The following is a 71305-nucleotide window of genomic DNA, read 5'->3' as shown; positions in this document are numbered from 1 at the left end:
TTTTGATTCTGACGAAGAAGTGTTCCATGTTGATCCAGTTGCTAATAATCTTCTTAAAGAATGTCATAAGAAACTCTCGGAAGCTAAAAGCACCATTTTCAGTGAGAAAGTTAAATATGACAGACTTCGTAGTCGGAATAAAGAATTGCAAGACCAACTTGATTCTATTGGTGCAAGAGATTATCTCAACGAAATACGAAATCTTAAAGAAGAAATTGCCGAAAGTCGATATCGAGAAATTACTCTTTAAGCAAAGCTAGATAACTTGGAGAACATTGAGATGAACTTGTTATTTGATTCGGAACGAGAAGATCTCAAAGTTCAATGTGAATCATCCAAGAATGATCTAGTTATTTCACTTGAAAAGGTCAAAAGGTTGGAAGAAGAAACCTCGAGCTTAAAAGAGAGTTTGTCTAGAAATAACAGCTCAGATAAATTAACCTCAATATTGGGAGCATGTAGAATTCATCAAGATATACGAGGATTCGGATTTGAAGGAATAGACGCTCCTGGTACTTGCAAAGAGTTAAAATTTGTCAGAGCTAAAGATTCTTCTCAACCAAAACTTTTCACGGTCGACAAAAGTGAAGTATCTCTACCAACTGTCAATGACGAAAATAGGGAATTATGTCGAGCTCCAAAGAAAGCACATACACATTCAGGTAACACTAAACATAACTTTTTCCATTTTACTAAACATTGCTTTTATTGTGGAAATCCAGGTCACTTGCAAAGGAATTGCAGATTTCATAAAAGAGATAAAACCAGATCTGATTCTGTTAAAAAGACAAGATCTGATGTTCCAAACTGGAGAAAAACTGAGTCTCATAATATCAGTTCTTCCAGTATTCCCCCCAAGAAGTTTCATAATTATATTGGGGGAGAAAAAGAAATACGTTGCTCCAAAAGCTGCTTAGAAATGGGTACCAAAGAAGATCAATAAAGCAACAAGTGCTATTAAGAAGAATCTCCTAGACAAGAGTTCGACAAGGGATAACATCTTAAAAAGGTATGGAACAATTATTGAAAGTTTCAAGGAAGTTGTTAAATTCCTAGAGTCCATAAATGATTTTGTTTCAAATACCTGTAGTGAGCAAGATTTTGTTCACCTCAACACAACCTGATTGTGTTGGAAGTGCATCCTCACCAAGAAGCCCTAGTAAATGCGATGAGGATTGCAAAAGAATTGGGGCGCGCATATTGTGTTGGGTAATTTTTGAATATGTGGAACAATTTATTGTTTCGAGCTGAGTCTAACTCGCTTACATATTTCTCGAAATATGTGTTGGTAAGCTTTCGCTTTGGCCAAGTTCATTTTTACAATTGACGAAAGTCATGTTGATTATTTCAATATATTGAAAATCGCTTTGATGAAAAATAGTGTGTGAATAACCTCTATTTAACAAACTCTAAGAATGTTTTAATGATTGAACTAAAGAGTTTAGAACATGTAACCATCTTTGGATATAAGCATATAATGTGTTCGCACATTAGTGTATAAGTCCAAAACCGGGAACCAAATGTATGTGAAAAAAGTGGGGGTCTAACAACCACCCCCAATATTTCGATTATCAATATGTATGGACTAAATCCAGTATACTTTTAAGAGAATCAACTAGACAGTCAGACTCAATCTTAATAAAAGTATATCAAAGAGTCATGTCTCTCTTTCTCGATTTAATACTTACTCAAGCAAATAGAAATCTGCGAGTCTAATTGAATACAAGAGAAATCACTTGAACGGTACCAAAGACCAATTTTCAAGGATCAATCAACAACCAAAGTTTGGATTTCCTAATTGATCGATTCAATGCACAACCTGTGATATTTCAATTATATAACAAAATATAATGCGGAAAAGAAATAACACAGACACAAGAAGTTTTGTTAACGGCGAAACCGCAAATGCAGAAGAACCCCGGGACCTAGTCCATATTGAACACACACTGTATTAAGCCGATACAGACACTAGCCGATACAGACTCTAGCAATTGGGATTAGGTTTCCCAGTTGCTAGAGTTCTCCTTTATATAACCTTTCAAATCAGGGTTTGCAATCAATGTTAGCTTAGTAACAAAGCATTCAATATTCACCGTTAGATGAAAACCTGATTAGATTCAAGCTAATATCTTTCAACCGTTAGATCGAAACTTATCTTGTTACACATAAATGAAATGCACGTTCATCTAGGTTCGTGAAACCGTACCCGATCATGTACATCTAGTTGGTTCAACAGTAGTTAACCAAATGGTTACATATGAGCACTTTCATATCAACCATATTCTTCTTTACCATAACTAGTTCAAATGACTCAAATGAACTAGTTAGAGAGTTGTTCAATTTCTTATATCTTTATAATAGGCACAATTGAAACAAAAACGATTTGATCAATTCATGAACTTTATAGCCACGGTTTGCAAACTTGCATTCCTTAGTTTATATAAGTTTAAGTTCACGAATAATAGTTTTTAGAAAATAACCAACTTAAGTACGAGGACTTGGTACGCGGACTTAAGTACCCGGAATAAGTTTTTTTTCAATTTACAAACTCCATCAGAATTTCTCCGGATGAGAACCTCCGACAGTACGCAAACTGGGTTCGCGGACTCTAGTTCTGGTTTTCCTGATCAACAAAGTACGGATACTTTGGTTCAAGGAATAAGGACTTATACATGTATGAGTTACCTCACAATGTTTATATCCAACCATGGTTATATAACCTAAACTCTCATTTCAATCATTGAAACATTCTTAGAGGACGTTATATGATTGTTATTCACAAATAATTTTTCGTCAAAGCCATTTTCAAGTAATTGAAACATAACATGACTTTCGTCACTAGTAAAGATGAACTTAGCCAAAGCGAAAGCTTACCAACACAAATTTCGAGAAATAGATAAGTGAGATAAACTCGGCTCGAAATAGCAAATGTTTATAATCATAGTCTATATAGAAAAATGACTTTTGTCTCAAGATAGGAGATAGAGTAGATAGACTTTTGAGTGATAGATAAGTTCAAGTCTTCACATACCTTTTAGTCGATGAAGTTCCACCAGTTCCTTGAGTAGTTCTTCGTCTTGTATGATGATCGCCATGGAGTTCTTGAGCTCAACTACACTTTCTATCCTAGTCCGAGACTTAGCTATAAGTATACTAGAAATCAAGACTCATAGTTTTGATCACTAACATTGACAAACATGCTTGAGATATCCATGCATGCGAGTTCGGCCAAGCAGTGCTCTAACAATCTCCCCCTTTGTCAATTTTAGTGACAAAACTATCAATACATATGGAATACAAAATAAATAAATAAACTTTGTATCTTCTCTTCCACATGCCTGATCTTCTTGGTTCTTCAACACTACTCGAAATCTTCGTTACTTCCAAGTACTCTAATGATTCCAAAGGTTGTAAGTTTAGTATCATTTTTTTTTTGAAGAAAAGAATAATTGTATTGATAAAGCATTAGTTCACTACATGAATATTGTCTTCAGACAGTTGAGCCCTTATTTCCACAGGCGAAAATTTAGACCAAGCAACTGAAAGAGCTTTCTCTCTATCTAGTCTAGAGAGTATATCTGCAACTTTATTGCCTTCCTTTGGAATGTAAGAACATTTCCAAGAACGAAAAATACTAAAAAAAGACTGAATATCTTTAATAAAATTGAGTAATTGCCAATATATAGGAGCGTTGTTATTAACCGCTTCCACTACTGTTTTAGCGTCAAGTTCAAAGTGTACGTTCTCCAGCTTTAGCCTCTGCGCAACATTCCTTATCTCCTCTAGGTAGATGCATTCAGCTGCCTGCTGCTCACCTGCAAAGTTACGAACTATTAGTCCAATTCCGCCAGTGTTGTTAGAGTATGAATAAGAACCATCAATATTAATGGTAATGACATCCACAGATGGAGGCAACCAGTGAGTATTTCTACGACAGATTCTATTAGCAATGAAAGGATGCATGCTTTTTTGAGCCACATGATCACTGATGAAGCTACGCGCTTTTAGAATTGTTTTATCTGGATTAGGGTTGATGTTTTGAAAAGTCTTCTCACAACGATCATACCATAAACACAAGCTACAATAGCTCTTTCGCAGATTTCATTAACTGTAATTCTCTTGGCGTGAAAGTCATCAAACCATATTTGTATCCATTCTGAGAAGGATATAGAAACATATGCATACCAACCAGTGATAGAAAACCATACTGCTCTGGACAGATTACATTCCATTAAGACATGTGATTGGGTTTCATCCACTTGTTCACAAAAGGGGCAAAGAGAGGTAACTCCAGGAACTTTTGTGCTTAGAATGTCCCTTGTAGGAAGAAGAGAAGATACGTATTTCCACAAGAACTGCCTTATTCTGGGAAGTAAAGGCAGTTTCCACAGGGATTTATAGATCTTGAGCATTCTCGGACCTACTGACTCAGAGTTGTCTTCTTCTTCGTACAACTTCCTGTAAGCTGATTTTACAGAGAAATTGCCATTCCTTTCCAACATCCAAACTAACTATCTTCACAGTTTTGGTGAATCGTAAACCCCTAATGATATTGACTATATTAGGTTCAAACAGTTCTTGCAGAGTCTGTATATCCCATGAACTGGTGTTCTGACAAAACAGTTCATGCACATACTTATATCGCTGATGAGATGTGCAGCCTGGTTTTGGAACTGGAGGATTCGAAAGAGCTTGAATCCATCTGTGCTTCCATATTAGTATTTTCCTACCATTCCCTAAACACCAAAAAGAGTTTGATTGCACAAACCCTAGATCAGAACTCAAACTTCTCCAACTCCAAGTTGTATTAGGCTTCTTCTTAAGGATGAAAATATCTTCATCTTGAAAGTATTTAGCCTGAAGTGATTTTGCCATCATAGAGTCCGTGTCAGAACAAATTTTCCATGCAGATTTCGCAAGTAGGGCCCTGTAGAATATTTGCATATCACGGAAGCCCAACCCTCATTCTTCTTTAGGTTTTTGCGTTCTTTTCCAAGTAATGATATGATTCCCTCCACATGATTTCTTATTCCTCGAGAATTATTGTTGTTTTGAGCTCATCTGTTTAATAGTGACGTCTGGTAATCTGAAACTTGTCATATGATGAATCGGTACTGCATTGGAGATATTCTTGATCACTGATGTTGCTGCCTCAGACATATTTCCACCATTCCACTTTGAAAATCTGTTATCCATTTTGTCACAGAGTATGGAGAAAGGAATTCGCTTCTTCCTGCCTACAAAAAAAGGAAGACCAAGATACTTTTCATCTGAGATGTTCAAGTATCTAACTTGTAAAGCTCCACTAATAGTCTAACAATCTTCAGGTGAGAGGTTAGAACTGAAATACACTGCTGATTTACTAAAGTTTATCAGATGTCCTGAGCACGAAGAGAACTTCTGGATCACATTTAACAATTTCTGAACCTGAATTTCCGTAGCTTTACAGAATAGGAGACAATCATCTGCAAAAAGCAGATGATTGATCTTTGGAGCTGAACGTGAGATTTTCATACCTATTATTTGCCCCGTTGCTTCACAGTATGCTAAGAACCTTGAGAAAGACTCCATTGCTAGGATAAATAGATAGGGTGATAAAGGGTCACCCTGTCTAATACCACGAGTTGGTTTAAATGCAGGAGTGGGAAAACCACTTAACATGACTTCTCTCTATGTTGTAGAGATACACTGAGAGATAAGTTGCCGAAATTTATCTGAAAAACCAAATTGCTTGAGAATGTCTAGAAGGAAGCTCCATTCGAGTCTATCAAACGCCTTGGACATGTCCATCTTAAGCGCAATATGACCACTTAAACCTTCTTTTTTCTTCATAGCTTGCACAATTTCCTGCACTAAGCAAATATTTTCCGATATTAGTCTGCCTGGAACATAAGCCGACTGCATTGGCGAGATGATTTTTGCAATGTGTTTCTTCAACCTCAAGGCAATTATCTTTGAGATAATCTTGTATACTGTATTGCACAAAGCAATGGGACGAAAATCCTCCGGTTTGTTGACTACCTGCACTTTGGGAATCAATGATACTCTCGTGTTATTAAGTTGCTGAAGAAGAAAACCCGAGTGGAAGAATGATTGAATTGTCTTGCAGACATCTTCTTTCACCACTAGACATTGAGTCTGGTAGAAACCAGGCGCCCATCTGGACCAGGAGAAGTCCAAGGTTCCATCATCATAAGTGCTTGATATATCTCTTGTTCTGACGGAATGGCTTCTAGTTCTTCATTGTCCTCCATAGAAATGCATTGCGATATATGCTTGAGAAAATTCTGGTTGTTTGAAGGATTTGAGGTAGACGTTATTTTCTGGAAATGCTACTGGAGAAGGTGGGAAATTGAGTCTCTGTCGTTACACCATGTTCCATCTGAAGCCAAGAGAGAATCAATTGTATTTCGACATTTTCTTCGATTCATTCTGATGTGAAAGTACCTTGAGTTCATATCCATATCATTGTAAAAATGGTCACGAGACTTTTTCCTATTTGAACTCGCTTCAATTTCATTGAGCTGTCTGATCTCACTTTCCAGTTTGATGACTTCTTCCGTGTTAGAACCATTAACATCAGCAGATTGAAGTGAACTTAAATCTGACTGTAGATCAGTAATACGTTTGTTGAAATCTCCAAATGTGATTTTAATCCAGAGTGAAAACACATGTCTAGTATTTGATAGCTTGTTTGTAAGGACAAAAGAGAACCAGAAAAATTAGTAGACCAAGCAGCTTTAATTTTATCAGAAAACGTTTCATGTTTGAGCCAATGTTCAAAAAAATTCCAGTTTCTACCTACTACCCTATTTTTATTAGAGAGTTCCAACAAAATGGGGGTGTGGTCAGAACCATAGTGGTGAAGATGCTTAAGAACAGAATCAGGATAAACAAGGAACCATTCACTATTTCCTAAGGCTCTATCTAATCTGGACTTAAACCGGCATGTGCCATGTTTGTTGCTAGGCCAGGTATAGGGTTTACCACAGAAACCTAAGTCAGTGAGATCAGAATCTTTAATAATATCTACGAAATCATTAGAAGTGATATTATTACAGTCTGTATTTCTGTCGCTGGGTGTAAAAGTGATGTTTAAATCACCAATGACAACCCAAGGCTTATTAATAGACCTACCAAGATTCTGGATAAGAGACCATTGAGCTTCTTTTTCGTGATTATAGGGAGTTCCATAAACACAAGTTAAGCACCATTCTCCTCTGTTGGGGTTATTAATGATTCGAGTATGGAAAATCTTATCATCTTGATGAACTATGCTAAAAGAAAAGCCATCTTTCCATAACAAGAGTAAACCCCCTGCACGACCAACAGAAGGAACAAAAGACTTGTTGGGCATACCTAGAATATTACATAACTTTATTATCATATTATCATTTATTTTTGTTTGACAGATGAAGATAATATCAGGGTGATGAAGATTAGTAAGATAAAGGAGATGGTCTCTAGTATCTATGCTTAACAACCCTTGATAGTTCCAACTAAGAATTTTCATACTGAAAAATTATTAGATTCTAAGAATGATATGAAAGTAAAAGTAATAAGTGTCCGTAAGGGAAACTTGTTGAAAAAGAAAGCAGCGAGAAGAAGAAAATACCAAATCTGTTAGAGCAGCAGCAGCCTCATCCATCACATGGGGGTACTCCTTAGTGTTATTCTCTCCCTCCTCTATTAAATCATGCTCCATTCCATCAAACTCAATAGAAGAAGGATTTTTCGCAGTGTTTTGCACATTTAGATTAGAAAGATCATTGTTCTCCACTTCCTCAGTCAAGTCATTCTCAACATCTTCATTGCTTCTTGATCTTTTAAGCCTTCTAGATTCCTCATAGTCATCACTTTGTTCTGCTAATTGATTCTTGCTAGCCTCACATATTCTTTGGACTAAGATGTCTAGGTCCTCACATATTTCAACTCCATATGCTTCAGCCAAATCATGAATATATTTGACATATTCCTCATTTGTGTATCTTCGAATCTTCAAGTCATGTGTTATATTGACACATTCCTCCTTGTTGTGATCTATAGTCCAGCAAAGCGTACAGAGATTATGGGGTTGACACTCCCAATGGTATCTTACCTAAGTAACTCCTCCCGCTCTTGTGTTCCACCAACCACCTCTAAAAAGAGGCTTGCATAAATCTACTGTTATTCTGGCAGATATCATGATTCCATAAGAAGGCCTACAATTTGGTGGATCTGTCGAAATATTTGGACCAAGTTCGATCAGAGCTTCATCAATTACTTGAACAGAGTGGTGTTCAAGTAATAAGTTTTTAAACTGGACTGTCCACTCACTGTGTGTGAATTTCCAATCTTGTAAAGGAACAACATCATCATAAGGGAGGAGATTTAGATGAGACTTACAAACATTCCAGGGATTTTTCTTAAGCAGCGCCTCCATCTTTTCCTTTGTTTGAAACTTGAAAAGAAAAATGTTCCTGTCAAGATCACGCATTTCTCTGAACTTGTAGGGCTTCCAGAGTGTCTTAAGTTCCTTCCTTACTGTATCTGTTTCTAAAGAATCTTCATTGTAAATCTTCCCTATCAAAGTATGACCACGTTCTTCTTGTGCTGCCGAGAGAGCCCTCACTGAACCAACTGATTGCCTTAGTCTTGCAGCGGAGATGTTTCTGATGTTTGCATTCTGAAGTTGATTGGTGATAGAAGTTACAGGGTTCTTTGAAGTTGAAGACATTCTTTTTCCTTGAAGATGAAACAAGGTGTTTGATGATAGAGTAAGATAAGAATGGGCCCTCTTTCTTGGGTTATAAAGAGTGAAAGTAGCAACAGATTTACCAAATTTTTCATTGGGAAGATAAGGAAGATCTTTGAACCTCATAAAGTCTATAACAGCAAAGATCATTGACGAATACTCAACATTAAAAGAGTACAAGATTGGCTTAATTAGCGAGAGAAACTCTTTGACAGCTAGATGATGACTAATATAAGCATTGAATGAGATTGAAATATTCTTCGAAATGACCGTACAACAGTTATAATGCCGCCAATCAAGGGTTTTCAAAATTTGAAATTTTTCTGGCTCCAAAAGTTTGTGAGAGTTGACTCTGTACTGAGAATATAAGTTTGCATCATGAGAACAAACATCGGTTGAGATATTGAAATCATAAACATGATTTGAAGCAAAATACTGGGACATACTGTTAAAATCCATCATGAGTTTGATGGTTTGCAAAACTGCCAAAGGAGATGAAGCGCATACTGCTGTTGAATGGGACAATAGAGCTTGAACAAGGAAGAGAATAAGACAGGTCCAATAATGGAGGCCCCCCATGGTATAACGTGGATGAGGCTCTGCAAAGAAATCAAGGAAACATTAGATAATGTATAGCAATATCAAACAAATATAGACTAGAAAACATGGTTCCTAAAAAGGAAAAGAGGAGGAAAGGAGCAGACTAAAACTTTGTTAGACAATCTCCGGAAAACTAAAATAAGATGGAATGAAGAAAAGAAAACTGAAAGAAAATACACAATCTACCCATGTAAATCAGTATAAAATCAACAAAAACTTCATTACGATTAAACTAGCATATCAAAGATCAAAAGAGAACAATCAAAATTTTCAAAAAACTCTGTATTTTCCGGTGCTTCTCTCTCTAATGGTTGTTGATACAGATCTTCTAAAATTGATTTTCGGATCTTTATTCGTAAGTTTAGTATCATCGTTGTTGAAAATCCGTAGCTATAACAATGAGAAAACAAGAATTCTCGATCATTGTTACCAGTGTCATAGTATTATTACACAGCATCAAAGTTCAATCGTATCACAACTTCGACAACAATACTATGGTGATATGTATCACTCCCCCTTAATCAATACTCCATCTCACATGGAAACCACTCCCCCTTACATAATGATCCGTAAACCATATGTATTTGTAGTGTGAACTACACATTAATTCTCCCCCCCTTTTTTCAATAAAATTGGCAAAGGTACGAAAACTAGTGGGATCTTAATGAAATTTCCATAGAGACATTCCATGATATAAAGAAAGCACATATAAACTTTTTAGATGTAATCATATAGCCGAAGCTAAATGCTTTCATCAAGGAGTTTATAAAGATACAAGATAACTCCTATAATATTCCACATCCGCACTCCCCACAAAGATTTGGCAATTAAGCACAAGTTCAATTAAGAACTCTCCCCCATAAAATGTCATTCCCGAAAGAACAACAAGAGAGATCTTACTTTCATAAGAAAATAAGCATTTGTTTGGACATAACAAATCATATACGAATATGAATTTGAATCCAAAAATACTCAATTAAATTAACCACAAGGAAACCCATGATTAATTTAATCCGAAATGCTCAACATAAGAGAACTTACGGAGCCGCACAGTATATTCATAAGAATATGGATCAGGGAAGATCAATATTGCGGAGTAGACAAGGATTCATTCTAGTTTCCATCACTATTTGCACAATGACATACAATAGACATAATCCTCGTAAACAAAAGTTCATCCTATCTTCCCTCAATACTTGCATAATGACATAATAGGCTTAACACTTTTGTCAAGGTATGGGACAATCATAGTACACGGACGCAAACACACATATCCTATAACATATTGCAATATGTAGAACCATAAAGATTAATACTGCAAAAATAATCATCTTCCAAACAACTTTTTAGAATTTCATCAAATAAACCTAAAAAATAAAGATGAAAACATTGGACCTAGCTATATGTAATCACAATAATGGCTATTCCAAAAACTAGTTATTCTTCCTAAAACACAAGAAATAACATTCTTATAAGAAGATTTACTAGAAAAAATCAAAAACAACTCTTATGAAACATTTCACTTACTTTGAATACTCTCTCATATTCCCTATATTCATCAAGCTCATCTTCGATCAGATCAATCCTAGGTTCGAGATTATCCATCTTTTCTTCAAGTCTCTTGGAAGAAGCTTCGAGATCACTTTTTAAGGCACGTACTTATTCCAAGACAAGATTCATGGTCAAAGAGAGCTTGTCAAAATTATAGGAAGAGGAGTTCCCTTCTGGAAAGGAATCCCGTTTGTCAGAGCACATCTTATTATCGGAAGATTCAAAACGAATCTTCTTAGAGGGAAAAAGAACAATCCAAACATGACTTCCTGTGCTTGAAAGACTTGAGGAGTACATGATAGAAGAGATAAATTAAATATTCATACCGAGGAGAAATCTTCATCTTTAAAAGGAGTGAAGACAGGGAATAAATTTCACAAAAGAACCCTTGACCAAAACCCTAACAGAAATTGGTTATCCCCAGAAGAAGTCTTATAGAAGGGAGCCGTTATTGAGCAAAAACAGTTTTAGGTTAAAACAAACTGAAGCGAAACAACCCTAGATTCAAATTTTTCATCATAACCCTCTTGAAAAATGTGATTCTTGTCTTAAGAGAGATAGACAAGAATCATCATAAAAAAATTACAGAATGTAATTGTTTCAATCCATTGCAGGACTGGGAGGTTTCTCATGAGGGGATGAAGTATTGGTTATTCCATGCTTCTGTGTTGTCTTTAGGAAAGAATAGTTATTATGCACATCATTTTTTCTCCTTTTTAGCACAGTTTTGAATACCTTGATTATTGATCTTTGCCAACTATGCAGTGCTTTGGAAATATCTTTTGGAAAAAATGAGGGTTTCATAAGAGAATTCTTTTTCCTCTTCTGCAAACATCGTTTAGCAGAGGAGAACTACTTTCGATCTTTTGTGCTAATATCTTTAAGATGATCCTGATCATTACACACGGCGACCAACATACTTGGTAAGTTCTTGTGTTATTCCATAACATCCTTTTCGTCAGGGTAACTTGAGAATGATATAGAGTCAGGAGAACCTTGCTGATAATAAGAATCACAATTGCGATTGACAGCCTCCAGTCTCAAGTTAATCAGTTGACATTCCGGATCTTCAATCCTTTTAATCAAGGTTTCTTTTTCCAGTTGAAACACTTCTGGAGAAATAATATCGTTCATCACGGAATAATCAGGACTATTAGGAGGGCAAGTATGATTGTCAGCAAGGAGGTTAAGAGAACATTCATAGATTTCATCTTCTGGACAATAGTGAAGAGTAGCCATCCATGCTTTGGTTAACTCATCAATCTCCGTATCAGGGTCTTTAGTAGTATCATGGACACTTCTATAACACTTGAAACTAGTTTTTCTAACATAGTTTTTTGAACTTTCTTATCCTCTTTATTGATTGGTTGAGCTCTCTTTTGAGACTTTCTTTTACTTTGTCTAAGAGCTTTATTGAGCTGTTGTATAAACAGTGATAAAGTAGAATTAAAGAAATTATCATCCCTTTCATCAATCAATTTAGGACGTCGAGACCTTCTATCATATGTAGCAACATGGTTGCTAAAAAAGTGACGTTTATCTCTTTGTTTAAGTTCGTGATCGAAAATTTTAAGCTTTTCAACAAGAGTATTTCTGGAAAGTGTATCAAGGTTATTTCCCTCAACGATGGCATGCTTCTTAGAATCGTATCTAGATGGCAACGATCTGAGTATTTTCATCACAATGTCCTTTTCAGGAATAGTCTTACCCAATGCAAAAGATGCATTAACAATTTCAGACACTTTGTGATTAAACTCATCAAATGAATCTTCATCTGCCATACGAAGGTTTTCCCAATGGGAATTTAGGTTTTGAAGCCTGGCTTCCTTTTCACAGGTATTCCCTTCAAATACGGTTTCTAAGATATCCCAAGCATCTTTAGACCGAGTGCAATTAGACACATGGTGCTGAAGATTAGGGGTAATGGCATGTATGATGGTATTCAAACCGTCGGAGTTTTGCTTGGCAGCAAGTATCTCAGCAGCATCGTATTCGCTAATATTCTTTGGAACAGTAGCGTTACCTATTGCCACAATGGGAGCATCATAGACATTACTACATATACCCATGATTGAAAATCACGCGATTGAAGAAAAGCTCACATAGAAATTTTACACCAAAAGTAGTTTGAGCCTTCGAAGACTGGTGGTACGTTAATTGAGATAGAACCTCTGTCCATAAAGTCAGATCGCTACAAAGACAGACTTTTGAGGTCTTGAACGTGTTTTCCTGTTCTGATACCAATTGAAAAATTGGGGGTCTAACAACCATATCCAATATTACGATTAGCAATCTGTATGGACTAACTCCAATATACTTTTGAGAGAATCAACCAGACAGTCATACTCAATCTTAATAAAAGTATATCAAAGAGTCATATCTCTCTTTCTCGATTCAATACTTACTCAAGCAAATAGAAATCTGCGAATCTAATTAAATACAAGAGAAAACACTTGAACGGTACCAAAAACCAATGTTCAAGGATCATCAATTTCAATCAACAACCAAAGGTTGGATTTCCTAATTGATCGATTCAACGCACAACCTGTGATATTTCAATTATATAACAAAATATAATGCGGAAAAGAAATAACACAGACACCAGAATTTTTATTAACGAGGAAACCGCAAATGCAAAAAAACCCCGGGACCTAGTGAAGGTTGAACACACACTGTATTAAGCCGCTACAGACACTAGCCTACTACAAACTAACTTCGGTCTGGACTGTAGTTGAACCCCAATCAATCTCACACTGATCCAAGGTACAATTGCGCTCCTTACATCTCTGATCCCAGAAGGATACTACGCACTTGATTCCCTTAGCTGATCTCACCCACAAATAAGAGTTGCTACGTCCCAAAGTCGAAGACTTTAATAAACAAATCTGTATCACACGAAAAAGTCTAGGTAATAGATAAATCTGTCTCCCACAGAAATACCTACGAGTTTTTGTTCCGTCTTTTGATAAATCAAGGTGAACATGAACCAATTGATAATCCGGACTTATATTCCCGAAGAACAACCTAGTATTATCAATCACCTCACAATAAACTTAATCAACTAGCGAAACAAGTTATTGTAGAATCACAAACGATGAGAGGAAGATGTTTGTGATTACTTTTATATCTTGCCTATCGGAGAAATCAATCTCAAGCCAATCTTACGATTATAATTAGTACGATAGAAACAACAAGATCAGATCACACAACTACAAGAAAAGTAGTATTGGTCTGGCTTCACAATCCCAATGAAGTCTTCAAGTCATTAACCTACAGGGTCTTGGTAGAAACCTAAGGTTAAAGGAGAATCGACTCTAGCTAATACAACTAGTATCACACAGGAGGTATGGGGATTAGGTTTCCCAGTTGCTAGAGTTCTCCCTTATATATTCTTCAAATCAGGATTTGCAATCAATGTTAGCTTAGTAACAAAGCATTCAATATTCACCGTTAGATGAAAACCTGATTAGATTCAAGCTAATATCTTTCAACTGTTAGATCGAAACTTGGCTTGTTACACACAAATGAAATGCACATTCATCTAGGTTCGTGTAACCGTACCCGAACATGTACATCTAGTTGGTTCAACAATAGTTAACCAAATGGTTAGCCATATGAGCACTTTCATATCAACCATATTCCTCTTTACCGTAACTAGTTCAAATGACTCAAATGAACTAGTTAGAGAGTTGTTCAATTTCTTAGATCTTTATAATAGGCACAATTGAAACAAAAACGATTTGATCAATTCATGAACTTTATAGCCACGGTTTGCAAACTTGCATTCCTTAGTTTATATAAGTTTAAGTTCACAAATAACCGTTTTTAGAAAATAACCAACTTAAGTACGAGGACTTGGTACGCGGACTTAAGTACCCGGAATAAGTTTGTTTTCAATTTACAAACTCCATCAGAATTTCTCCGGATGAGAACCTCCGACAGTACGCAAACTGGGTTCACGGACTCTAGTTCTGGTTTTCCTGATCAACAAAGTATGCATACTTTGGTTCAAGGAATCAGGACTTATACATGTATGAGTTACCTCACAATGTTTATATCCAACCATGGTTATATAATCTAAACTCTCATTTCAATCATTGAAACATTCTTAGAGGACGTTATATGATTGTTATTCATAAACCATTTTTTGTCAAAGCCATTTTCAAGTAATTGAAACATAACATGACTTTCGCCACTAGTAAAGATGAACTTGGCCAAAGCGAAAGCATAACAACACATATTTCGAGAAATAGATAAGCGAGATAAACTCGGCTCGAAATAGCAAATATGTATAATCATAGTGAAAAAGCAGGGGTCTAACAACACCACCCAATATTTCGATTAGCAATCTGTATGGACTAACTCCGAAACACTTTGCTAGAGAATCAACCAGACAATCAGACTCAATCTAGATAGAAAGTATCTCAAGGACTTATTATCTCAATCTCTCGATTTGATCTTTACTCAAGCAAATAGAAATCTGCGAGTCTTTATCAAAGAGAGATAACTTGGACGGTACCAAAGACCAATGTCCAAGGATCAATCAACTACAATCAACAACCAAAGGTTGGATTAGAGAAGTTGATGATCACGAACACACAACCTGTATTATTTCAATTATATAAAATATAATGCGGAAAAGAAATAACACAGACACCAGAAATTTTGTTAACGAGGAAACCGCAAATGCAGAAAAACCCCGGGACCTAGTCCAGATTGAATACACACTGTATTAAGCCGCTACAGACACTAGCCTACTGCAAGCTAACTTCGGAATGGACTATAGTTGAACCCCAATCAGTCTCCCACCGATCCAAGGTACAGTTGTACTCCTACACCTCTGATCCCAACAGGATACTGCGCACTTGATTCCCTTAGCTGATCTCACCCACAACCAAGAGTTGATGTAACCCAAAATCACATACATGATAATAGACAGATATGTCTCACACAGAAAAGTCTATAAAAGGATAAAGTTGTCTCCCACAGATAAACCCTAGGTTTTGTTACGTCTTTAGATATAAAATCAAGGTAACACGAACCAATTGATAATCCGGTCTTATATTCCCGAAGTACAGCCTAGATTAATCAATCACCTCTCTACAATCCTTCCTGACTACACAAGAGGATTGTCGAGGAATCACAAACAGTGAGACGAATATGTTTGTGACTTCTTTATCTTGATTATCGGAGAACCCTCACGATCTCAAGCCAATCAATCGATTGTACTCGTACGATAGAAGATGCAAGATCAGATCACACAACCACGATAAAGTAGTATCGGTCTGGCTTCACAATCCCAATGAAGTCTTTAAGTCGTTAACCTGATTTTAGAGAAGAAAATCAAAAGTTAATGGAGATCGACTCTAGCGGGCGCACTAGTAGCACACTGACGTGTGGGGATTAGTTTTGCACAATGCTAGATGTCTCCTTTATATAGCCTTTAAATCAGGGTTTTGCCTTAGTTACAAAGCAATCCATATTCACCGTTAGATGAAAACCTGATTTAGATTCAAGCTAATATTTCTCAACTGTTAGATCAAAAACTTAGCTTGTCACACACACTTGGGTAAACGTTTACTGGGTTTGTGAAAACCATGCCCAAACGTGTACGTGTATGTTGGTTCAACATAGTAACCCAAAAGGTTAACCATATGAGCATTTCATATTTACCTTGTTCTTCTTCACCATAACTAGTTCAATTGACTCAAATGAACTAGTTACAGAGTTGTTCAATTGCTACGAGATCTTATGTAACTACACAAGACACAATTGAAACAAAGATGATTCGATTCGATTGAATCGGGTCATGAACATTATAGCCACGGTTTGCATAAAGCATTCCTTAGTAATTTAATGTTTCATGTTCAGAGCACATCTTTAGATCATAACCTCTTAAGTTCACAAACAAGTTCGCGGACTTAAGTTAATCGGTTGAGTTTTTCAAACTCAGCAGAAATTCTCGGAAAGAGAACTTTCGTCAGTTCGCGGACTGAGTTCGCGGACTTAGCACACAAACGAGTTTTGGAAAATCCCAGCAGAAATTCTCGGTCGAGAAGTTCCGACAGTTCGCGGACTTGGCAAACCAATTCCACAATCCTCCCGATTTCTCTTGATCAACAAAGTTCGAAAACTTCGGTTCATGGAATACATGGTTATGTAATGTAAACTCTCATTTCATTCATTGATACATTCTCAGAGGATGTTATGTAGCCGTTATTCACAGACCGATTCACGTCAGAGCAATTCTCAAAGTGATTGAAACTTTTCATGACTTTCATCACTAGGTGAAGATAAACTCGATCAAAGCGAAACGCTTTACCAACACACGATTTCGAGATAAAAGATAAGCAATGAATGCTCATCTCGAAATGTCAAATGTGTATGATCTAGTCTATATAGCATACGACTTTTGTCTCATAAGAAGTAGGAGATAGAAGAGACAGAATTTTGAGTGATAGATAAGTTCAAGTCTCCACATACCTTTTTGTTGATGAAGTTCCACGGTTCCTTTTATAGATCTTCGTCGTTGTATAATGAATCGCCATGAAGTCCTTGAGCTCAACTACACTTTTCTATCCTAGTCCGAGACTTAGCAATGTAGGCTAGAAATCAAGACTTATAGTTTTGATCACTAACATTTACAAACATGCTTGAGATAGCAACGCATGCGAGGTTGACCGAGCTATGCTCTAAAAATCTCCCCCTTTGTCAATTTTAGTGACAAAACTATTAATATATATGAAATACAAAAAAGATAAACTTTAGTGGCTCCTATTCCATAGTCTAATATTCAACGTTCCTTGAAATCTTCGTCCTTCCAAGTACTCCAATAATCCCAAAGGTTGTAAGTTTAGCACCATCGTTGTTGAAGATACGTAGCTATAAAAAATGAGAGAAATCGAGATTCTCGATCATTATTATACAGTGTCATAGTATTATATAACATCAAAGTCCAATTGTATCAAGAAATTAACAATAATACTACGGTGATATATATCAACCCCCCTTAGTCAATACTCCATCTCGATCATGGAAACCACTCCCCCTTACACAATGATCCGAAAACCATATGTATTTGTAGTGTGAACTACAATATTTCTCCCCCTTTTTGTCAATAAAATTGGCAAAGGTACAAAAATGGGATCATAATGAAATTTCCACAAGAGACATTTCATGACCAAAAGAAAAATACATACCAACTTAATTTAAATGCAATCTAATATCCGAAGCTAACAACATTCATCAAGGAGTTTTAAGATACAAGATAACCCCTATAAAATTCCACAGCCGCACTCCCCGCAAGATATTACCATTAAGCACAAGTTCAAAAGAACTCTCCCCCATTTGATGTCATTCCCGAGAGAACAACAAGAGCGACCTTAATTTTGAAAGAAAAGAAGGATTTTTTTTTATTGGACACCAAAAACCATAGGAATGATTTTCTATATCCAAAGCTCAACCAAATTAATCACAAGTAAACCCATGATTAATTCAATTGTAATACGCAACTAAACCAAACCACAAAAGTGATCAATTTAATTGAAAGTGCTCAACATAAGTAAACTCACGGAGCTACAACTAATTCAATCACACGGAGATGACTAACTTAACCGTTCAAATACTCAACATAAGGAAAACCTTACGGAATATATGACTACATTAACCAAAGAACATGATAGTGTAGCCTTTCATATACTCAACACAAGAATTTGTGGAATATATGAAAACTCAACTAGATTAATTACAAGAGAACCTATAATTAATATAATTGGAATACAAATAACCAAACTAATCACCGAAGTAATCAATTTAATTATTTTGGGCTCAACATAAGAGAACTTATGGAGCCCCGACTAAGTTCATCATAGAATATGACAACTTTAACCGTACATGTACTCAACATAAGAAAGAAAACTTATGGAGTACTAATTAAAATGCTCGACATATAGCATCTTATGGAACAACCAACAAAGCCAAGGTAAATTGACTTAGTTGTAAGGTGCTCAATATAAGACACACAATGGAGCCTTCACGGTAAAACATAATAAAATGGATCAATGAAGATCAGTATCGTGGATAACATACAAGGATCTATTCTATTTTCCATCATAATGACATAATAGACTTTGTCCTTGTTGAACAAAAGATTTTATCCTATTTTCCATCAAATACATGATTGCATAGACATAACTTTTGTATATGTCAAAAGTCCATTCGTCCTTTCATCCATACGAATACCGATTCATGAACGACTTTACTTTTGAAAAAATATGGGACCTTCAAGTTCACGGTCGTAAACAATACATATCCCATAAAAATATTGCAATATCACAAACAATTAAAATACTGCAATAAACATCATCCTCCAAAAATTTTCAGAATTTAATAACCAATAAACCTAAAAAAATAATATAAGAAGATGAAAACAAAAATAGCTATGTGTAGTCACAATCATCGCTATTCAAAACACTAGTTATTCTTCCAACTAATCCAAAAAGAAGACATACTAGGCATATAAACTCAACAAAAACAGATGACAAGCTTAAAGGGAAATGGATTTGGTGGATCCTCAACAGCGAACATGGACACATGAGGTACATAATCCATATGAGACATGAAGTCTATGAGCTTGTGATCGACAACCTTCTCAGCATCAATGGAGAGATGATTCTCTTTTCGAAGATCCTTGATTTGAGATTTTATGAGACCAAGGTCAGAACCTTTTCCAACTCAGTTTTTACCATATCAAGACCTTTAAGAGTATCAACAAGCTGTTGTTTTGCTTCCCCAAAGTACTTAAGAAAGTCATGAACAACTTCAACAGAGATCATATCATCCTTTTCAGCATCTTCATGAGTATAACCAAAGAAGCATGAGGCATTGGGATGATCTTCATCTACAAGTGTTCTCTTCCTCTTAGATTCAACCTCAACACCTTTGTCAAGAAATCCTTTTGCAAAACCACCATAACAAGAAGAGGAGGAAGACATTCTTGAAAATCCAAAAACCACCAGGAGTACACGTACGTGACTTGTAACCCTAAGAGGTTGGATATTTTATCCTTGGAGACAACAATTTGGGGTTAAAAAAAAACTGTTGACTCGGGCCAGAACGAAATCCGTTCGAGTACAACAAATACCCAAGAAATAAAGTCCTTTAAACATTTTGAAAACATGAACAAAATTTAAGACAGTATGCAACAACTTCTTTTGACTTAACCAATACTTGATCTTAGCGGATCTGCCAACACAAGTTTAGCTATGAACGATAAGAAAATAACTTAACTTAACAGATGCAAGCAACAAGTATACCTGTTTTTAACATAACTTACTCAACATGATTTTATATGAGTAAGTTCTCGAACCTTGTGATTAATTAGCACAAGTACGAGCCCCAGGATCATTACGAGGTTTATGTCTTTGGTTAAGTTTGTATTTCCTCTTAGTCTTAGGGAGGGATCCTGTTTGACATGAGAAATTATCATAAAATTTACTGTCATCAAAATAAGAGACATAGTTAGAGTTCTTACCAGAAGTGTCTTGACATGAGGAAGAGGATAATCTTTCGACAAGATCTTTATATCTTCCAACTATCTTTTTAATATCTTTTCTCATCTCATTGATTTTCCTTTCTTCTGGGATGACTCTCTCAACAGGATCAACGTTGCTTTCAGAAGCACAACAGTTAACTTCCTTAGGATGATGTTTATCAAGACGTCTATTCTGCCTTTGAACATTGGAGGAACTCACTGTACTGACATTCCTGGTAGTATTCACAGGATAGGTACGAAAATCAATTGGCTCAATCATACGTATGTCAGTCACACCTTTGAGAATCAAATCTAGGGTGTGTTGAAGTTGAACTAAGGAGTCTGTATTCAACTTAGGGTTTCTCTTATGTCTAACAAAACTCTTGGTCTCACAGACGAGACATACCTTTTGATCATAAGAATGATTGGAGGAAGTCGTCTTAATATCATCATCAGAAGATTTGTGATTTTTACAGAATGTCCTAAGTTTGGTGGAAATATTAGGAACACCTGTTTTTACTTCTGAATGTAAAGCATCAGAAGTTCTTGGTATATTAGATTGCTTTGAAAAACCTTGAACGAAGAGTTTATTCAAACATCGTTCAATATCCAAGGCATCCTTTTCGAGGCTGGCCTCAAGAGTTAAGCACGAAGAATGATCTTCAACATTTCCATGGACTTTGCAATCTCTTACAACACCAAGAAGAACATTGACATGGTGTTTTAGCTGATCCAATCTTACAGCTCGAATTCTAACAAGATTTAGAATCAAATTACTCTCTTCAGCTGTATCCCACTCATTAGAAGAGAAGGTCTCTTTCGAAGGGAGATCAACAACACACCTGCCATTGTTTGTCTGTCTCGTCGAACCACAACGTTTTTCTATATTTGAGATAGAATAGTTTTTCTATTTAATAGAGTTAGACGAGATAGAATCTTTATTACTGGTGACGCGTTTATCAGAGATAGTACTCTTTCCCATAGAGTCAGATCGCTACAAACACAGACTGATGAGGTCTTAAACGTGCTTGTCTACTCTGATACCAATTGAAAAAGCGGGGGTTTAACAACACCACCCAATATTTCGATTAGAAATCTGTATGGACTAACTCCGAAACACTTTGCTAGAGAATCAACTAGACAGTCAGACTCAATCTAGATAGAAAGTATCTCAAGAAGTTATTATCTCAATCTCTCGATTTGATCTTTACTCAAGAAAATAGAAATCTGCGAGTCTTTATCAAAGAGAGATAACTTGGACGGTACCAAAGACCAATGTACAAGGATCAATAAACTACAATCAACAACCAAAGGTTGGATTAGAGGAGTTGATGATCACGAACGCACAACCTGTATTATTTCAATTATATAAAATATAATGCGGAAAAAAAATAACACAGACACCAGAAATTTTGTTAACGAGGAAACCGCAAATGCAGAAAAACCCCGGGACCTAGTCCAGATTGAATACACACTGTATTAAGCCGCTACAGACACTAGCCTACTGCAAACTAACTTCGGACTGGACTATAGTTGAACCCCAATCAGTCTCCCACCGATCCAAGGTACAATTGTACTCCTACGCCTCTGATCCCAGCAGGATACTACGCACTTGATTCCCTTAGCTGATCTCACCCACAACCAAGAGTTGATGTAACCCAAAATCACACTTGGTAATAAACAGATAAGTCTCACACAGAAAAGTCTATAAAAGGATAAATCTGTCTCCCACAGATAAACCCTAGGTTTTGTTTCGTCTTTAGATATAAAATCAAGGTAACATGAACCAATTGATAATCCGGTCTTATATTCCCGAAGAACATCCTAGATTAATCAATCACCTCTCTACAATCCTTCCTGAATACACAAGCGGATTGTCGAGGAATCACAAACAATGAGATGAAGATGTTTGTGACTTCTTTATCTTGCCTATCGGAGAACTCTCACGATCTCAAGCCAATCAATCGATTGTACTCGTACGATAGAAGATACAAGATCAGATCACACAACTACGATAAAGTAGTATCGATCTGGATTCACAATCCCAATGAAGTCTTTAAGTCGTTAACCTGATTTTAGAGAAGAAAATCAAAGGCTAATGGATATCGACTCTAGCGGGCGCACTAGTAGCACACAGACGTGTGGGGATTAGTTTTGCACAATGCTAGATGTCTCCTTTATATAGCCTTCAAATCAGGGTTTTTCCTTAGTTACAAAGCAATCCATATTCACCGTTAGATGGAAACCTGATTTAGATTCAAGCTAATATTTCTCAACCGTTTGATCGAAAACTTAGCTTGTCACACACACGTGGGTAAACGTTTACTGGGTTTGTGAAAACCATTCCCAAACGTGTACGTGTATGTTGGTTCAACATAGTAACCCAAAAGGTTAACCATATGAGCATTTCATATTAACCTTGTTCTTCTTCACCATAACTAGTTCAATTGACTCAAATGAACTAGTTACAGAGTTGTTCAATTGCTATGAGATCTTATGTAACTACACAAGACACAATTGAAACAAAGATGATTCGATTCGATTGAATCGGCTCATGAACATTATAGCCACGGTTTGCATAAAGCATTCCTTAGTAATTTAATGTTTCATGTTCAGAGCACATCTTTAGATAATAACCTCTTAAGTTCACAAACAAGTTCGCGGACTTAAGTTAATCGGTTGAGTTTTACAAACTCAGCAGAAATTCTCGGAAAGAGAACTTCCGCCAGTTCGCGGAAACGAGTTTTGGAAAATCCCAGCAGAAATTAGCGGTCGAGAACTTCCGACAGTTCGCGGACTTGGCAAGCAAATTCCACAATCCTCCCGATTTCTCTTGATCAACTAAGTTCGAAAACTTCGGTTCAAGGAATACATGGTTATGTAATCTAAACTCTCATTTCAATCATTGAGACATTCTTAGAGGACGCTATGTAGCCGTTATTCACAAACCGATTCACGTCAGATCAATTCTCAAAGTGATTGAAACTTTTCATGACTTTCGTCACTAGGTGAAGATAAACTTGATCAAAGCGAAACGCTTTACCAACACACGATTTCGAGATAAAAGATAACCAATGAATGTTCAGCTCGAAATGTCAAATGTGTATGATCTAGTCTATATAGCATACGAATTTTGTCTCATAAGAAGTGGGAGATAGAAAAGATAGACTTTTGAGTGATAGATAAGTTCAAGTCTCCACATACCTTTTTGTTGATGAAGTTCCACGGTTCCTTTTATAGATCTTCGTCGTTGTATAATGAATCGCCATGAAGTCCTTGAGCTCAACTACACTTTTCTATCCTAGTCCGAGACTTAGCAATGTAGGCTAGAAATCAAGACTTATAGTTTTGATCACTAACATTTACAAACATGCTTGAGATAGCAACGCATGCGAGGTTGACCGAGCTATGCTCTAAAAGTCTCCCCCTTTGTCAATTTTAGTGACAAAACTATTAATATATATGGAATACAAAAAAGATAAACTTTAGTGGCTCCTATTCCATAGTCTAATATTCAACGTTCCTTGAAATCTTCGTCCTTCCAAGTACTCCAATAATCCCAAAGGTTGTAAGTTTAGCACCATCGTTGTTGAAGATACGTAGCTATAAAAATGAGAGAAATCGAGATTCTCGATCATTATTATACAGTGTCATAGTATTATATAACATCAAAGTCCAATTGTATCAAGAAATTAACAATAATACTACGGTGATATATATCACTCCCCCTTAGTCAATACTCCATCTCGATCATGGAAACCACTCCCCCTTACACAATGATCCGAAAACCATATGTATTTGTAGTGTGAACTACAATATTTCTCCCCCTTTTTGTCAATAAAATTGGCAAAGGTACAAAAATGGGATCATAATGAAATTTCCACAAGAGACATTTCATGACCAAAAGAAAAATACATACCAACTTAATTTAAATGCAATCTAATATCCGAAGCTAACAACATTCATCAAGGAGTTTTAAGATACAAGATAACCCCTATAAAATTCCACAGCCGCACTCCCCGCAAGATATTACCATTAAGCACAAGTTCAAAAGAACTCTCCCCCATTTGATGTCATTCCCGAGAGAACAACAAGAGCGACCTTAATTTTGAAAGAAAAGAAGGATTTTTTTTTATTGGACACCAAAAACCATAGGAATGATTTTCTATATCCAAAGCTCAACCAAATTAATCACAAGTAAACCCATGATTAATTCAATTGTAATACGCAACTAAACCAAACCACAAAAGTGATCAATTTAATTGAAAGTGCTCAACATAAGTAAACTCACGGAGCTACAACTAATTCAATCACACGGAGATGACTAACTTAACCGTTCAAATACTCAACATAAGGAAAACCTTACGGAATATATGACTACATTAACCAAAGAACATGATAGTGTAGCCTTTCATATACTCAACACAAGAATTTGTGGAATATATGAAAACTCAACTAGATTAATTACAAGAGAACCTATAATTAATATAATTGGAATACAAATAACCAAACTAATCACCGAAGTAATCAATTTAATTATTTTGGGCTCAACATAAGAGAACTTATGGAGCCCCGACTAAGTTCAAGGAATACATGGTTATGTAATCTAAACTCTCATTTCAATCATTGAGACATTCTTAGAGGACGCTATGTAGCCGTTATTCACAAACCGATTCACGTCAGATCAATTCTCAAAGTGATTGAAACTTTTCATGACTTTCGTCACTAGGTGAAGATAAACTTGATCAAAGCGAAACGCTTTACCAACACACGATTTCGAGATAAAAGATAACCAATGAATGTTCAGCTCGAAATGTCAAATGTGTATGATCTAGTCTATATAGCATACGAATTTTGTCTCATAAGAAGTGGGAGATAGAAAAGATAGACTTTTGAGTGATAGATAAGTTCAAGTCTCCACATACCTTTTTGTTGATGAAGTTCCACGGTTCCTTGTATATATCTTCGTCGTTGTATGATGAATCGCCATGAAGTCCTTGAGCTCAACTACACTTTTCTATCCTAGTCCGAGACTTATCTATGTAGGCTAGAAATCAAGACTTATAATTTTGATCACTAACATTGACAAACATGCTTGAGATAGCAACGCATGCGAGGTTGACCGAGCTATGCTCTAACACATAGTCTATATAGTAAAACGACTTTGTCTTAAGATAAGAGATAGTGTAGATAGACTTTTGAGTGATAGATAAGTTCAAGTCTCCACATACCTTTTAGTCGATGAATTTCCACCAGTTCCTTGACTAGTTTTTCGTCTTGTATGATGATCGCCATGGAGTTCTCGAGCTCAACTACACTTTCTATCCTAGTCCGAGACTTATCTATAAGTAGACTAGAAATCAATACTTATAGTTTTGATCACTAACATTGACAAACATGCTTGAGATAGCAACGCATGCGAGTTCGACCGAGCAGTGCTCTAACAGTATGCATACTTGTGTGTATACTAAATGGTTGATGGAGACTGGGAAAGTATGCGTACCCGTACGCATACTGGCGGAAGTTCACGACAGTGAAATTCTGCTGAGTTTGGAAATCAAAACCAACTCAATCCGGTTACCTAAGTATGCGTACCCGTACGCATACTGGCGGAAAGTTCACGTCCGTGAATTTCTGCTGAGTTTGGAAAACTCAAATCCGGTTACTTAACTACGCATACCTGTACACATACTTAAGTGTGTTCCTTATAAAATTGGTTTGTTCATGAACTTAAAACATTTATATAATAAGGAATGTAATTTGCAAACCGTGGCTATAATGTTCATGAATTGATTCGAGTGAATCAAACTGATTTTGCTTCGATTGTGTCTTGTATACTTCTATGAGATCTAGCTAAGCAATTGAACAATTCTCTAACTAGTTTCGTTTCTAGTTATGGTTAAGATGAATATGGATAAATACCACACGTATGATTCTTAATTACCTAAATTGATTTGTGATTAAAATTCTTAAGCATAACAGATTAGAAGCAATAATCAAAACCATTGGATGTTGGTTTTTACTGTCAAAGAAACTTTTTCATACACTTCTGGCAACCATCTTGGTGTAAATCCTTGTGGAAAAGGTTATTCTTCCTTCTAAGCATATCAATTCTTGTTTATACAAGTTTGTATCTTAGAAAAGATGATCACAATACTTGATCTTCATGATTACATATTGTGTATTGTTACCATGAGATAGTTCTATTTTTTTAGTAACACGATCTCATGAAAGACTTTCAATGATTGGTCCTTAGCTCGTATCTCCTTGTGGGATTTCGAAAATCCAATATATAAATCCTTCTTCCTGAAGAAAGGTCACTCTTGTTGTTCTTTCGGGAATGACATTTTATGGTGGAGAGTTCTTAATTGAACTTGTGCTTAATGGCCAAATCTTTGTGGGGAGTGCGGCTGTGGAACATGTAGGGGTTAACTTGTATCTTAATAAACTCCTTGATGAAGTCACTAAATTTCGACTCTGTGATATCATCTAAAGTAAATTTGATATGTTCTCTTTTGGTCATGAAGTACCTCCTTGAAAATTTCATGAGGATCCCACTAGTTTTCGTACCCTTGCCAATTTATATTGACAAAAAGGGGAGAATTAATGTGTAGTTAACACTACAAATACATATGGTTTACAGATCATTATGTAAGGGTGGGGGGTTTTCATTGTGAGATGAAGTATTGACTAAGGGGGGGTGATACATATCACCGTAGTATTATTGTCAAAGTTGTGATACAATTGAACTTTGATGATGTGTAATAATACTATGATGGATCTTCAACAAGTACATGATGAACACACACATAGTTGAAGAACCAAGGAAATCAAGAATGTCGGATTTTGGAGCTGTAATGCTTTTAACAAGTACAATCCATATGTAAAATGGTTTTGTCACTAAAATTGACAAAGGGGGAGATTGTTAGAGCATTGATCGGTTGAACCCACTAGCGTTGGTATGTCAAGTTAGTTTTCAATTTTAGTTTCCAAAATGCATTCTTGATTTAGTATACTAAAGTTAGTTTTGGACTAGATTAAGTCTAAGAAGTAGAATCGAAGCTATCCTTGATGGATGAAGTTTGAAGACTACAAGAAGACATCAACAAGGACTTCATCAATAAAGGTATGTGGTAATTGATTTCATTTGGATTCTTGTTCAATTCTACCTATCTAATCCATCGAAACAAATGCTCACTCTATGGAACAATTTCTATGACGGTAAATGTACATTTATGTATATATACTCGAGGTTATTTGAGCCACGACTTTTGTGACAATAACCTTTATCCCTGGAAATGTTCTCATGTTATAGTGAATGAGCTTACGAATTCAACGAGCCAAGAATCACTCAATTCCGAGTTATAACGATGAAGTTATGAGTGATTTATTAAAGTAACAGTTATAAGTGTTGATGTAACTGTTATAGTTCGTTAATAAGAAACAATCCATGGACTGCTTGTAACGGTTCATGGACTTGGGCCCAATTACGTGACTAGAAGTCTTTTTTAGTCAATTTGGTGATGTTTCCTTATCTATGCAAGATGACTATTAATCCAAACATATTTGATTACCATATTAAAGTTTTTGTGATAACTTTTAATTCGTGCCTAAGTTAAAATGTGATTTACTCACATAAATACAATATTTGCTAATTAATTATTTATTTAAATATTTTGGCAAGAGTGTTGTAACTTGGGAAAGACTCCCAAAATTAGGAGAGTCTTGAAAAAGGAAAATAGCTTTGCGTAGCTTTCAAGTTACCTTTCACTATAAATAAAGGGTTCGTGAGTGCTACACGTTTTCATCCCCTTTTGGAAAATTGGTGTAAGCTTCATAAGGTTGTTTTCCATGTCTTATGTTCTTCGTTAACAAGAGTGAGATAAAAGTATTTGTATTGGGGATCACAAAGCCGAGTTGGATTTAATCTTCGTGATTGATTATACAACTTGTAATCTAGGTTTTCACCTCTTGTCTATTCTAAGGTTTTCTCTTCTAATATAAAACCATTCAAGAGTTGTTGATCATAAACCCTAGGTTTTGATGGATTTCAATTTCCAATCGTATACCAATACTTGTTAGTCGAAATCGGAAGCTAGAAACAAAACTTCGATTAAGGTATCTCATAAAAATCCTTAAGAAGTTTTAAACAAGATATCTCTAGATTTATTCTAGTTGTTCTTGTTGTAGAATCATTAGATTTCTCTTCCTATTTTTTAAGAGTATAATAATCCCTAATCTACAAGTTTGTTTTGATATTACTTTTACCTAGTAATTGTTTTTCTCAAAACAAACACAAGATTTCCAAAAAAACCTTGATTTACATCTAAAGGGAAATCGGTTTGGTGTTTTGTGAAAACAAAAGATCGAAAAATATCAACCGTGTTCTTGTATTTTCTAAAGAGAGCCTTGGGTTCTCCTAGAAGATTTACGAGAAGAATTCCTAAAGAGATTAAGTGTTCTGGTAAGAGTCTATAAGTGCTTGAATACAGCTGAAGCAGGTATTACATCTAGTCCGAATATGTAGTAGGAAATTGGTGTAACAACTTATAATCAGTGTGTGTTTATTCTGGACTAAGTCCCAGGGTTTTTCTGCATTTGCGGTTTCCTCGTTAACAAAACTTCTGGTGTCTGTGTTATTTCTTTTACGCATTATATTTTATTTATATAATTGAAAGAATACAAGTTGTACGTTAATCAATCATAGTTGTTAAATCCCACCTTGTTTGTTGGATAAGACTTGATTGATCTTGAACACTTGATTTTGTTATTTTCACATAGTTAGACCAGTCCAGACTAACCCTGTTTCAAGTGGACACCGTGTTGAAATATTCCTTTAATGATTGTTGCTTAAAGAGGTTTATACACGGTGGATATTGAATAGGTTGTGATTAACACAAAAGATTTTGGTTCAAGAACTTCACACTAAAATTAGGTTTACGGACTTGCTTCTGTTTAACCATTGATTGTGTTGAGTAAGAGATAAACTATTTAGTATTATTCTTTGATTGAGTTTTCACTCTCGGAAATTGAGGTTTAGTCCATACAGATTGCCAAACGAAATATTGGGTGTGGTTGTTAGACGCCCGCTTTTCAATTTCTTATATTCAATCGGGCTTGCAATTCCTATTTGTTTGATTGCAGATTGAATTGAGAAATAGAGATATAACTCTTGGATATATTTCCATTGATTGAGTCTGACTGTCTAGTTAATTCTCTTGGAATTATATTGGAGTTGTCCATACAGATTGCTAAACGAAATATTGGGTGAGGTTGTTAGACCCCCGCTTTTTCAGTACTAATGCAGTGGTAGATCATGTCACACAATTTATCAGTAAAACATAATTGTTTAAAAATGCATGTCGTGAAAAAATTCCATTCAATACGGTCAAATGCTTTAGACATGTCTATTTTCGTAGCAATATCACCAACTCTATCAATTTTCTTTCGCATAGTATCAAGAAATTCATGAGCTATAATGATGTTATCTTGGGTTCATCTACCTGGTACAAAAGCCACTTGATATGGTGATATGATTTTTGATATAATAGTTTTCATTCGATTTACCATTAACTTAGAGATGATTTTATACGTAGAATTACATAAGCTAATGGGTCGAAAATCGCTAGGGGTATCCGGGCATTCAACTTTAGGTACCAAAGTTTGATAAGTAAAATTAATGGATGGATCAAAATGTTAAGTCACAAAAAAAATCTGACCAGCTGAACAATATCCCAACTGAACTTGTATAAACCTATTTGAAAGCCATCAGGGCCTGGAGCTTTCCAGGATGGCATTTGAGCTATAATATCTCTAATTTTATCTACAGAAGGAATACGTAAAAGATTCTTATTATCTTCCTCACTAATGCAGGGATGTATAAGAGCATGAAGCTTCGAATCTTTAACAGGATTTGAAGATGAAGTTATATGTTGAAAATGATTATTCAATGAAATTTCTAATTCACTTCGTTCCTTCTCCTAAAATTGGCCCTAGTATGAAAATACTTAGTATTTTTATCACCATAAGAAAAATAAGAATCTCTAGATGTTTGCCTGACATGCTGATCATGAATATCATATAAATGTGATAGATCATCAGTGTGCAACTGGATATATTGAAGGACAATTCAGCTTGTAGATTATGCTGAAACAAAGTACGCAATTGATTCTTGATATGTTTAATTTTTTCTTGAATACTACTAAAGGTTGTTTTACTCCGATCCGATAAAGCATGTTGTGTATTCAGAAGTTTAGATTGAACAGAATATTGATCTTGCATCTTCCAAGCAGAGTCAATAATATTTTTACATTCATTATGACTTAACCAATAAATGGGTTTCTACTTGAGATACAGTTTGAGTCGTATTGCTTTCCATGATTTCTAGTTCTCTTAAGTATTACATTATTGTAATCGTAATACGATAACCAACTTGTTCGAGCATACTTTGCATCAAGTTGTAATTTAGACCTACAATTCAAAGTCAAAACATGACAAATTACAAAGACATTATAGTTTTACTTTTGAACTCTAAACTAATTAAATAGATGAAGTTTTAGTTTTTCTTTGAGTTATTGTTTGACGGCCTTTTGGTTTATCTGATGTTTTAACCTTTGCCTTGGATTGTTTACCTTTTGCGACCTTCTCGACCACCTTCTTCTCCTCCATCTCGTCATCTTCTCTATCATCATTGTCACTAGTTACCTTAGCTATCTTTTTTGTAGTATGCTTTTGATTCTGGGCTTTCTTTAGTTTTCATCTATTTCTCTTTTCCCCTTCCATATTTTCTTCATTGTTGTCATCTCTATCTGACGATTGTTCTTTTGGTTCAACTGGTGCATTCTTAGCTTGTTCTCCAGTAAGCTTTTGCAAGTCTGGCACATATGCAGTCGTCTGCTAAGAATATTAGACCGCTTTAAATCAAAAACTTGAGAAAAATAAAAGAAATAAAGAAATAAGTAGCAAATGTGACTAAGAATACATACCCTGCCTCCTGCCGTTATGAAATCAATTTTCTTCCCTGTAAGGAAATGGAAAGCTCAAAGGGGTTACTTAATTTTAGCCTCAAATAAAACATGAAAGCGGATCAAACTAGATGCACAAATCCAATTAGCTGGCTTAGCTGCCCCCGTAAAAACAAATCAGTAACCAGTGTATAAAGTCAAAGTTAGTTTTCAAAATGATATTAATGGTATTGATTTTCCAGTGAACTACATCAAAGTGAAAACCATCTATTCACGCTACAACTAAACCTATCGGAGCAACTATGTGAGAATCAAGGAAGGATGAAAATAAAAATACAGATTTCACTAAAGATCTTTGAGATTTAGTCTTGTGTAAAAGGATTTCCACGACCCTAAACATTCCAAGCTATAATTTTCATGTCCAATAACGTATTGTATATCTCTTTTTCTAGGGATATTAGCGGCTTTACTATTTACTGCACTTTTTATTTTTATTAGTTTTCCTTGCATTTTCTTTTTCATGTAAAAACCTTATTACGTATGTTTCACGTCTAGGTGAACTAATAGGGGCTACCAATGGGGTCTGTCTCTCTGCCTAAAGCATCGCTTGTTGAGACTACCACCCCAGCTAGCTGGTATTGTAATTTTTGTTATTAAAAAAATTGCTAGATTTTCCAATCCGTTTTATTCTACCAAAAAAACATGTCCACTTTATATCCTTTGTTTTACTTGAAGAGGAGGGATCGGGTGACATTGTTAATTTGACAGAGTCACTCACAGACTCCATCAGCCAGTGGATCTAAATTTTTTGAAGGGCTGAGATTAAAATCAAAAACACGCGGGTTTTGGTTAATTATCCATGACCCGATGCAAAACACTCGACTCTTCTTATCTCAACTCTTCTATTTCTCTTTCTTAATGGTTACAACAGAGGATTAGCTTCTCCTTCTCTCTCGGCTATTCGTTCACTTCTGCAACAAATGGAATTAAACCCAGTCAATTAATGAAACCGTTTGCTATAGAAAAGTTTTGAAATACCAAAACTGTTCCTCGTTTTTTTTTTATTTTGCATTCAAAAATCTGTTTCTAGGGTTCTGATTTAGGAATTGGTTAAAAACCTTCCTTAATTTATGTTTTCTTCATGATTAATAGGGGTTTGAAACCTAAAAACATCTTGGATTCAATTCAATTTTCGATCCCTTGCTTAATTTCTTCTCAATTTAATAGATTTCTAAAGAAAGGTCCTGGTTTTTGATGTTCCAGGAGATTGATCTAAAATACGATCTCCTAATTATATATTTGTACGTGTTACAGGTGCTTCTAGTTTAGCTAACAAATATGATTTGAATTTGGAAGATTGATACTGCTAAAAAGATAAGGTTTGTTCAGTTTGGCCCGTAGCAAGTGAATTGGTATTTGGCTGGACATAATTGGTGGTGCTAGGATTGTGAGAATGCAGGATTTTTCCACATCTAACTAAACAATAAACTTAATTAATCGATGGTAGAGCTTTTGGTTGTTTTGTTGGAGAGAGCAAGGTATTGAAACCGTCAAGCTTTTTTTATTTTTACAAAGCCATGCCCATGTTGAAGCCTGAAGCATCCTTCATGATTGATGTTTGAATCGGATTTTTTCCTATAAATAGTAATAGTTTGTTATTAATAATTTAATATTTAGGAAGATATAATAATTGTATCAATTTAATATAAGTCTAGTTAATTTAAAAAACAGTAGCGTGACGCAGTGGTTCACTTTATTTTAAGTCGGAGGTTCGAAATTCCCCTAAAAAAGACTTGACTAAGTAAAAAGGGGCATCAATTAAATAAATCTTTTGCTTCATGGTAGATTCGTTTCGGAGCGAATTTGAAAAATTTGAAGCGAAGCATACGAAACGTAGCGTGAAGCGGCGCTTCATAATAGATTCGCTTCATAACTACGTTTCGAAGCGAATTGGAAAAATCTAAAGCGAAGCGTAGCGTGAAGCGGCGCTTTTAAAAACCATGGCAGAGAGTGGAAGGAGGAAGAAGGATTAGAGACGAACGAAATAATAGCCGAGAGAGATATGGAGGAAGTCAACCTATGAAACTGGGTTTTGGGTTAGTAAAAAAAAAACCCGCATGTTTATCAATTAATCTGAGCCCTTCAAAAGATTTACATCCAACGGCTCATGGAGTCTGTGAGTGACTCTGTCAAATAAACCGTCACCCGATCCCTCCCCTTACTTGAATACCCTTCATATTTAACTCTCTTAAACATCTTTAAACATCTTACACCACTAAATGATATCCATCCAACCCCTAGATTTATGGGTAGCATTTTCTGATAAATACACAGGGGACAACCAGGTAATTTTATGGGTGTGCTTTATAATATAGATTAGTGGGCCATGATGTCAGTAGCTCCGCTCTAACTGTGTGGTTTGACGGGAAAACTGATACAAAGAACACTTTTGTTAATGCCAAACAAATGTGTGCATTGCAGTAACCGGAAGTTGAAATAATATTTTAACGGCCGGCCGGACGCATTACTTTTGAATCTTCAACTTCCGGTTACAGCACACTCTATTCAGTCCGTTCCCGTGTGTATTCTTTTGCATGAAGAAAGCATGAAGAATCATCACATGGGAATCAGTATGACCAAATCATTGTTATATGCCATCATTACTACTAGCTTTTCTGGACTACTTCAAGACCTTGACTATGTCTCTCTCAACCACTCCCTTTGCCACTATAAACATTACCAAGTAGAGTGCAGAATTGGCAAGAACCACTCTCATTGTAGTACGGCTACTCATCTTTTCATTTGCATGATCAGTATTGCTAAGACTAGCTAGCTTAATGGCAGTGTTTAATCTCCTTGTTTTGCTTTGGGTTTTTCTCTCAATTGCTTCCATATCTAATAACTACTTTTTCATCCAAGCTTGTTTTAGTACTGATAATGGTGCTGCATCTTCTCTCCAAATTGATGCCTACATCCATACTTGCCCAGATGTTGAACGTATCATTTACTCAAAGGTTGAGGAAGCTGTGATGAATGATCCACGGATGGCTGCATCGCTTCTTCGTCTCCATTTTCATGATTGTTTTGTTAATGTGAGTACATTAATTCACATTTATAGTAACAATATGTAGCTTAAATCTAAACTATTGATATGTGTATATGTATTGGCTGTAGGGTTGCGATGCTTCCGTCTTGTTAGATGATTCAAATACGTTTGTTGGAGAAAAGACTGCAGTACCCAATTTGAATTCTCTAAGAGGGTTTGATGTGGTTGATGCAATAAAATGTGAACTTGAATCTGTGTGTCCTGAGACTGTTTCCTGTGCTGACATTCTTGCTACTGCTGCCCGAGACTCCGTTGTTGTGGTAATGTTTACCATCTAAGACTGTTTCCTGTGCACTTTGTAAGCTGACAATTTGTGTTTTAATGGCAGTCTGGTGGACCGGGGTGGGATGTTCCAATGGGTAGAAAGGACAGCTTGAGTGCTAGCAAAACAGATGCGAATAACAACATTCCAGCTCCAAATTCAGACTTAAACACCCTCATCACCAAATTCCAAAACGTTGGCCTCGACTACACTGACATGGTTGCTCTATCAGGTGATGTGTTTTCCTCTAAATTATCCATCTAAATCCATCAAATTCTAAAGCTAAAACTCTGTGCAATCATCCGTTTCCAGGTGCACACACCATTGGTCAAGCTAGGTGCTCATCGTTCAGCTCTAGTCTTCAGGGTCGCAGTAGCAGCAGCAGCTCTGATGGGCCAGTCCTCGACCTACAATTTCTAGCATCATTGAAACAGCTTTGCTCCAACTCTGAAAATGACAACAATGCAACTCTAACAGCTCTTGACTTGGCAACCCCAGCAACATTTGATAATCAGTATTTCATTAACCTTGTGTCAGGCGAGGCTCTTCTACCATCTGATCAAGCACTTGTCGCTGGAAACAGTCCAACACTCGAAATCGTGGAGTCATACGTAATCGATCCACTGGCTTTCTTTGAGGACTTCAAACGCTCTATGGCAAGGATGGGAAGCTTGAGTCCACTTACTGGTGAAAATGGCCAGATCCGCCGCAACTGTAGGGTCGCCAACTAATAAGGCTGTTTTACTTTAAGAACGCCATTCTATTGTAGCTCTGGTTGCTAGTTCATTGTGGTATTATTATTATTATCTCTATTAATAGACCAAGACTATTTGGTTAGCTTTCTCCAAGTTCACATGGACTCGGAAAACCATTTAACTTCGTTCGAATCAATTTCGAGTCTAATGAATTTATCCAAGAAGCTTCATCACTGAAATTTCCTAGAATAGGAATAAGATGAGCACAGCACAGGACAACCAGGTAATTCTATGGGTGAGCTTCACAACAGATTGGTGAGCTATGATGTCAATAACTCTGCTCTAACTGTGGTTTACCAGAAAAAATGATGCAGAGAACACTTCTATTAATGCCAAAAAAAATGTTGCATCAAATTGTGATTTCTCCCTACAATTCAAAGTCAAAGCATGACCGAAATCTTCAAATATTACACTAATTTTTGAACTCTAAACTAATTAAACAGATGTTCATATGATAACGGATATGAAGTTCTAAGTTTTCTTTGAGTTCTTGCTTTGACGGCCTTTTGGTTTGTCTGATGTTTCAACCTTTGCCTTTGATTGTTTACCTTTTGCGACCTTTTCAACCTTCTTCTCCTCCATCTCGTCATCTTCACTGTCATTATCATTGTCACTAGTTGCCTTACCTTTCCTTTTTGCAGGAGGCTTTTTGGTCTGGGCTTTCTTTGGTTTTGATTTATTTCCCTTCTTCCGTTCCAGATTTTCTTCATCCTCATCTCCATCTGACGTTTGTTCTTTTGGTTCAAGTGCTGCCTTCTTAGCTTGTTCTCCAGTAAGCTTTTGCAAGTCTGGCACATAAGCAGTTGTCTGCAACAAATATTAGACCGCTTTAAATCAGAAACTTAAGAAAGATAAAACAAAGAAAGAAATAAGTAGCACATATTGACTAAGAATACATACCCTGCCTCCTGCTGTTATGAAATCAATTTTCTTCCCTGCAAGTAGATGGAAAGCGCAAAGGTGTTACTTAATTTTAGCCTTAGATAAAACATGAAGGCGGGTCAATCTAGATGCACAAATCCAATTAGCTGGTTCCAAATAAGCAACAAGTGAGCAATGTTATAATTGCACTTGACAGGATAACAATTTAGTGTATTGAAGCTGGGCATGACTAGCAAAGTTGACAAACTAATACGTCAATCACGACATGACTGATGATATTGGAGTCAAGAGCCGAACCATCAACAAAGGCCTTGCCAGGTTTCTTTTCGCGAGAATGGAAAATCCAATTACTGGGATACTGACTACTGTCAGCTCCAACTTCAACTGCCTTATCAATGACCTGTAAAATCAATTATTTATTTATCAAAAATGATTCATGTAAATTTAGAAATACCTTACCGCTCATTTTTCCTGGCTTTTTGTTCCACCGAGAATGAAATAACCATTCAATTGGAAATTTGCTACAATCAGCATCAACTTCAACCGCAAACTCTACAACCTACACATACACCTCGTTTGGTTGGAAGAATCGGAATCCTAGGAATTCAATTATGGGGTAATCTAATTCTTGGATTTCAAATCAATTCCAAGGAATTGCATTCAAATCCAAAAAACTAACATTTGGTTGAGGTAATTCAATTACTTATGTTTTTACCCCGGAACCCAATTCCATTGCACTGTTGGACCAGTGCAATGGAAATCTATTGTTTCGCAGGGAATTGGTTTCTAGCCTTTAATTCCTTGAACGAAACATGCTAATAACAGTGTCCTTTCTTTCTATATTTGCTCCAATGCTTAGGCAGACATGTGTAGATTTAAAACAAACTTTACAAACAAGAAGCAAACATCACAAGCAAAATCCAGTCATACCTCTATGATGCACTTTTGCAGAGTTTCACAGTGCTCCTTGGACAAGCTCGAAGAAACTTGGAGAGGATGAATTCTTGCCTGTCATCGGAGAATATATTGTGAATCACAACTTCATTTTTTGCAGTAGCAATTTTCATGGACTAAAAGTTGTATTGGCTGAAACGTGTAAATAGTATTAAGCCTTTGAAGGAAAAACTTAAACACTTCCATTTTCCAGGAACATGTATGAATGAATAATTTTATGATAAAGCAACATGGTATGATGCCTGTCAACACTATCAGGGGAACAAGAAAGTCAACAACTGAACCTTATTAATGATGATTGTATACTAGAGCCCTTTGATTCAAATAAACCAAAATGAAAACCATAAAATTTTGCTTCAGGACTTCTTTTTGGTTAGTTATTTGATACCGCAGTCATCATTTATGGTGGTTGATGTACTATAAAGTAATTCTACAAGAAACTTAAAAGTCTTAGATAACTTTCAGAGCAAGCATATGATGTAAAAATTTGCATTCAACAGTAGGTTAGAGTATGACACATTCAATACACCGAGCTCAGTGAGGGAAATAGCTGAATCTTTTAAACAAGCAGAAGAAACTACAAATTATACATGAAAATTGAAAAGGGGCATGATTATAAGTAGAGTAAACTGACTTGATAAAGCACTTCATCTGCGATCCAATTGCCAATCCCCGAAATGAAGCTCTGCATATGATTTATTCATTTCAAATCATCAGTCAATAGACTTTCTGAAAGCCACAACATAAATAAAGCTTCCCTATCCACCATTTTGAAGGGGACCCCTTAAGACAAAAATATTTGGGACCCAGAAATAAATTTTGAAGTAGAAGTGTACAACTGATTGCTACCTATAAGACAATTCAGCATTGTAACGAGCAAGAGAAAGCATATAAGGTAATTCCAATCAGTTTTGCTAAAACAGAGAGAATATCTAACCTGGTCAAGTAAAAGAGGTTTAATAGCAATCTTCTTCTTTCTCAGTAACTGAAAGAACTCGTCTGTTGTCATAGGCTCCAGCAGCGCATCTGGACCAAGCTCGGAGATTGGAGGTTTCAACGTTGGCTGCACCAACAAAGTCAACAGCATGAAATACTGAAGGGAAAACACAACTAAGAATGCAATGGACAATGAACTGATAGTGAGTATTGAGAAGGTAAAACTACATCTTTGAGCAAGCGCACTTTGGCGAATCGTCGCTTGTCAGTAAAAGACATCTCTAAACCATCATCTAGCTGCATAAAACAAAAAAGAAACGACATTTCATACGCTATGACAAATAAACTACGACTTGCACGTTCAAATTTAATTAACAAAAATGTTTATGGATAACCATGTTGGCTGTTGTTCACATGCTCTTTTGATATCCATGCCATATACTACATTATCACGTAAGCACTGGTTGATGCTCAAATATACAGTGTAATCATATTAAACCATTAGGCAGTTGATTACATCGTTAAAAATTTTACAAACGGAATGCATTGAACACATATCATCTATGAAGTATGTCCTACATTTACAGAAAATGATCAAATGCTCTATAAAAACCACCTCAACCAGATCCACAGGATTTTGACAAATTACAGTTTTTGTTACCCCTACAGAACTAATATGAGCTGCACACACCTTTACATGTTGGCCTGAAGGCTAAGGCCTTATACCATCCCCCACTTTGACAACAAAGTCAACAGGCTATTATGCATCATACACAGTTGTATTGTACAGTAGTAACAGTACTGAGCAAATTCTCTTGAATACGATTTTGCCTTCTCTGAGGTACAAAGTGCAGTTTCTTTATAAAGGGTATACAATACAGTATAATTTTTGATGTTATTTTTCTTTGTATACGAAACTATGGATTCATCTTGACATCTTTTATGTTCTTACAAGTTAAGTTGGTGTGTAAATCAAGCTGACATTGATGCTCAACTATCCTAATAAACTATATCTCACACGATTCCGCCCGACCGAAGATGTTGTACCGATTATCTGCAACATTATCGTATACAAAATCCCGTATGAACCTGCAATTTTTTACATAGTGCAAATGAAAACAAAAGGTTAAATCACTGGATAAATGTCTTTCACTGGGAATTCAGAAACTAGAATAAGAGAAAGAAAAATGTGAATTGGAACAAGACAAGAATGGGGCTTACAATGGCACAAACTGCAGAAACAATGCAAGCTGGGGAAAAGGCAAATTGAGGTATTCCATGATCTTGAGTACTGCTTCTGACTTGATATATGATCTAGCAAGACATAGTTTTACTGTCAGAGGTAGTCTTTCTTTTGCACATATGCAACACTGATACATTAATGTGCCGTCACAAGTGTGGTCATGTTGCACAGTGCCATCAGCATTTACAACATGAATAGTCTGTAAATTTCTGTCTGCTCTGATATACAAACTAGTAATTAATGGTAATGAGAATTGCTGTGCATTTAGTTAGTTAGTTACCTATCCTTTTCAACAAGAACAACACTAGAAATATCGTCCGGTGCTCTTTTGGACCTCTGTAGCAACTTCTTACCAGATTCACTTTGAAGTGGTTCAAACCTCATTCTCCTAATAAAAGAAAAACAATAATTGGGATCATTACAAACAAAAGACAAGTGAAAAATAAAGTTCCATGTTTAGGAGTATATAATATAATATAACTAACCTTTGACGATCATTATCCCGAACAAATTTGACACCCCCATTACATAAGTTGCACACTCCTGAGAACACAAATATTGAAAATGTATCGGTAGACATCTAAAATTTCAACTAGCTAAGAATATATCGTAAGCATGTAGTACTTTATTCGTTTTAGTTGCACATACCATCAAACAACATAATCGGTCTTGAATCTCCTTGGTCGAAGAAATTCGAAGTGGCCTTCACCCAATCCACACCTACTTCTTCTTTGTCATCAGGTCGTGAAATTGTGGTTGCCAAAGTCGAGACTTTGCGGCGACTAACTTTCCCTGAGAGTGGAACCTGTAACCGGGCATATGGTACTGGTGAAGCAAGGAACAAGGCCATCTGATTAAGCACACGAAGAAAATTTCAGTTGAGAAATTGGCAGATGAACTAGTAGAAGAGATGAGTTCCAATTTATTTAGGTACTCAAAGTTACGAATTCAGCCTTGCGTATATAGTTATGTTTGCTGGAATAGTAAGGGTAACTTTATTCAATTCGCAGGCCTATGGTTGAGATAAGATGTCATGTGGCACTACATAAGCCTGACAAACTTCGGAGGTTTGGGATGAGACTGGAGTTGGCCTACTTAATTTTTTTTTAATTTTTTTTTTCGTGATGAATTCGGTTTGGTGTTGCCAGATAACGTCACCGTTGGTAAAATTCAATGCACCACTAGACTAAAACCAAAGACGGCCTGTTTTAATAGCACATCTGTGTCGGGCCCGGCCAGGCCAAATGGCCCCACTACCAGATGGGCATTAGGCCTGTCAATGGATGCTAACGTAACGGAAATAGGCTCTGTCGGTGCCGTTCTCGTTAAAATTTAGCGGATATCCGTTACCGTTCATTTCCGGCGGAAATAAGAAATTCAAAAACGTTACCGTTACGTTGGACTTACCGGATAACGGATATTTTTCCGCTGCCATCCGGTAAGTCACAGGACAACCACAAAACAGGATAAAAACACAGAACAAGTACACATAACAGCTTTAAAATCCAACAAAACAGGTTCTAAATCCATGCCACACCAAAAAAAGACATACAGATGTTCATGCCATTGCCACACAAGAAAACAAGTTCATAATCTTCATGTTTTTTTTTGCAAAAAAAAGACATCTCCATCTCCATTTGAGTCAACAAATGCAAATGCATTCCTCCTCCATCTCCAGATTCTCCTCTGCCAAGTCCCAAGTGCCAACTGCATCTGCAAATGCATTTACAGATGATGATTTCTAAGGCAGAGAAGACGATGCTTGATTCAGCATCCGTAGTTTCTCTCTTTTTCTCTCTGAGAACTTCTCTGTTGTGTCGAAGTGAAGAACAGAAGAATGACTGAATGAGATGAGATAAACCAAACAATACATAACGTATAAAAAGGGGAACTTAGGCGCAGGCCCAAAAAAAATGTGCATAACTAGTTATGCAGTACAAAGAAAATGTGCATAACCAGTTATGCAGATGCATAACTTGTTATGTGGCAAAAAAAAAAAGTGCATAACCAGTTGTGCAGATGCATAAGACATTATGCAGTACAGAACAATGTGCATAACTAGTTATGCAGATGCATCAAAGGTTATGCTTATCATAAATCACTGCAGATGCAAAGAAAATGGTGCATAACTAGTTATGCAGTACAAAGAAAATGTGCATAACCAGTTATGCAGTACGCACGTTAACGGATAACGGAACTAAACCTAACGGAAATACACGGTTCTACTACCGTTACGTTAAGAAGGGATTATCCGTTAGCTTATCGGTATCGGATATCCGTTTACCGCTATGTCGGATGGTAGCAGTAACGGCTAACGGATTATCGGTATCGGCTAAAGGAAAATCGGTATCCATTGACAGGCCTAATGGGCATGTCATTCTAATGGTTCTCTACTGCTGAATGAAATGAAAACTGGTTCCTAACAAGTCCAAAAGAGCCTCACGTAACAGCTTGGTATATTCCTAGAGATGTACTCCGTTTCAGAAGAACCTTAGCTTGTCGTGGGTCGTCGATCTTCCATGCATGCCCTCAAGTTTGACCAACCAAAACTGCCTTCATTTCATGAGGTGTACGTACGTACATAGCAAGACGCAAACAAGTTTATGAAAAAAGTGTACGGGCAAGGTAAGAAGACTTGCACGAAAGATAAAATGCATATTTGGTTTGCTTGGTTGGTCATTCAATTAGTAAACCATAAGTAAGAAAGTTAAGTAAAGGAAAATGTGTGATTAAGAAACTAGCTAATAGCAGGTGTTGATTAGTAGAGGATGGTGATGACTTCAATGATTAATTAAGTAAACCACACTGCAGTGCAGACTAATGAAACACGCAAGAAATGTTGGTTTCTCATTATCATCACGGACACAAACTTCCATTCAACAAGTAAGCAGCATACAACAAACAACCTCTAGCTGCTGCTGCTAGTTGGGAGTTGAGAGTTTAAGACTCTTCTTGATTGACTTGATTTAGGGCCGTTTGGTTGCCTACCTTTTTGTGCTTTCTTGACAAATTTCATAATTTTTGAAATATATTATTTAAATGAAAAGAGAGAAAAAAACAGCTGGGATTTGCTCGACCTAATAATAAGAATTTGTTTGCTTAAAATATTAAAAGAAAAAAAAGATAAAATAACAGAAATTTAATTGCGTAGATGATGGCTAGATGTAACTAGGTACTGCATCCAACAACTAGTATCTAACTCTCTTTAATAAAAGTTCTTCCCGTGAAAATACTAGTTACTATACTTTGTAACTTTAGGCGTATACAATGATTTCGTCATAATTTGTCAAATATAAATCACATCGATCTGATATGACTATTATCTTCATCACGCGGCTCGCAAATCAAGTCGAGTATACAGCTACACATGCATGCCCACGTCTAACTATTTGCACCGGCTCATGAAAACTTCATGATGTCGCCACTAGCACTCCATGCTCCATCAAATTAAGTCACGACTCCCTCCCATCTCATAATAAATAGAGTCATGCACATGTACTTTTTACTTTTGCGGAAAATGGGTCATTTGTTCAAATATATTTAAAACATGTTCAAATGGACGAGTAAAAATTTATACGGGTGAAATGGACACCAAAAAAATAACAAGGATGAAACTGGATTCATCCTGACTTAAATTTAAAAAATAGCAAGGATGAAACTGGATGCATCCTGATATAAATTAAAAATAAGAAAAAATATTTGAAAATGGGTAGGATGAAACTGTTTACATCCTGACTATTTTTACATTTTTGTCCATTTAAACAGTATCAAAATGTAAATGTCCTTTTCACCCAGAAATTGTTGATTTTGGTCTTTTTAACCAATTTTGTGTTATTTTTGGGGAACTTTGAACTTTAAATCACGATGATAAAAAAGAGCCGACATCGTAAGTTCAAAAAGAAACATTGCATCTAGATTGACCTAGGATTACGGCCTAAAAGTATTTTATCTCATTTTTCGGTTGGAACAATTCTGGAACGATTTTAATTCTACTTCTATGTAGTAAAAGTAAAATTGTTACTAACCAAATGAAAACAACAAATATCTAATTTTGGTTACTCGTTAAATCGATCATGACGCCTTTATATTTCATAAGTAAAGTTATACTAGTACACAAAAGGAAAATCTGATGTTTGTCTAGTCAGAACTTTTTTTTTTTGGAGCAATTTTTAACATGTATGATGAGAATGTCATCGATCTGTGAGCCTCGAACCTCGGAACGTAAGCTTTGAAATGCCATCAATTACATGATGTTTCAAGTCTGATTTTATGCACACTCTATTAACAATGTCCATGTAATATCCTGATCTCATCTTTTAAAATGATTTTAACATGAAAAGCTAAGATTTTGGAATACGATTTGTCAACATCCCTAAATTTTCATATAAGTCAAGTGCATGCAGAGAAAACTAGTTAATGATCACATGATATATATATACTCAACTCCTTGATCCAAACTCGACTGTGATCCTAGATGTATACACTTGTTTCTTTTGCTCGATTGCACTCTTAAGTGCCCATATATCAAAGACAAATGCAATGATGGTCAACAACCCATAAGTTTCCTCTAGAAAACAAGAGTATTGTAATATCGGTACCTCCAGAGGTGAGGTCAATTACAAGGAAAATGAGGTGCTAGCACAATTGGAATCTCTCGTCTGCGAAATTAGAAACAAATTTGTTGGTGTACATCCTTTCGGTCATAAGTCAGACTTCGGTGATTTTTTGGATTGATGTCCATGTAATATCTTGATTTCATCTTTTAAAATGATTTTACTAGTGTTGCGAAAAAATGGATACAAATAATTGAAGCGCAAAACGTGAGATCGATTAGGGAATTAGATCTTAATGTGGTTCTTCAACTCTAGAGACATATATGTTATTGTCAATGACATTATCTAGTAACATTGTTTGACTAAACAAATGAAAATAACAAATATCTAATTCTGGTTTTGGTTAAATCGATCATGATGCCACTATATCTCATAAGTAAAGTTATAATACTACATAGAAGGAAATTTGGTATTTGTCTAATCAGAACTTCTTTTTTGTTTTGGAATAATTTATAACAATTTGGTATTTGACTGAAGATCTTAGATTGTTATAGTCAGTTTATTGATCCTTGGTGTGATAACTGGACTCTCACATTTGGATCGCTAAACTAAACCCTGCAGTTCCTCAACATCTTAGCTGAAAAGTCTTTTTCTTTATTAATCATGATATTAGATCCTGGAATTTGACTAGATTAAATATCCACTTTGGTAATGTTTTTGTTGAGAAGATTGTCTCTATATCCTTAAGCCAACTTTGCACTCCTGATAAGAGGACTTGAGAGCTTTCAAAGAATGAAAATTTTAGTTTTAAATCTGCTTATTTGGGTCTCAGAGGTCCTAGACATTTCCCAAATAACAATCTTTCAAAGTGCATTTGGAAAATTAAGGTATCTCATCATATCCAACTTTTTCCTCTAGAAAGCTAGGAACGATATTCTTATTAGAACTGTTCTTCATGTTAGAATGTCTATTTACAATCTTATTTTTCATAGAAGTCTGTTTTCGAATGAATTTGTTATGCATGCTTTGATTCTTTGCCCGTTTGCTAGCTTTGTTGATACTCTTCTTTCCTTTGCTTGCCTAATTTTTATTTATATGCTTCCTCTTTTCATGATTAGATATTACTGGCTTATTGATCATGTCTCGGCTTTTTTAGATGAGTCTAAGAGTCTCTTTATTTCTATAATATGGTCTATTTGGAGTAGTAGGGATAATCTAATTTTTAGTTTGAAAAAAGGAAAACCAAAGGTGTTGTTATTGCTAGATCTAGCTGTTCTTATCCCAAAAATCACCATTTTCCCATCCCCTCCCCCAAGACCCTAAGCTGAATGTCATTAGTACTTTTGTAAAATAGATGTCTCCCTTTCCTGGTTGGACTAAATGCGGCCCAAATGGATCACTTGATGTTATTACTTTGGATAATGGTGCATGGTATATAATGAGAGATTCCTCCAATAAGACTTCTTTTTGGTGGTGCTTAATCTCCCGAAGAAACAGAGACCCGACCAATATAGGTCATTTTGATGAAAGCACGGGTCATTTTGAAGAAAGTTGTGGAGTTACCGCTCACTCATGTTAATGTAAAAAGTGACGCCAGGGAACTTGTCACTCATTTTTAGCAGGAAACTTTGAAAGCAACCAATATACATATGTTCTTTCTAAAGACATTTCTTTTTTCAATTCTAACTTTCCGGTGTGTAATTTGTCTTTCGTTCCTAGAATTGTCTTAGCTCATCGTCTAAACCTCCAATCTGGCTTCTGCCTACTATTGAGGAGGCTTTCGTCTATAGAAAGAATTATAGTATTTATTTATTTTTAGTAATTTCTTACTTTTTTTTTTTACTTAATCAATAAAAAATCAAATAACAATATACAATTATAAATTTTTGTAATTAAGAAAAAGGAAGTTGTGAGCTACATGGGACATATAGACTCCTCTCCTAGTGGAGAAAGAAAACCCGTAATGTGAATGTAAATGCGAAGAGAAGAGAAGAGAAGAGAGAGATTAGGGAGGGAGGGGGCTTTAAATTGGTGCAGTTGGGTTGGTTGCCTAGTTGGCGAACTGCACTTAAATAGAAAGAGAGAGAAGAAACAGAGAGAAAGGGAATTTAATCTCAAAGAAGAAATTAATCATCCAATCAATCCCTTTTCAAAATCTCTCTCTTTTTTCTCTCAAATGACTACTGCTGGTACTGATCATCAGGCATCTGAGAACAGCAATTGTTGTGTGTGGAGAAGAAAGAAAGGAATCAGAAAGAAATCAAAATCATCATCATCATTTTCATCTTCATCATCTGAAGACTTGGTAATGGAGGAAATGAAAGCAGTCAGTCCATTGATGAATGGAATCAACAAGAAGGAAAAGAAGAATCATAATAGTAGAAAGAAGAACAAATGTTTTGAATTATTGGCTTATAAAGATTTACCAGATTATATGAAGGATAATGAGTATATTTTAGATCATTACAGAGCTAATTGGCCTATCAAAGTTGCTTTCTACAGTCTGTTCCGTTGGCACAATGAAACTCTCAACATCTGGACGTAATTTATTAGCTCATTCTATCTATTTCATTTGATTCTTTCTTTTGAGTAATTGAGATTGATTTTACGGTCAAATTTAATCTGATTGATTTTGATTTTTTATATTTTACAGGCATCTGATTGGATTCTTCGTGTTTGTGGGATTGACTGCAGCAAATCTGATTGAAATTCCTGAAGTTGCTGATCTTCTCGGCAAATTTACCAGGTTTTTCTCACTTTTCACTTTTCACTTTTCATTAAGCTAAAAGAAAGTTTAGCTTAATTGGGTGGAAATAAAAAAATTAAGTTTTTCATTTTTTTACTAATAATTTTAAAATTCACTAGTCATGTCATGTGAGGAATAGTGGTCTCACTGAATGTTTCCAAGAAAAACGGAGAGGAGGGGACAGTTTGTATTTTGCTATATTATCTGTCTATTCCCGATCCTGTTGAAGAACATAAAAGTTGGACAATTCGTTGCTGATTTACGTGTTTTCAACTGTTCAGTTTCGTGCTTAATCTGCATTCAGTCCGAGGATTGAATATACACCCTAGAATGACTTAGTCTAAATCCAAAACAAAATCATCGTAGAATCCAAAAAGGCAAAAATAAGGAAAATTCATTACAGAATCCAAAGTAGTGCTCGGAGAATTGCTCACAAAAAAATAATAATTTCTTTTGTTTCTTGCAAATGACAGTCCATAGATTCCTTTTCTGGTCGGCTACTAGAGAAATAGAGAGTGATTTGCAGATTTTTGTGACCTCTCAAGATATAGAGATATTTCAGTGTCATTTTTGTAAAGAACAAATATAGGCATTTTTGTGAGAAAATTTCCTGGTACACTGTGAAAAAAATGAGTTTATCTCAATGATGAGATAATAACGTCTGTGTGCTAAATCTGAGTGGCATTACCAAATGAGTGTGTGAAAATCTGAAGGCTAGTTTTTGTTGAATTGTCTATTTGTTCACTGTTTTAGTATAGGTGATTTGACCCACAATCTACTGGCTGTTGGGACTTAAACGTGGATACACTCACTCCATTGAATTTATACTGCTCTTAATTAGTAGTTATACATAAATACCAGTGGGTAAGTAAGTAGGGTCACCTGGTTTATGCTTGGTTCCGCCCTGACTAAGATAAATCATTCACAAACAAAAATCAGTTCATATTTGAAGATTGATAGTTCTGATTCTTTAGACAGCTAAACAAAGTCCTGGAACAACACGAAACGCGCTAAATCTGAACTGATTATTTAATTTAATATAAGAAAGGTGGTTCTAATAACAAAATATTGTTAGTCATGCGAGGCATGACTCGAGTCTACACTCATTGATGCTTCTTCTGTTTAATAACATGCTTAATATGCTGTTTGCAGCTGGTCACTTCCAATGGCAACTCCAGGTGGAAATGCTTCTCATGATTCAAAAGATTTCTATTATGTGAGTGCTTTTCGTATCAAATTGTTTGATTTTTTTTTTCTTTTTTATCACGAAATACTGATATAAAGAACTGTTTCAGAGAACAACGGCATCGGTGGACTTGGGGGAAATGTCACCATCTGAACTGCAAGTGGCCCAATGGCCATTCTTCGTCTTCTTAGCTGGTTCGATGTTCTGTCTTCTCACAAGTAGTATTTGCCATCTCTTTTGCTGCCATTCTCATCGTTTGAGTCTATTATTACTAAGACTGGACTATGTTGGTATCGCCGTTATGATAGTCACATCCTTTTTCCCACCAATGTACTATATATTCCAATGTCAACCACAATGGCAATGGATTTACCTTGGTGGGATTACAACCATGGGTGTTTTCACTATCATAAATTTATTAACCCCAGCATTCTCAACAAGTAAATACCGTGTTTACCGAGCTTTACTCTTCTGCGCAATGGGATTCTCCGGCATCATTCCAGCAATTCACGCCTTGATTTTGAACTGGAACGAACCAAGGCGCGTCGCAACAGTGACATACGAATCAATCATGGCTTTATCTTATGCTACCGGAACTTTGTTCTACGTTACAAGGATTCCTGAGAGATGGAAGCCAGGTTGGTTCGATTTAGCTGGCCATAGTCACCAAATATTCCATGTTTTTGTGATCATGGGCGCCTTATCCCATTACTATGCTGCACTTGTATTTATTGATTGGCGTCGTGTTGTTGGCTGTCCCACGACAAACTTGTGAACTGGTCTTAGTGTTATCAATTCATAGATGGAATTATAATTTGTTAGGAATTATTTTGTTGGTGATTATATATATTTTTCTTAAATGAAAATTCTTTTTAGTACAATGTAATTGTTATTATTAGTGATGATGATTATAATGTTTACCAATTCCTTCTGCTTCTTCTGTTGAGCTCCAATCTAATTCAGTTTTTAGAACATAAGGAGTAAGGGACCTTATGCAAGAAGATCTCTACATCGTGCCTAGGTAATTAAAATGAATCAATAATAAGCATAAAAATAAGCTAAGTAGCCTCATTGAAACATACATCAGAAAAAAATCACAATCTACATGCCAGGAGCCAAACAAGAGAAGCCCAAGTTGGCACCGAACGAACTAAAATGCTATTGCGTATAAATACTAGCCTCAAGAGTACTTTTCATTCACATTTCCTCTACAAACATCAAAGTGTCACTGAACAAAGAAGAAAGACCAGCACAGTTTTGCGCTTCATGTAGCAGAGTAAAATCTGCATTTTATAACAAAAGCGAAAGGAAAATCACAATTATGACCTTCAACATCCTCCTATCAGGAGATACCATGTCGCGCTACAGTTTAAAGAAGTTGATGAGAACAGCTTTCTAACAAACTCAAACAGTCAACTGACTCAACTGTTTCTCACAAAAAGGAATTCCGTTCGAAGTAAGGAAAGAAGTGAAACAAGAAAACTTATTATTTTATAAGGGAACTACCAAGAGATTCTTCGATGTGGTTCCCAGGTGTAGACTATCTGAATTTTATAAGGGAACTACCAAGAGATTCTTCGATGTGGTTCCCAGGTGTAGACTATCTGAAGCGTTGTGTATAGTAAGTTCATATGGTGATAAAACGCTTTTCTCGCAAGAGTTTCTTTATTTACATGATAAGCTGCAAGCAGTGGATCTGCACTCTTCTAAGACTTTATAACACCAAGTTCTCCAAGTGCCACCCTTATGTCGTTGCTGCTGAAACCTTCACCTGTATGCACAATGTTGGAGTTTTCATACGGGATAACATCTTCCAGTGGGTAACTCCTGATAGAGTGAAGACGAGTACGTGCGTTTTTGCAAACTCCAGTCAATACTATAGTCTTATGAATCCCTCCAAGCATTCCTTCATAATCTGTGTCTCCACATTCTCCAGCAATAACGACCATATTGGACAATTCTATTCCCCATCGAATGTATAGATACCTGAAAACAGATAGTTCTTTTAAAACATTGAGCATTCCCTAAAATGAATTTTGATTACGAAATTATGGTCGGAATGAAAATTAAATAGAAATGCAGAAGTACTCATGCATAATATAAGCCGAGTAATATTATAACACTGTGACAGCTTGCCAGTGCCGGTGCATTCAAGATAACGAGATGAGTAACATTGATGTGTTTCGAGTATATACTGGAAAAGAAGTATGTAATGGAGGAAGTGAGATGAAACTTTGGCGGACAAACTAAGATGAAACGCGACAAAAAGATTCAGAGAGGCTTGAAAAGGAGAAGCAGTTTTGAGCCACGAGAATTTGACAGTATCAGAAGATTGACTTCGAAAAAATGAACTGCAGTCATGTGTTGTGGCACACACCAATACACAAGACATAAATCAGTGTTTCACAACATGACTTACCTGAGTCTCATTCTAGCTGGTAATTCAGGTAAGTGTTAAAACAACAGATGTGAGGTCATTTTACATGGGTGAAAGAAACAGGACTTGGGTTAAGGCTTTGGGTTCAAAGCATATCATCTGTGCACCTGCGCCAACTGAAAAGGTAGACCTACGAAAAGGACTGTGATGGATATGGCAAAGTAGGTGCCCGTCAAAACACTTCATTTTAAGGGATACTGTAAGGATATCTTCGTAACAAATCAACACTCTAGCCTCCTAGTCCACTTACAAGAGATTCTGCAAGACTGCATGCAGAACAGGCACCCAGTGCTGTTAACCCACTCTTAACGTGAGTGAGCTGACTATATCAATGCTGTGAGTAATAATAATTGACCTAACGTCAATATGGAAACTAGGAACGAAGTGCCCAACAGTAAAAGGTGCTTATGAAATCAAGTTCTGGGCAAAAGGTTGAGGGAGAAGGATGTTACAACTTGGAAGATCCATAGGGTACTTGACACACACCTTCCTCTAATATCCTTAAGTAATAAATATTAGTCAGCGAACACCAATATCTATAAATAAAATGTGCGACTGGGTGTTTGGAGCCCAGCATATTACTCACCAGCAAATGCAGGCAAAACCCTAGTCTAAACTAAAGTGAAACTACTTAAACCGACACCATGTGGCAAGAAACAGAACAGTCACTTAGATACTCGTAAAATGAGAAAGCTTTAACAAATGGGAGGAGTATCAGAAACTAATACAAGAGAAGGACGGTCAGAAATACAGTTACCTAAGACTTTGTGCTCGTGATGCCAGTACAGGAATTACATTGACCTTGGTCCCATTCTGACAGTATACGACATGACAACGAAGAGCCTGGATTCTCATCAACTTCCGAAGCTCCTTAACAGGGGGAATCTGTGAAAGAAAAAAAAACACATCAACATTTTAAAATCAATGAATGATTGTGCAGCCATTTATTTAAGGTGTCTTGAGAATTCACAGGTCCCTCAGAGGTTTCATGATCAATAGAAGAGAGCCTTACAAAACGGAAAAGAGGACCTACCAATGATGGGTTTTCCACTTTAAACGAATAGCAATAGGTGGTAGATCTCTGGGGATCTTCAAGAACAACTGGTTTATCTTTTTCTCCTTCCTTTTCAACAATAGAAGCTGCCCAACGAACTAAAGTCTTCCTCAAACCTTCTCCACCCCAACGGTATTCAATTTGCGAATGGTAATCTGAATCAACTTCAACAGGAAGCCCAGAGTGATTTTCTGAGTTTAAAGAAGGATAGTAGAGATCCCCACCGCTATTGCAGATGAAAGCATCAAAATCAGTGGCATTTAATCCTCCAGAGACCAACAAGGTGTGTATCTCGGATATGGTTAAGGCTGTTGAGAGGATGAACCCAATTGAACCTGAGGTTCTCTCCTTGCTTGCTGCCTCATAAACATTCTTAATGGTTCCCATAATATCTGCATCATTATCATGATCGACGGCGATCACAAAGATATGCTTCCTCCTCCTCAACGCAGGGAATTTATTAGATGTGTTATTATGATCTGCTTTTTCAGTGGATCCAGCCTTTCGAGCATCTTGCATACCCTTTGACCATGCAAATACAGCATTCTGTATTTTCCTATTCTTACTGTTAGCAGAATTATCCACACTCTCTAAAGCATTATCAAGAGATCCACTCTCTTCCAATTTCTCTCCATCTAGTGAAAGCCTTAGGTTTAATGATATGTCTTGGATATCCCTCAAAGAATCACCAGGTGAATCTGACTCTGAATTCTCAAATTCGTCAGTTCTTTGCCACTGTGGCTGCCTTGGTCTGCAACTGGCTATGCGAGATAGGTAAGTCTTGCAGTGCTCTGGCCATGAGAAGAGGTGGATTTTCTCCAGTCCATTCTGCCGGCATTTTGCCCAGCGTTGCTTATCAGCAACGAGCTTCAAGAGAGCATCGGCAATGGCAAGCTGATCATGTGGGTCAACAAGGATACCGTTGTCAAGAACCTGCAAATGAGCAATACAAAAAAAACTATATATTACTACGCCAAGCTAGAGTATCCAACCAAAATTTATAACACAAGTTCTTTTTAACTATTAGGCCCAATCTTGTTGACATTTGAACTGACTGTGGGAGCTTTCTCTACTATATGATATGGACTCATAATCATCATTAGCAGGATATACAGTTGTTTCAAAGATTACCAGAAAACTTGAAGTGATTGAGTTGACTTACCCGGTGTATATCAACTGGGCCACCATTATTTGTAGCTACAATAGGCAAACCATAAGCAGCAGCCTGCTTGTTTTGTAGAAATAGTAACGTCAGTTAAATATGTATTGTATAGCAGAAGAGTATTACAGGCAATAATAAACAAAGAATCACCTCTATGAGAGTTAGCCCAAAGGGTTCAATGTAAGCTGGATTAATGAAGACACCCTGCAAAATACAAGTTAGACTTAAGAAATTAATGACATGCTTCTACCAAGTACTTCATCACAGGCAAGGACAAACATCACAATTGCAGCTACACTGGATACATAATAGCTATGCACCAAATTCCAGAGAGAACCACATAATCAAAGTCAAAATATATGAGATCAATAGAGGCTACTTACAAAATTATCATTGTAAATGTTAGGAATCATTCATCAGAAAGGAACCAAATTGCAGAAACCAAGACTGTGACACAATGTACAACTTAATAGCACCTTTACTAGAGTCTTATCATAAAAAAAACTCCCATAAAAATCATTATACCTTTGTCTTTGCTGCAAGACGATAAATGTCAGGAACATCAGGTTGCTTGTGGTGTTTAGGATATGCAATATGACCATACAGATCGTACTTGTCAATTAGTTTAAGTATTGAGAGCATAACAGATGAATTTGTGCTTGACATTTCTTCGATGTCCTCACGGTTACCAAGTATTAACGTCTGCAAAAGCAGAAGATACAAGAGATTTATCAAAAGTTCAAAGAGAGGGAGAGAGAGAGAAAACTTTTTTTAGGAGACATACAAGGTTGGCAAGCTCCCTCAAAGGACGACATTCTCCAAATGCTTTGACCAATGTTGTGATGTTCTTTTTGGGGTCCGGCCTAGCTAACGCAAGGATCATAGGCTTGCGAGGATTGGTGAAAAACCGCATTATCTGCCAAAATGTAAGTGAAAATTTTTGGTCCACTTCCGATAGAAAATAAGTTACAAGTGTAAATTGAAAATAACACCAACGAATATTGACGGCAGTTTGTTTTAGAGAAAGAATTAAACCTCGGACCATATAGGTGGGTCGGGAGAAGCGGGATTATCTTCATCTGCTTCTAATTCCCCATCAATATCACCATCATGTGGTACAATATGATTGAACTCCATCCCAGGAGGTATTACCTGCGTGTTTTAATGAAAAACTCAGTTCACAGGTCAAAAAAAGACGAACTCTTGTACCAAGCCAAAGACATGTAAAATTGTGCAAAGTTCGGATATGTAATTATTCCAAGAGGCAACTGGAAAGCAATGGGTTAAAGCTAAGTATCAATACTTACAAACATACGAGGCATGACCCTTCCATAACAGCTAACGTTACGCTTAATCCTCGCTCGCAATTTGCGCTCAAGTATGACATCAAAGCCATCATACAAGCTCCATTGTTTTTCTACCTCTTGCCTGGTGCTAGTAATAACAATTTCTGAAGCATCAAGACAAAGCTCTTCAGCCTCTATCCTACGGTTTATTTTGTATGTCGCGTTTATTTCTTCTCTTGACAGGCGTCCTTGTTTCAGAGACTGTTCCAGCTTATCACGGCCAAGAGAGTGGCCCGTAAAAAGCATGGGTACATTTAAAGCACCAGAGAGAAGAGCAGCAGAGTCACCAGCATCTGCATAGTGCCCGTGTATGGCAATAGGCCAAACTGGATCCCCTCCACCAATCTGTTCCCCTAATACTTTGGACATTTGTATTATATGGTTAAGTGCACCGTCGACAAATTCTGGAATATGTGGCCATAGGAGTTCCTTAGGAATGTATTTATCTCTTGGACCAAACGGTATACGAACAATATATGCACCGCTACTCTCTCCCAACTCATGATCTTCTGAACCTCTAGGAGGAAGCATCTCTGCTGGTTCCCCATAAGTCCAGTCCACATCTGGGCCTGATACTTGTCTTGTAAGCAAATCAACCCGATACACACCGGGCATTGAGGCAAGTGCCCTTGCGAGTTCCACAACATATTTAACCTAGCATAACAAATAACATTTAGGTTCCTCAAAAGTACAGAGAACATCATAGAACTTGATAAAGATACATTTACATAAAACAAAAGTATGAGAAATAATTTAGGAGGTACCTGACCACCGGTATCAGAATCACGACCAAGCTCCATATTCTCACCCCGTATGAGACCATGTAGACTGTAATATAATATTCAAATAGACTCTTAAAAGACCAGAGAATCAACAAGAATGTCATAAGTATGTAGGACACATATTTTAATATAACGGCAAGGAGAACTTTACGGAACAGATACTCGAACAAAAATTTAATTTGGTAGTTGTAGATGGATCTAAATGAAAGGATACCCTAGTTCCATTAAACAGAAAGAAATGTAGCAAACATTACACGGTGGGTACTGCAATACACACAATCAACAGCAGTATTTACCGGTTGTTTACCATATAAGCTCGGATGACAATTATATAAAACTCCATCAAACTTACACGAAATCGATGGATAGAGGAAAAAATATAAGTCAAACCTTATTAACACAATGTACAATTTTTTCTCCTTCTGTTGACTGGCCCACGCATCCATCACATCAACAGAGCTGATTCTGGGCATTCTGCCTCTATGGCTTTCACCATGAGCAGAAATGTCACTAACATGGTCTCCTCTTTCTCCTTCTGATAAATCTTCAGACATATCAGCAGTTGCCTCTCTTCGGCCTTTTTCACGTTCAAGATGCTTCCTAGCACTACGGCGAGCTTCATCCCCCTCAATCTGTAGGAGAAAATAAATGCATAAATGCATATCAGAATGAGCATTAACATTGAAGGCAGCATGAAAATGGGAAAGCACTGTTGCATATAAAAATACACCTGATTTTCTTTCTCATTTTGTTATATGACTTGAGAAATCACCTCCATCAAAATATATAAATCACCTCTCTTAAGTTTAAATAGCCCCAAAATCAAGAAAAACACACCAATTCTTCTGAAAAACCGGTTCATCAGTACACAGATAGTAACTGAAAACCTCATACCGATCACACTTTACAATACAAAAAAAATCAAATCCGCATACAAATAAGTACAAAAAAGCAAAACCGAAGACGGACAGTTATTTTGATCACAGACTTCTACACATGTGAGCACTTTGATTGAAAAATCAACAAAGCAATCATAAAATAATCATGCATTTCTTAGTATATCACAGTATCAAATCTCTCAGTCGAATCTCATAAACATAAAATTCTACATCATCCACATACGAAATTGAAAAGAAAAAGACCTAAAAACAAACAAACCTGTTTCTTTTTACGAGCCAAATTCCAAATCCTCCAACACATATTTTCCAATCTCGTATTCCTCTCTTGAGGACTTCTCGTTGCCGCAGCCTAAACAACAATCAAAAAATAAAATCATAAACATCATTTCTTCTATCTTATACAAAATCAGTTAAGAAAAATCCGAAATCAATCAGATAAAGTGAGAGTAAAAAAAAGGAAATATCCATATATGTATATACCTTGAGCCATGATTTATGAAGATCAGTCTCATCAAAACCAGTAATAACTTCTTCAACAAAATAAGTAGTAGGACTAAATCTTCCTCTTTCTCTAAGCAATAAAGATGATTTTGATTTCACATCTGGTTTTTTTCCCTGTTGATCGATTGCTGGTCCTCCTACATCAAGAATTGCTTCTAAATAACTATTTATCCAATCATTTCCCGCCATTACCACTACCACCTACTATCTCACTCTCACAGGTTCTTTCTCTTGTTTAACGGAATAGATAGATTTTAGATGACATAGAGGAGGAATTCTAGAGTATTCTTCCAGACAACGAAAATCGTGGAGGAGAGAGATTTACAGACGGAGACGTATTTTCTCCGGAAAGGTCTTAAAAGGATATTTTTATTAAAACTGTCAATAAAAAGGTCTATTTATGGATTGACTGTAGACTCTCTGGTGTGACAGCGCAGACCCTGCGACTGGTTTTTTATTACAGTTTTATATTTGCTATTGGGCAATCTCGGAGACATCGACACGTAGCAACGGAAAATTGTATTACGAGTTTGTTCAATAACGTGCAACATTTTAATAACGAATTTTTGTGCACATCTAAGTGAGAAACTATACATCCCAATCAATCTGTTAATTTTGGTTGTTATGATAAGGGGGATTAGAAGAACTTATGGTGAATCTGAATGTGACCCTTTTGTCATTTACTTCCAGCGGTGTATAAATGCCGATCACAATTCAACCGTGAATCAATATCTCTGCTGGGAGTGGAGCTACAAGTTGCACTTGAATGGAATTAAACCGGCGGCGGCATGCTATAGATACTGATTTACTGCAAAATGCTCGCATAAGTTGCTGGCCGGTCTACACATGTATGTGTTTAGTAATTAAGCAACCTTTGGCCGGGGATGTGAAATTAAGATAACTTACCTTTGAGATTGTGAGGTGGAATTTTACCGATGGGATTATTGCCCCTGCAGGAGAAATGTGTAGCGGTAAAACTAATTTAGTATAGCTCCCACATATATGGGGTTGGGGAGGAGTAGTTGCTGTCAGTATGTCGGCACCTAACCTAGAAAAATATCTTATGATGTCGATCTTCACCGAGATTACACATGGAATGATGGAACTTGGAAGAGTGTGGGAGCGGGGACAAAAGAAAGAAAAGGATTATTCTTTAAAGATGCTTACTACTTTCAATCATTTGCTGCCACCTTGCACTGCATGTCTCAAATGTTATCCTTTGTTTACTCTGTTCTTCTGAATCTTTGATGGTGAATCAGTGATACATGAGAGGTTGAAGTTGTGAATCTCTCAAACCGTGCAGGCAAATACATTTTGTTTTGTGTATTTGACTTGAATAGTATTCGCTTTCAGGTTGTTTTCTTTCGGGGAAAAAGGTTAAAGTCGTATTCATTCCGGCCAGTTATACAGGAGGAGAGTTATACCGTGTTTGAATAAAAATCTATTTCTGATATCTGTTTTTCTAGGAATGATAGGCCTTGTTTGGCAAAATTTATGATTATCTATTTATGATTATAGATAATCAAAAATAGATAAATGATTTTAGTATAATCATTTTTATAATAAATTTTTACAAACACCTTTATCAAATAATTGATTATCTTTAAAAAATGCTCCCTAAAAGTAGTGGAAAAAATAATGATCTAGAACTTTTTTATAAGTTCCCTAGTATTTTTTTAACCCTTTCTTGATAGTTTATAGAAAATAAGAGGAATAAACACAACTCAATTTTATTAAGAAAAAATAATTGATTATAATAATTTTTAAACAACTTTTTTCTGTTTATGGAAATAATGGATTTTTTCAATTATGATTAAAATAAGCAATTATTATAATGGTTACCAAACGCATATAGAATCCATTATAATCTGCATAATGGATTATTTGATGATAATCCATTAAAATAATGGTTACCAAAAGTAAGAAGAAAAATTATTTTTCTTTATAAGAACCTGGCGAGATTGGGGTATACTCAAACTAATTGGGGTATACCCAATTTATAGGGACTCTTTTTGAGGATTTTAGGGGGAGTCCTAATGGGTAAGTTACAAAACTATCCTTACCCTTTAAAAACCTATTACCCTAAATCAGTTTTAATCTTTTCATTTCATCTTCTTCTTCTCTTATTCTTCTCCTCTACAACCCTACCGGCCCCATCACCCCCACCACCACCAAAACTAGTCGATCAATTCGTTAAAGTCGTCGATTCGAAAACTCCGATTAATCTTCATCAATGGATCCACCACGGCGGAGGGCAACTCGTATGAAAGAAGCTAATCGAAAACCCAATGAGTATAACCCTGGAATTGCAAGTTTGGTTGCTAAGAAAGTGAAGAAAAAAACGGTTTAAGAAGGAGAAATTGAACCCGCTCAAAACGAAGAAATGGTGCGATTAAGAAAGTAAGGGCCTACTTAAACTCACTCTAGTACTTCGATTTGATGTTTGCATGTTAAATTAGGGCAGAAAAATCGAAAATGTGAATTGGCAGTTGCGACGCCGGCAAGGTACTATGTTATCGACCTAGCCGGCTTTTCATAGTTAGGGTTTGGTCGGCAAGATCTTAGGTTGAAGAACTTGCCGGCTGTTTAGTATTTGTAACTGCTACTAGCAGGGCCGGCAGGTTATTCAAATGTAGACCTTGCAGGCGACAGTTTTTAATAAAGCCGGCATGTTATCAGTTTTTACCCTGCCGACCCCTTGTTTTGAATATTTGGTTCCTGATGCCTAGAATTTATAAAACCGGAAAGGTATTTATATAAGACCATGCCGGCTGTTAGTTGGACGACAGTGTATGGGTAATGGACCTTGCCGACCTGTAATGTGAAAAATTCATGTTCTACTGTGTTCATATTTGTCATCAACCGGCAGACTATTTTGATGATACCCTGACGGCTATACTTTAGCCGACACGTATGTTTTAGTCGACCCTTCCGGCCATTGTTACGCCGGATTGGTTAAACCTGTCGACCCTGCCGACCTGTAAATTTTTTTCTTAATTGTTCTTGTTTAGGTTGGAAAAGGCAAAGAAGAAAGCTCTGAAAGCTCTTAGTCCTCCTTCAAAACGTCCTCGTGTTGGTGAAAAACTCTTGACTTCAACACATAAAGGGGCATACGTTGTCCCGGACTACTTGGATGCGGTATCGTCTTCGTCGGAGGAAGATTGATGGTTTTAGAAGTTTTAGTGTAGGTTATGTGGGTATACCTCTATGTAAGCCCTCACGAGACTATAACTCGTCCACTAGGGTCGCCTAGGGGTTCAAAGGCTTGATGCACATGCTAAGTGCATTCGTTTTTCCGTTGACAAGGATTAGGTTTTATGTTTCAATCAATGTAGCAACCAAAATCGCATGAATAAAGTAAATTACATCTTCCATATTTTGTTTTCTGTTTGATATAAGTTTAGATCGGCAAGGACATAAATCCTTAACATGCCGGCTACATGTCAGCCGACAGTGTTATAAATTATGTGCATGCCGACTTTACGATAGCCGGCATGGTAGGAAATATTTACATGTCGACCGTAAGATCGTTTCCCAAGATAGTCGGCGTGTTCTTCATCCGAGGACCATGCCGGCCGAATACTGGTCGACAGCTTATTCAAATTGACGCACTGCCGGCCGAAAACTGGTCGGCAGCTTATTCAAAGTGGACCTTGCCGGCCGAAGACTGGTCGGCACCTTATTCAAACCACGACCTTGCTGGCCGTTGTGCATTTTCAAAACCAAATTTTTGATCGAAATCGAACTCATAAGACAAATGAAAGGTTTAATCTACTGAATTCATAATTTCAAATTTTTAATCTAAACTCAATTAATTAACCTAATCAGAATTTTAGTGTTAATTAACCAAGGGCATATTAGCCATTTAGAAAATACAAGGTTAAGGGGTGACTTGGTTTTACTTCATAATGACCAGATTTTGTCTTATTGGGTATACCCCAGTTAGTTTGAATATACCCCAATCTCGCCAGGTATAAGAAGTCGTTTTGAAATTTGATAACCATTCGTGATGCTTTGCGAAAACACCCATATAATATAGAAATATTACACTAACATTAATTTAATATGGGTGTTGGTTCAAAAATGATCACTCCAACAATCTTCAAGATGCGGGAAAGTTGATCCAATCGCTACCGTTGATGAAAAATCTCCAAAGAATTGATCAAAAGAGGTGGGGGGTACCTGCAAAAATACTCTGATGCTAAAATCAGCGGATGTTCTATGCAAGTGTATTATGGTGAAAAGAATAGAATTTTGTACCTTTTGATTTGAGATTTTTCCTCTATATATAGGCAGAAAATAGATGTAGCTTTAGGGTTTTGATAGTTATACAAATAACCTCCCTCATATGTATAAATCCCAAATAACAACCAGATTCATGATAAATTTTAATATTTATCATAATCTTCACTTATCCCAAATAATTATTATCTTGAATAATAATTATAACTATTTAAGATAAATATCCTCTTTTATTAGGATTTATCTTAAATAATATTTAATAATTATCTATAATAACTATTCCATGAAAAACTTAACCTCTTTTATTAAGATCTTTTAACCCATGGAGTTGTGGGTTTCCATAACGAACCCACCGGTTTCCATAATAAACCAAATCCAGGCTTCCATAATAAGCCTCGCGGGTTTCCATAACGAACCCACCGGTTTCCATAATAAACCAAATTCAGGCTTCCATAATAAGCCTTGTGGGTTTCCATAACAAACCCACCGGTTTCCATAATAAACCAAATCCAGGCTTCCATAATAAGCCTTGTGGGTTTCCATAACAAACTCACCGGTTTCCATAATAAACCAACCCCAGGCTTCCATAATAAGCGTTGTGGGTTTCCATAACAAACCCACCGGTTTCCATAATAAACCGACCGGTTTCCATAATAAACCGGATTTAGGATTCCATTATAAGCCTCATGTGATACGCACGTATGCTATTTTAATAGGGTACAAACATCGCCCCCTCTTAATTTTCAACTTTTTGATGGATTAAGAAAATTAAAAGAAGAACTAACCTTCGCGGCTCGTTATACGTTGTTTATCCGATAACCTTTCGTGGCCTTGTCCATCTTGTTCTGAGGATTAAGAAAATCAAAAGAAGAACTAACCTTCGCGGCTTGTTCAAATTCGTCATATGATGTTTATTCGATAACCTTTCGTGGCCTTGGCCAGCTTGTTGTGTGGATTTTCCCCAAAGTTGGCTTAATAATTCGAAGCACCAAAAATGTACTCAATCATCTCATAAGCCATTGTTCTTTAATCACCAAACACGTTCAAAGTACCAACAATGTACTTAAAACTCCATATAGTATTACCCAAACGCCAAACAGATCAGCATGTTATGTTCTCTTGCTCTTCCATTAGCTAACATATGACCTAAGTGTTGGTCTTGTAAATCTTCTCTAATCTCATCTCCCACCCTTATGGTGAATGAAGCATTTCCTTGGTTTTTCTCTTTGATAGAAAAACGCTCCAATTTATCTCTTTAATAAAAAAATTATCAGGATCAAATTAATAATTCAACTTCGACTTTGAGAACATACCTGACTTGAATGCAGGTTGCTCCCATAATTTGCTAGGCATATTGGTTTCCCACTTGTTCCCGTACTGGCCTAGAACTTGCCGACTCAATGCTCGTGTGTCCGTGAATAATATACGACAATCTCTGGTCTACGGATTGACTGTATCTAGCTTTTCGTCGTACATTTCCTTTCTTTCGCTCCACCTCCTTTACTAAACGCTTTTCGTTTTATTTTTCTCTTTATTAGAAAAACATTGCAGTTATTTCCTTGATAAGCAAAACACTTTGTTTTTCTCTTTAATAGAAAAACATTGCAAGCATTTCCTTAATAAGCAAAACACTTTGTTTTTCTCTTTATTAGAAAAACATTGCAAGCATTTCCTCCGCATGTGTTCTTCAACATTTTTCCTTTGCTCCTTTCGCTCCATTATAGCTTCAGCTTAATTGTATTGTAATATTTTGTTTTCGCCTTTCTCTTTACTAGAAAGACATCGCAACAATTTCCTTCATAACCAAAATACTTCGCCTTTGTATTTCTCTTTTATAGAAAGACATTGCAAGTATTTCCTCCATAATTAAAATACTTCGCCTTTGATAACTAAAATATCTCGCCCTTGTCTTCCTCTTTATTAGAAAAACATTGCACGTATTTCTTTAATAAATACATGCAAAAAGTTCTCATTTGTGATTATAAATTCACTTTTATAATGTAACAACTAGTGATGACATACCTCCTCGGGCGTTCGTTCCTTCCATCTTATTCGCCCCCAGTACTTGCCACGATACTGAAAAAGATGTCTTATATTATTCGACTTCTTTAAGAAAGTTGGTTTTGATTGCATGCTAGGCGTCACATTAGCCGCCCCCGGTATCTATAGAGATATTCCCTAATAGAAAGGACGCCCTCATGTGAAGCAACGACTAGATCTACTATATCTAGATCCTCACTTGCTAGAACGATCTGAGCTGGTGGTATCTTTTCCGTTGACATCTTAGTTCTGGGTTCATGGCGCCGTGCTTAATGAAGTGGTATTATGTTGACATTGCACAACAATCTCCAACACATGAGGCTTGACAAGTGTCACAAGTCTATGTGCTTTATTATTAGACCCATAGCCAACGTGTTAATCCCGTTTTTATAACACTTTCATCAGATCCTTGGTGGATCTTATTAACTCCACCACTTGAGTCATAAGCCCACGTGTTAATATTTCTCTATATATCGCAGAAAAGACACGTCCCCTCATGATTCCATAAGTGACCAGCTTGGTCTAATGTCAGCGTTTTGCACTCTCTGCGTACTCGAGCAACAACCTCTAGGGCCAGTAAGAATCCGGTTCCTTGTAAAGTTAAGAACTTGGCTTCCTTTGAGACTTCGTTCTTATCAAACTCTGAGCCTTTATTGCTTGTATACCACCGTTTTTTTCATTATATAGATATGGAAGAACAATGGTCGTAATATCACATTTGAAGCTGTCCTCTTCTTGCTAACTTCCCTGGATCTAGTATGCATATATACCCCTTTACTAGATATATCTATGAACTTTTTACTCCATCCATTATAAAAGAATTTATCCTTCACTTGTGAGAAACACTTCTGATAGTGCAATTCCGTCCTGATTACGGCGTTCGCGGACGATATCTCTAAATGGCACTCTGACAAACGTCGGTCCTTCGAGGCGTACTGCTAGGATGCGCGTGGGTGGTCGTAGGTCTTATATTGCCAGACGTCCTGCATCCATAAGTGATTTTCCCTCTTCTCTCTTGAGTGGAACCACATTGCATAATGTCGAGCCTTCCATTTGTAATGCAACCACTGAGACATAGACTCCACTTCCCATAATTATAAGTGACGATGAATCCGATAGTGGACACACTCCTGCTGACAATACTTTTTTTTATCATTGGAGTACACTTCAGCCACTCCGTCTCGCAGGCCAACACCTCCACCTCGTCTGCTGGTACGTGACGATCATTTCTTACCTATTTTGTATGAACCAAATGGAGCAGGTATCGCTTTTGGGGACTCTGTTGTGACTTGTGAGAGATCCCGATTTTTCTCGTGGCCTGCACACACGCTATATTAATCCATGACAAATATAACGTCATTGTGGATCCTCTCTTCACGTACCGAGCATGTCTGGCTTGATAAGTTCACGCCTCCTTGTCTATCCCTCCCAGCCGTATAGTAATGATGATCATTATTAGTAATATAACGATCATAATAGCCGTCATCATGGTGATCACGGCTCCGATTATCTTCCCTGGCATTCACATATCTTCCTTCATTACTTTGGCTACGCCGTCGACGATCGTCAAGAGTTTCTTTTTTATCTGCGTGGGTTGTCTTGCTCTCGGTGATGGTGTGATCTCTCACTCGCGGAACGAGGGATAGATGTTTCTTCGATCTCCTTTCTTTTCTCTAACGCAATCTTAAGTCATTTATTCTCTCTTTCAAACTCTTGCAAACGCTCCCTTACTGTCAGGTCGATAGGCGTTACCTGTGGTCTGTTAACCTGTGCAACCCGTGGGTTACTAACTCGAGCAGTTGGCGGGATATTAGCTTGCACGGCTGGTGAGACATTGACTTGAGAAACAGATTGGACATTAGCCGGTTCATCTAATGGACTGTTAACTCGAGAACGTACTCCTCTGTTAGCGATGTCTTCTTGTCGTCGTTCATGGATGCTCGGGTGCTGTCCTTGAAAACCTTCTCGATGATGGAAGCTTCGGCTGATGGTTGGAGATGGTGACCTGCGCATCGAGACGTTTTTCTCTCTGAACCTTGAAAAGATCCCTCAAACCGAGATCGAGATGTTGTTGCCGATGACGACATCGATGTTTCTCTTCCATCCCGTTCGTCGTAATCTCCTTGGACAACAACACTTCTCAACGTTCGAGGGTTTGCTTGTTGATTAATCAAACTTACGATGGGTACATCTACATCCATCTCAGGTTGATTTACTCCTGATGCATCCATACGCCTCTCTTTACTTTTAACAACTTTGGCAGAACTTTCTGCGACTTTTTTGGATCTTCCCACAACTTTCTGGAAACGTTCAGAATCCTTCAGCAACTTTCTTAAAGTGTTCAGAAGATCCTGCAACTCTCTGAACTGTGTTCTGCAACTTTCTGCTACGTCGTTGGGACTTCTTGTAACTTTCTGGTACGTCGTTAGACTTCCTGCAACTTTCTGAAAATTCTGAAAAGGTTGTGAAACCTTCTGTGACCTCCGTAAAGGTTGTGAAACCTTCTGTAACCTCTGAAAAGGTTGTGAAACCTTCTGTAACTTTTTGTTCACAATGATTTTGAAACCCTAGTCTCGAAAAATCGTTTGAGAACGACTTTTATCAAATGCGGAGCACGATCTTTTCTTCGTATCCCCTTAGTCGGCGCCAAAAGATGTTGGTGCAAAAATGATCACTCCAACAATCTTCGAGATGCGGAAAAGTTGATCCAATCGCTACCGTTGATGAAAAATCTCCAAATAATTGATCAAAAGAGGTGGGGGTACCTGCAAAAACACTCCGATGCTAAAATCAGCGGATGTTCTATCCAAGTGTATTATGGTGAAAAGAATAGAATTTTGTACCTTTTGATTTGAGATTTTGCCTCTATATATAGGCATAAAATAGATGTAACTTTAGGGTTTTGATAGTTATCCAAATAACCTCCCTCATCTGTATAAATCCCAAATAACAACCAGATTCATGATAAATTCTAATATTTATCATAATCTTCACTTATCCCAAATAATTATTGTCTTGAATAATAATTATAACTACTTAAGATAAATATCATCTTTTATCAGGATTTATCTTAAATAATATTTAATAATTATCTATAATAATTATTTCATGAAAATCTTAACCTCTTTTATTAAGATCTTTTAACCCATGGAGTTGTGGGTTTCCATAACAAACCCACCGGTTTCCATAATAAACCAAATCCAGGCTTCCATAATAAGCCTTGTGGGTTTCCATAACAAACCCACCGGTTTCCATAATAAACCAAATCCAGGCTTCCATAATAAGCCTTGTGGGTTTCCATAACAAACCCACCGGTTTTCATAATAAACCAAATCCAGGCTTCCATAATAAGCCTTGTGGGTTTCCATAACAAACCCACCGGTTTTCATAATAAACCAAATCCAGGCTTCCATAATAAGCCTTGTGGGTTACTATAACAAACCCACCGGTTTCCATAATAAACCAACCCCGGGCTTCCATAATAAGCGTTGTGGGTTTCCATAACAAACCCACCGGTTTCCATAACAAACCCACCGGTTTCCATAATAAACCGCCCGGTTTCCATAATAAACCGGATTTAGGCTTCCATTATAAGCCTCATGTGATACGCACGTACGCTATTTTAATAGGGTACAAACAATGGGTTTTTGTTTTCATCAAAAGTAAAGAGTAAAATAAGAAAAGAGATGGATATTTATAAAACTCATATCATTCTCTTAATTTAAGAGATTCGGTTTCTTCATCTATATAACTTGGACGGAGGAAAAACTAATGAAAAAATGTTGAAATTTACAAATAACAGATATTTTTATAGTTTCTAGTTTGTGAAATTATTTATTATCTATAAGAATTTTCTAGTGTGTAACTAGATCCATGAATGGTGTTCTTCTAAATCAATTCTCTGATGTACCCTAAAGATGAACAACACTCATTACTTCATTGATTATGACACTTTTATTTTTAAGAATCTTACTTGTCATTGTCCTTCTGTTTCTATTTCGCTCACCGCATATACATCAGCAAATCGCAAAAAAGAGCAAAGGCCATATTATTCGACTTATATTTCCTCCTCTTCAAAATTTTTAAGCATGAAGATGTGTTGTTATGGAATTCCCCATAACCCATTTCACATTATATCCACCTATAAAGTAATTCCATACCTTAAAAGAGTAGATGCACTGTAATAACAAGTGATTGACAAATTCCTTCTCTATATTGCATAAGCAACATGTGGTGTTAGATATAACAGACTCTCTTCTTAGGATTGGCGTTTTGTGCAGCAGACCACATCAAAAATTGAATTTTGGGAAGAACAAATTTTATCCAGATGCATATATGGGGTAACAACAAAGAAATAGCATTTTCGTGAGATACTAACCAGTTGTAACATGAATTTGAGATGAAGCTTGGCGAAGGATTCCATGTCAAATAGTCTTCATCCTCTAAGTTTCCCGAGGATGAAGAATATAGTGACCTCTTGTATCTCATATGCAGATAAATTCCTGAGCAGTTGTATGTTCCACGTCCCATTCATAATCTTCTCATTTGCCTTAGCTTGCTTTGAGTTAAGATTTTATACATACTTGGAAATTTTAACTTTAGAACCTCGTTTGCTTTCCATTTGTACCACCATAGGATTGAAATCCCACTTATTAGCTCCAAGATCGACATATCCACCAGGACTGACTTCATTTTATAGATACCCTTCCATTAGTGGCCGGTATGCCAATCCCAGCTACTGCCACGTTCGGAAAAAAAAAAATATACCCGCCTCGTTACCCACATGAATTGGGACAGGGTGGGTATGGAGAATACCCATATGGAGCGGGTTTCCCATGAGGTTATCCGTAACACTGAGTTAATACATAAATTTGTTTATAATTAAAACTTAAATATGATTCAAACAAAATAATAACATAAGTATAATGCATTATAAAATTTTAAATGCAGAAATCCATCTTAAAGTGAACAAAAGAATCTTTAAATGACTTATTAGTTTTTCTATGTTTTCCTTTCTCATTCTATCTTCGTCCACGTTAATCATTTCATTATCTGGATCATTTTCTCTATTTTAACTTTTAGAGAATGTGTCTGATCACAACAAATAAGCGAAAGTGATGAATATACAAGAACGATCAAGAATATAATAAATGAAAGAAAGCTTGCTTCAAATTAAAACAAAAAAAAAATCGACTAAGTGGTAGAAGTATAAAAATTCGATACAAATTCTTGCGTAAAAGTCTAAACCCTTATAATATGAAAGCTACAGGGCGGGTATGAGGTGGGGACCTTGAATCACGTCTCTGACCCATCCCCGTAACTTAGGTTTCGGGTATTACCCATACCCGATTGCGTCCCCATTCGTGCGGGTAAAACACTACCCAAACGGGGCGGTTACCCACGGGGATGGGTTTGGGTGGGGCAAATGGCCATCCCTACCTTCCATATACTTATTCCTTGAGGTAGTTGAGTTTCCTTTTACCCACACTTCGTTATTGTTGCCTGCCATTTCTCTTACAAGTTGTTATTTGTCCAACGTTCAAAATTTTTGTGAAATACTCCTCTGTTTTAGGAAAATGATACGTTCATTTTTTTCAATTTAACATATTTTTAGGCAAAAATGAAAAAATAAATGTATCATTTTTCGTAAAACAGATACAACATGAGATATTATATGAGATCATGAAAAATTGAAATGGGTGATTAGCCTATACTTACCTATCATTTTATTTATTTTGAAATATTTTTTCTTTTTTGAAGCGATGAGTGATAAGCAAAGGAACAACGTAAACAATATTATTCTGAAAAAAACAGGCATCAAAGATATATTACTTCATGTTTTCCATTGAGAATCATAGTAGTAGAATACTAGTTACTTTAGAAGCTTTCAAAATTCTTAAATATATACATTAAATAATCCAATCGACATCTCTCTAATTTCATATGTCTTGGGCCACATGTGTGACTAATTTAAAGTTTTATCACCACATAAGCAGGTTTAACATGATTAGATTAGATTAGTTTCCTCTACGCCTTTTTGTTTGTTTTAATTTGCTACTTTTATAATTAAGTTGATTCTTCGTTGATATTTTTAATGTATAACTATTTCATTAATAGCAAACTCGAAAAAGCGGGGGTCTAACAACCACACCCAATATTTTGTTCGGCAATCTATATGAACTAACTCAAATATGATTCCAAGAAAATCAACTAGACAGTCAGACTCAATCTAGGAAATATATCCAATAGCTATATCTATGTTTCTCAATGTAACCAGCAAATCAAACAGACAGGAATCCGTGAGCCTGATTATTATGAGAAGCAACTTGAACGGTACCAAAGACCAATGTTCAAGTGTCAATCAATTTCAATTAACAACCAAAGGTTGGATTTACAAATTGATTGAAGTACGCACAAACTCTGATATTTCAATTATATAAACAAATATAATGCGTAAAAGAAATAACAGAGACACCAGAAGTTTTGTTAACGAGGAAACCGCAAATGCAGAAAAACCCGGGACCTAGTCCAGATTTGAACACCGCACTGTATTAAGACGCTACAGACACTAGCCTACTATAAGCTAACTTCAGACTGGAATGTAGTTGAGCCCTAACCAAGTCTCACACCGATTAAGGTACAGTCGCGTTCCTTACGCATCTGAATCCCAGCAGGACTCTACACACTTGAGTCCCTTAGCTGATCTCACCCACAACTAAGAGTTGCTATGACCCAAAGTCGAAGACATTATAAACAAATATGTCTCCCACAGAAAAGTCTATTCTGATAGATAAATCTGTCTCCCACAGAAATAGCTATGAAGTTTTTGTTTCGTCTTTTGATAAATCAAGGTGAACAGAAACCAATTGATAATACAGTCTTATATTCCCGAAAAACAACCTAGAAATATCAATCACCTCACAATAACTTAATTATATGGTAGTAGAACAAGTTATTGTGGAATCACAAAGAATGAGACGAAGAAATTTGTGATTACTTTTTATATCTTATCTATCAGAGATAAATCTCGAGCCAATCTTAAAGAAGATAGTACTCAATACGATAGAAAAAGTAAGATCAGAACACGCAAATACAAAGAAAATAGTTGGGTTTGGCTTCAAAATCCCAACGAAGTCTTTAAGTCGTTAACCTATAATGGTTTTAGGAAAAACCTAGGTTAAAGGAGAATCGACTCTAGTCGCAACAAGTATCGCACAAGAGGTGTGGGGATTAAGTTTTCCAGTTGCTAGAGTTCTCCGTTATATAGTCTTCAAATCAGGGTTTGATAGCTTAAAACAAAGTAATCAATATTCACCGTTAGATGAAAACCTGATTTAAGATTCAAGCTAAGTTTGCTTAAAACCAAAGCAATATCTCTCCACCGTTAGATGTTCTTAGCTTGTTACACACACATGAAATATACCTTCATTTATGGGTAACCGTACCTAAACGTGTATATTGAGTTGGCTCAATAACAGTTAACCGAAGTTATCTATATGAACACTTTTGTATTAACCACATTCATCTAACAATTCTAGATCAAATGATAATCAAATGAATATAAGAAGTATACAAGACACAATTGAAAAAAAATCGGATTTGATTCATGAGAATCAATTCATGAACATTAAGCCACGGTTTGCAAAGATTGCACTCCTTAATTTATAAATGTATTTTTTCATGAGTACGAAATCATACTTCAACGATTTTAGAACTTTAAACAACTCAGTTTGAAAACGAGTACGCAAACTTAAGTTCCAGACTTTGGTCTTGTTCGACAGTTCGCAAACCGGTATGCATACTGTCATCCCGGACCTAACTCAGGTGAAACCGTTTGCATACTGGTATGCAAACCAGGTTCCCGTACTTTAATAGTAAAAACCGTTCGCATACTGGTATGCAAACTTGGTTCCTGGACCTGAAACATACCACAACAGTTTGCATACGGGTACGCATACGGTGCTATATCCAGACAATGGTTAATTGTTCTAAACTCCCATTTCAATCATTGAAACATCCTTAGAAGACGAAAATAGCTGTCTCACACAAACTATTAGCTTATAAGTAATTTTCAAGTGATAGAATGATCAATACGAAACATTCTGAGTCTACATCAAATGACTGTCTCACACAAATCATGTAAGATGTTTCAAGGAAATTTTCACATGATCATCTTTTGACTTATTATTTAGTTTCCAACTAGACTCGTCAAGAATAATGATGAACGTAGCTAAAGAAAAAGCCTCCAACACATATTTCGAGAAACATATAAGCGAGTTAAACTCAGCTCGAAATATCAAATGTGTACAATGTAAAAGTATATATACATATACGACTTAGTCTCAATAGGAGATAAACTTCTGAGTGATAGATAAGTTTTAGTCTCCACATACCTTGTGTTGATGAAGTTCCTCCAAGCTTTCCTCAGTAGATCTTCGCCTTCAATCGATAAACACCGTGAAGTCTAAAGCTCAACTACATATTATATCCTAATCCGAGACACAACTATAAGTAGACTAGAAATCAAGACTTATAGTTTTGATCACCTAAACTTGACAAACAAGCTTGAGATATCAACGCTTGCGAGTTTGACTGAGTTGTGCTCTAACAAAACCACCACGAAGTACCAAATACATCAGGCATAATAAGAGTAACATGTTTGTACTGGTATATGATTGAAAAGTTTGACAAAAATCAATAAAATCAATAAATAAATATATTCCAACTATACACGAATAAAATAACCGCTTAAATATGAAGAAAACGGTGTTCAAATTTGATATATGGAATTTCTTTTTTTCATATCATCCACATTTATATCATCAAATTTTTTTTGTT

At 36.4% G+C, this 71305-nt stretch overlaps 6 protein-coding genes across 7 annotated transcripts; 2 read left to right on the top strand and 4 right to left on the bottom strand.

The window, feature by feature from the left end:
- Window positions 1-5670: 5670 nt before the first annotated feature.
- LOC113279621 lies at window positions 5671-7357 on the bottom strand. Its single transcript, XM_026528298.1, has 3 exons — window positions 6809-7357; window positions 6448-6689; window positions 5671-6160 (listed from the first exon to the last, which is right to left on the bottom strand). The coding sequence occupies exons 1-3, from the start codon at window positions 7355-7357 to the stop codon at window positions 5671-5673; spliced, it is 1281 nt and encodes a 426-aa protein (XP_026384083.1).
- A 26803-nt stretch (window positions 7358-34160) lies between these two features.
- On the top strand, window positions 34161-35499 carry LOC113282759 (peroxidase 40-like). The gene is made up of 4 exons (XM_026531827.1): window positions 34161-34473; window positions 34556-34747; window positions 34816-34981; window positions 35062-35499. The coding sequence occupies exons 1-4, from the start codon at window positions 34219-34221 to the stop codon at window positions 35478-35480; spliced, it is 1032 nt and encodes a 343-aa protein (XP_026387612.1). The 5' UTR covers window positions 34161-34218; the 3' UTR covers window positions 35481-35499.
- A 311-nt stretch (window positions 35500-35810) lies between these two features.
- On the bottom strand, window positions 35811-39107 carry LOC113282760 (formamidopyrimidine-DNA glycosylase-like). Of its 2 annotated transcripts, none has more exons than XM_026531829.1 (8): window positions 38968-39107; window positions 38505-38573; window positions 38278-38403; window positions 37975-38025; window positions 37317-37394; window positions 36846-36945; window positions 36405-36439; window positions 35811-36311 (listed from the first exon to the last, which is right to left on the bottom strand). In XM_026531829.1, exons 2-8 carry the CDS (start codon window positions 38553-38555, stop codon window positions 35976-35978), a joined length of 777 nt encoding a protein of 258 aa, XP_026387614.1. In that variant the 5' UTR covers window positions 38556-38573; window positions 38968-39107; the 3' UTR covers window positions 35811-35975. The 2 variants fall into 2 exon arrangements, with proteins under 2 accessions (XP_026387614.1, XP_026387613.1); XM_026531828.1 differs by lacking the exon at window positions 36846-36945 and adding an exon at window positions 36684-36786.
- On the bottom strand, window positions 38741-40494 carry LOC113282761 (DCC family protein At1g52590, chloroplastic). Its single transcript, XM_026531830.1, has 5 exons — window positions 40168-40494; window positions 40005-40062; window positions 39800-39907; window positions 39498-39590; window positions 38741-39365 (listed from the first exon to the last, which is right to left on the bottom strand). The coding sequence occupies exons 1-5, from the start codon at window positions 40367-40369 to the stop codon at window positions 39284-39286; spliced, it is 543 nt and encodes a 180-aa protein (XP_026387615.1). The 5' UTR covers window positions 40370-40494; the 3' UTR covers window positions 38741-39283.
- Window positions 40495-46032: 5538 nt separating this feature from the next.
- On the top strand, window positions 46033-48924 carry LOC113282758 (heptahelical transmembrane protein 1-like). Its single transcript, XM_026531826.1, has 4 exons — window positions 46033-46613; window positions 46726-46818; window positions 47971-48034; window positions 48114-48924. The coding sequence occupies exons 1-4, from the start codon at window positions 46048-46050 to the stop codon at window positions 48777-48779; spliced, it is 1389 nt and encodes a 462-aa protein (XP_026387611.1). The 5' UTR covers window positions 46033-46047; the 3' UTR covers window positions 48780-48924.
- A 215-nt stretch (window positions 48925-49139) lies between these two features.
- LOC113282757 (probable sucrose-phosphate synthase 1) lies at window positions 49140-56542 on the bottom strand. Its single transcript, XM_026531825.1, has 13 exons — window positions 56165-56542; window positions 55944-56033; window positions 55176-55417; window positions 54768-54831; window positions 53965-54657; window positions 53693-53809; window positions 53442-53573; window positions 53183-53359; window positions 52808-52861; window positions 52658-52720; window positions 51475-52428; window positions 51199-51326; window positions 49140-49990 (listed from the first exon to the last, which is right to left on the bottom strand). The coding sequence occupies exons 1-13, from the start codon at window positions 56372-56374 to the stop codon at window positions 49711-49713; spliced, it is 3204 nt and encodes a 1067-aa protein (XP_026387610.1). The 5' UTR covers window positions 56375-56542; the 3' UTR covers window positions 49140-49710.
- Between the last annotated feature and the right edge of the window lie 14763 nt (window positions 56543-71305).

The sequence above is a fragment of the Papaver somniferum genome, chromosome 5, assembly GCF_003573695.1.
Source record: "Papaver somniferum cultivar HN1 chromosome 5, ASM357369v1, whole genome shotgun sequence".
NCBI classification, from domain to species: Eukaryota; Viridiplantae; Streptophyta; class Magnoliopsida; order Ranunculales; family Papaveraceae; genus Papaver; species Papaver somniferum.
The sequence above is the reverse complement of the archived record's forward strand: the minus strand, read 5'-3'. Positions and strand labels throughout refer to the sequence as shown.

What these genes read in the sequence shown, in the direction of transcription:
- LOC113279621 (XM_026528298.1), bottom strand. Translation starts at nt 7,357, where the DNA reads ATGCCCAACAAGTCTTTTGTTCCTTCTGTTGGTCGTGCAGGGGGTTTA. An exon ending in AACTCTCTAATAAAAATAGG is followed by an intron (nt 6,690 to 6,808) that starts GTAGTAGGTAGA and finishes CTTACAAACAAG; the next exon opens with CTATCAAATACTAGACATGT. An exon ending in GATATGGATATGAACTCAAG is followed by an intron (nt 6,161 to 6,447) that starts GTACTTTCACAT and finishes CTCCTGGTCCAG; the next exon opens with ATGGGCGCCTGGTTTCTACC.
- LOC113282759 (XM_026531827.1), top strand. Translation starts at nt 34,219, where the DNA reads ATGGCAGTGTTTAATCTCCTTGTTTTGCTTTGGGTTTTTCTCTCAATT. An exon ending in CCCGAGACTCCGTTGTTGTG is followed by an intron (nt 34,748 to 34,815) that starts GTAATGTTTACC and finishes TTTTAATGGCAG; the next exon opens with TCTGGTGGACCGGGGTGGGA. An exon ending in TGACATGGTTGCTCTATCAG is followed by an intron (nt 34,982 to 35,061) that starts GTGATGTGTTTT and finishes ATCCGTTTCCAG; the next exon opens with GTGCACACACCATTGGTCAA.
- LOC113282760 (XM_026531828.1), bottom strand. Translation starts at nt 38,555, where the DNA reads ATGTCTTTTACTGACAAGCGACGATTCGCCAAAGTGCGCTTGCTCAAA. An exon ending in TGCAAAAGTGCATCATAGAG is followed by an intron (nt 36,787 to 37,316) that starts GTATGACTGGAT and finishes TTGATTTTACAG; the next exon opens with GTCATTGATAAGGCAGTTGA. An exon ending in TGGCAAGGCCTTTGTTGATG is followed by an intron (nt 36,440 to 36,683) that starts GTTCGGCTCTTG and finishes ATCTACTTGCAG; the next exon opens with GGAAGAAAATTGATTTCATA.
- LOC113282761 (XM_026531830.1), bottom strand. Translation starts at nt 40,369, where the DNA reads ATGGCCTTGTTCCTTGCTTCACCAGTACCATATGCCCGGTTACAGGTT. An exon ending in ACCGATTATGTTGTTTGATG is followed by an intron (nt 40,063 to 40,167) that starts GTATGTGCAACT and finishes TTGTGTTCTCAG; the next exon opens with GAGTGTGCAACTTATGTAAT. An exon ending in GTTCTTGTTGAAAAGGATAG is followed by an intron (nt 39,591 to 39,799) that starts GTAACTAACTAA and finishes ATGTCTTGCTAG; the next exon opens with ATCATATATCAAGTCAGAAG.
- LOC113282758 (XM_026531826.1), top strand. Translation starts at nt 46,048, where the DNA reads ATGCGAAGAGAAGAGAAGAGAAGAGAGAGATTAGGGAGGGAGGGGGCT. An exon ending in GAAACTCTCAACATCTGGAC is followed by an intron (nt 46,614 to 46,725) that starts GTAATTTATTAG and finishes TATATTTTACAG; the next exon opens with GCATCTGATTGGATTCTTCG. An exon ending in CTTCTCGGCAAATTTACCAG is followed by an intron (nt 46,819 to 47,970) that starts GTTTTTCTCACT and finishes TGCTGTTTGCAG; the next exon opens with CTGGTCACTTCCAATGGCAA.
- LOC113282757 (XM_026531825.1), bottom strand. Translation starts at nt 56,374, where the DNA reads ATGGCGGGAAATGATTGGATAAATAGTTATTTAGAAGCAATTCTTGAT. An exon ending in TTGTACATTGTGTTAATAAG is followed by an intron (nt 54,832 to 55,175) that starts GTTTGACTTATA and finishes ATTATATTACAG; the next exon opens with TCTACATGGTCTCATACGGG. An exon ending in GCCCAGTTGATATACACCGG is followed by an intron (nt 52,429 to 52,657) that starts GTAAGTCAACTC and finishes GCTCATTTGCAG; the next exon opens with GTTCTTGACAACGGTATCCT.